This window comes from Nicotiana attenuata, unplaced genomic scaffold, assembly GCF_001879085.1.
Source record: "Nicotiana attenuata strain UT unplaced genomic scaffold, NIATTr2, whole genome shotgun sequence".
Taxonomy (NCBI): domain Eukaryota; kingdom Viridiplantae; phylum Streptophyta; class Magnoliopsida; order Solanales; family Solanaceae; genus Nicotiana; species Nicotiana attenuata.
In genome coordinates, this window is record NW_017670330.1 from 814,002 (window position 1) to 886,090 (window position 72,089).

General features: G+C 40.8%; 1 protein-coding gene across 2 annotated transcripts; it reads right to left on the reverse strand.

Moving 5' to 3' along the window:
- Nucleotides 1-29,645: 29,645 nt before the first annotated feature.
- Nucleotides 29,646-57,342, reverse strand: LOC109237965 (uncharacterized protein sll0005). Of its 2 annotated transcripts, none has more exons than XM_019404381.1 (16): nucleotides 56,863-57,342; nucleotides 53,339-53,514; nucleotides 51,311-51,464; nucleotides 51,088-51,140; nucleotides 41,249-41,392; nucleotides 41,002-41,106; nucleotides 40,793-40,918; nucleotides 39,790-39,990; nucleotides 39,241-39,347; nucleotides 38,979-39,141; nucleotides 38,747-38,812; nucleotides 34,432-34,525; nucleotides 32,593-32,705; nucleotides 32,071-32,141; nucleotides 31,035-31,233; nucleotides 29,646-30,649 (listed from the first exon to the last, which is right to left on the reverse strand). In XM_019404381.1, the coding sequence occupies exons 1-16, from the start codon at nucleotides 57,194-57,196 to the stop codon at nucleotides 30,224-30,226; spliced, it is 2,532 nt and encodes an 843-aa protein (XP_019259926.1). In that variant the 5' UTR covers nucleotides 57,197-57,342; the 3' UTR covers nucleotides 29,646-30,223. The 2 variants fall into 2 exon arrangements, with proteins under 2 accessions (XP_019259926.1, XP_019259925.1); XM_019404380.1 differs by having other exon boundaries at nucleotides 53,339-53,517.
- Between the last annotated feature and the right edge of the window lie 14,747 nt (nucleotides 57,343-72,089).

Genomic DNA, 72,089 nt, shown 5'->3' on the forward strand with positions numbered 1-72,089 from the left:
CCATCCATCGTTGGGAAGAGCCACCCGGTTTACACAAAACCCACCTTTGGAAAGAACCATGACATTAAGAAAACCAAAGGCTTATTGTTCACTCAAACGGAAAAAAGAAGCTAGCAAATCAAAAAGAAGCTATTAAGCAAATAAGAAGTTATACTACTAAGAAACAACTAAAGAAGCTATGAAATAAACTACGAAAAGTAAGACAAATGAATATACAAACCGAAGGGAAATGAATATATACATCAAATGAAAGGGAATAATATATACATAACCAAAGAGAAAATAAAGATAAAAGAAAAATAGTATAAGAGTTATTACAGGCCAAATGTCAATGTCAAATCAATCAAAATAGACCAGCCCCCGAATAAAAATAAGCATTGTCCCCAATGCTTAACAAAAATAAGAACAAGGAAGGGTAGAGAGTTAAGAGAACTCCCTATGTGGTCTCAGTCTGCATGGCATCCTCAGCACCCTCGGTCTCCTCCAACTGTATCTCGTCATCATCTGGCTGAGGGATAACTGGGTTGTTGAGCATCTGGAGCATCTCCTCAACAGTGTGGACAGTAAGGTCTGGCTCTTCAAACTGGCCAGCTACTGCCTGTGATGCCTCAGGTACTGATGGTGCTGCAGGTGCTACTGGTGTTGTCTCCATAAACAGGTCAAGTGGTAGATCTCCTGCATATGCTATCTTGGCAATCTCTTTTCTCAACCTCTCCACTGAATTCTTCGACGCCTAAGACTTCCGCATCTTCTTCGCTTGCTTTCCCAACTCCTCAATGACTTCCCCATGCTCCACCAGAGTCTCCATAATGGTCTTCTGATTTTCTAAGATCTTTGACAATGTTTCCTCTACTGATGGAGGTACCTGAGATGCTGCTGGGGTAGAGCACTGTGCTGCAACAACACTAGATATGTCAGATAGCTTTGCAGTAGCTGTCTGCATTCAGTTGTTGAGACTCGCCAAAGTTTGGGAGACTCGCAGTGTGGTCAGTAGATATGAAGAAGATGCAGGCACTGGCACTGATGCAAATGGTCTAGCAGGTGGAGGTGGTGGCAAATTAGTTGCCTCGGTGGAAGGACCGGCTGTTGTAGAAGACATGGCAACTGTAGAAGGCTCAGCAGCTGAATCAGTAACCACTATCGTTGGCTCCTCAGACTGGCCAGCGTAAGTAGTTGCCTTACCCTTGAACTTCGGGTTGTCATCACCCTGTAGGTGGTACCATGAGAAAGGCTTTTTGGCCTTCACTTTTGTATCATACTGCCTCGGCTCCACCTTTTGATCATTGAAATACTCCGTGAGGAAGTTCGGATAAGGGTATGATCTTTCACCTTTTTGGAGAGCTAATGTGATGTTGGTGGACATGATGGCACCCACATTTATCGGGTACCCAGCCATAATCGAATCCACCAGAACTTCTCGGGGAAATAGGAGGTTGTTCTCATCCAAGCACAGATCAATACGGCTGCACACGAAGGTCTGCCACTCTTTAGCTTTAAAATTTAGGGTAGCCCGAACTATAGGAACCCTTGCAGTGATCCACAGTGGTGGTTGTCCTCGAGCAGCCAAAATCTCAGCTAGCCACGGGCGAGCTGCATCGCCCATAGCAATACATAATGATAGGAATGTTTGTCACGACCCGGATTTCCCACCCTCAGGGGGTCGTGATGGTGCCTAATCGTAGAAGCTAGGCAAGCCACAAATCATAAACTCCTAACTCTTTCATTTTAAATTTCTTTTTACCAATCATATCAACAAGCGTTAAATATTAGAATAACAACGAAAATATGAAATTAAAGCGGAAGACTTAACGAAGTAAACCAAAATAACAAGGAAAATCCACATATGTCTCTACCCAGGACTGGTGTCACAACATTCACGGACTATCTAAGAGTGCTACATACATCTGTCTGAAACAAGGAATAAAGTCTGTCTCGGATACAAAAGGAAATAGATCATAAATAAAGATAGAGGAGATGTCGGGCCTGCGGACGCCTGCAGGACTACCTCGGGAATCTCGTGGACTGAATACTAGCTCCCGAACTACTGCTGCTGTCCGGTACCTGGATCTGTGCAAAAGAGCACAGAGTGTAGTATCAGCACAACCGACCCCATGTGCTGGTAAGTGCCTAGCCTAACCCCAGCGAAGTAGTGACGAGGCTAGACAGGACTACCACATAAACCTGTGCAGTTATATATATACATCTACAGCGAGAAATATATCAAGAATAAACATTTTAAATGGGAGGGGAACATGCTTCGGGGATAGCAGATAATACAGAATTTCAAGAGAATAATAAGGAACATCAATAAATTAACTCTAACACAGATAAGGAAAATAAAAGCAGATTTCACTGCCAGTACACATCTCGTTGCAGGCGTGCAACCCGATCCCATTTCTCAATGTTTCCGTGGTAGGCGTACCACCCGCTCCCATTTCATCAAATCTCGTGGTAGGCGTACCACCCGCTCCCATTTCACCATAACTCGTGGTAGGCGTACCACCCGCTCCCATTTCATCAATATCTTGTGGTAGGCATACCACCCGCTCCCATTTCAATCAATAACTTGTGGTAGGCGTACCACCCGCCCCTATTTCAATCAATAACTTGTGGTAGGCGTACCACCCGCTCCCATTTCAATTCAACACAAAGTCACATTCCGGCAAGGAAACAAAAGCAATATAATAATAATTTCCCGGCAAAGGAACAACAATATCAAAATAACCATCCCGGCAAGGGAGAATCAACTATAACCAAATCCTAGCTCAACTTTTACTCAGCTCGATTAATACCAGTGCTCAAGCATAAATAAAGTCCACAAGAATAAACTAAATCTCTACTCAATATCAAGAGTCATCAATTTAAAGCATCTAAAGTGTCATTTAAGAACACAACAACTATCAAGTTAAGACTCACGGTCATGCTCGACACCAACGTATAGATACTCGTCACCATGCCTATACGTCGTACTCAACAAGAAGCAATTAGCAAATAAGACTCAACTCCTAATCCCTCAAGCTAGGGTTAGACCAAACACTTACCTCGATGCCTTGAACGCAACTCAAGTCTCAATTATAGCTTTACCCCTTGATTCCACCACCAATCCTCTCGAATCTAGTCACAAGTTACTTAATTACATCAATAAGTGCTAAATGAATCAACCCCAATGCATGAAAATGAGTTTTCTAAAGTTTTACCCAAAAAGTCAAAAATCGCCCCAGGCCCACGCGGTCAAAACCCGAGGTTCGAACCAAAACCCGATTACCCATTCCCCCACGAACTCAAATATGTAATTTGTTTTGAAATCAGACCTCAAATCGAGGTCCAAATCCCCAATTTTTGAAAAACCTAGGTTCTACCCAAAATGCCCAATTTCCCCCATGAAAATCTTTGATTTTAAGTTGAAATCATGTTAAAAGATGTTAATGATTGAAAGAAATGAGTAAAAACTAACTTATAATTGATTTGGAAGAAGACTTGTTCTTGGAAAATTGCCTAAGTGTGTTTGGGTTTGAGAAAATATGAAAAATGAAGCTCAAAATCGTTTAAGTGTAAAAATTGCAGGTCTCAGTTATGGGAAATGCGAACAGGGGTTCGCAATTGCGAACCCCGACCCTTAGATGTGGGAATTGTGAAGTGAAGTTCGCATTTGCGAACACTAAACAAAATGAGGGACTTCGCATTTGCGACCAAAAATGTTGCATTTGCGACAGACCCCACTTCGCATTTGCGAGCCATTTGGTCGCATTTGCGATCAGTTGCAAAGTTTTCCCTTCTCGCATTTGCGATGCCAGGCTCGCATTTGCGAGATCGCATTTGCGAGACCTGCTTCGCAAATGCGAAAACTGCAGAACAGGCATACCAGATTATTTTCAAAGTTAAAAGATGCACCCGTGGCCTATCCAAAACTCACCCGAGCCCTCAAGGCTTCAAACCAAATATGCACACAACCTCAAAAACATCCTACGGACGTATTCGCGCGATCAAAAATCGCCAAAATAACATCATATACATCGAATTAAACCTCAAAATCCAAGAATTCTTTCAAACTTCATAAGACATCAAATTTTCCAATTTAGGTCCGAATCACGTCAAACGACGTCCGTTTTCAACCAAATTTCACAGGAATGACTTAAAACATATATAAGACTTGTACCGGGTTCCGGAACAAAAATACGGGCCCGATACCAACACGTTCTAATCAAATATCATTTCAATTTTCCTTAACAATTTCAGAAAACAATTTCTCTTAAAAATTCATTTCTCGGGATCGGGACCTCGGAATTCGATTCCGGGCATACTCCCGAGTCCCATATTTTCCTACGGCCCCTCCGAGATCGTCGAATCACGGGTCTGGGTCCGTTTACCCAAATTGTTGACCAAAGTCAAATTTATTAATTTTAACATCAAAATTTAGTATTTTTCACAGAATTTCACGTTTAAGCTTTCCAGCTACGCGCTCGGACTGCGCACGTAAATCGAGGTGACTCTAAATAAGGTTTTCAAGGCCTCGGAAGCACAAAATTAATTAAAACAGGTGATGACCCCTTTGGGTCATCACAATGTTAGAGTTGGAAGTCACTGATGCGTCTATGACAATTGCAAGAAATGAGACCAAGAAGAGGTAGTGCGGACCGCACAAAAGTGAGTGCGGCCACGGACTGTCAAATGCGGACTGCACAATTACACAGTGCGGCCGTATAACCAAAAGTGCGGACCACACAATTTTGAGTGCGGCCTCACAATCCCAGGTTCAGACTATTGGGTTCTCTGATCATTAACACTGCAGTCGCATACACTTTTGTGCGGACAGTAGAATTTTTCTGCGGACCGCAAAATTTTGAGTGCGGTCCACACTTTTCATTCATACCTTTGCCCTAACTTTGAGACCTCCCTTTGCCCTAACTTTGAGACCTGCGGACCGCACAAAAGTGTGTGCGGCCGTACAATTTGAATTTTATGTGGCAATACTTTAGGGTTCATGCAAAGTTTTCACAAATTAGACATGGTTTGCACAAATTTACAATATTAGTGGTCTACCCCAGTCCCTAATGAACATATATGAAGCTACCCACATGATTTTGAAGCACATTTGACATTTTTGGGCCTAAAAATAACTAAACTAATCAAAGAAAACAAAAACAAAAATTAAGAAAAATGAAAAAAGATCTAACATGGATTGAACATACCAGTAGTGAATGATGCATATGAGAATCTAACTTGATGAATTGAGTGTGATTTGCGAACTATTTTTGGGATGCACAGTGTTTTCTAGGTATTGGGAGTTTAGAAAACGTAAAGTGTGAATAGTGGTGAAAAGCCCTATTTATACTTTGACCAAGTCAGGTTCAAAAATTACCTGAGTGCGGCCGCACAATTGTGAGTGCGGTCCGCACTCTTTACCTGTACATGAATTGAGCTCTGCGGTCCGCACAAGAATGAGCGCGGCTGCATATCCTTGTGCGGTCCGCACACTTTTGTGTGCGGCTGCATTTTGGCCACTTTCCTGCAAATTCCAACTTCAGAGAGTTGGTGATTTTGGATCTACGGTTGTGCGGCCTCACAAAGAATTGTGCGGCCGCAGACCTTCTCTGCGGTTGCAACATTTTTGTGCGGTCCGCACAATTTTGGTACGGTCCGCATAATTTCAACACTTGGCCAAATTTTTTCCAGGTATAGTCCCTGCAATGCACATCTATTCCTGCATACACTTCAAAACTAGTTAGCAAAAAACAAAGCCTATCTAATGAAGGAGAAAAAGAAAAAGAAAAAGACACATGAGTTGCCTCCCAAGAAGCGCCTGATTTAACATCGCGGTGCAACGCACATTACCAATCATTTGAAATGAAGAACCGCATAATGTGGCCATCATCACCTTGCCAAGATAATGTTTAACCCGGTGCACATTGACTCTAAACACCTCATCATTCTTGTTTTTCAAATCCAAAGCACCAAAGGGGGTTACATTCACCACTTCCAATGGGCCACTCCATTTTGACTTCAACTTGCCCGGAAACATCCGTAATCGGGAATTGAACAATAGCACAAGATCACCCTCTTTAATCTCCTTGTTGTGGATGTGCTTGTCATGGAGGTACTTCATCTTCTCCTTGTAAAGGGACGAGCTTGTGTAGGCATGATATCGAAATTCATCTAGCTCATTCAATTGTGCCATTCTTAGGTTTGCGGCGACATCTCACTCAAGGTTCAACTTCTTCAAAGCCCACATGGCCTTATGCTCAAGTTCCACCGGAAGATGACACGCCTTCCCGAACACTAAACGATATGGAGACATCCCAATCGGTGTTTTGTAGGCCGTATAAGCCCAAATAGCACCATCAATTTTTCTTGACCAATCCATCCAGTTGGCATTCATAGTCTTTGACAAAATTCTCTTGATCTCCCGGTTGGAGACTTCAACTTGTCCACTTGCTTGATGATGGTAGGGGGTCGATACTTTATGAGTGACACCATACTTTGTGATTAAGGTATCAAAAGCCTTGTTGCAAAATGTGATCCCCCATCACTAATAATGGCCCTAGGAGTACCGAATCTTGTAAAGATGTTCTTCTTCAAAAATGCCACCACACTTCGAGCTTCGTTATTGGGTAAAGCCACGGCCTCAACCCATTTTGACACATTGTCCACAACTACCAAAATGTAAGTGTTCCCACAAGAGCTCACGAACGGTCCCATGAAATCAATACCCCACACATCAAAGATGTCAATTTCTAAGATGGTGGTGAGGGGCATCTCATTCTTCTTTCTTAGAGATCCCACCGGCCCTTTGACATTCATCACAACGCTTGACTAGATCACTAGCGTCCTTGTAGAGAGTAGGCCAATAGAATCCACAACTCAACACTTTTGTTGCCGTTCTAGCTCCACCAGGGTGACCACCATACGGTGAAGAGTGGCAAGCCTCAACAATTCCCATTTGTTCTTCCTCCGGCATACATCATCGAATCACACCATCGGTATATATCCGGAAAAGATACCGTTCATCCTAAGAATTGTCAAGGCAATCCCGTTTGAGCTTCTTCCTTTGGTTTGAAGAGAACTCATTCGGTACAATGCCACTCACAAGATACTTGCTAAGTCGGTGAACCATGGCATCCCGATCATTGAAATGGCTAGCAATTGCTCATCGGGGAAGGAATCATTGATCTCAAGGCCGTCATGTGGCCTCCCCTCTTCCTCCACTAGAGACAAGTGGTCCGCCACTTGATTTTCACTACCTTAACGGTCTTGGATCTCTAGATCAAACTCTTGCAATAGAAGCACCCACCGCATTAACCTTGCCTTAGAATCTTTCTTGATCATCAAGTATTGAAGCGCCGCATGATCGGTGTGGACAATCACCTTTGTACCCATCAAGTACGGGCAGAACTTCTCCATAGCAAAGACAATAGCAAGTAGCTCTTTTTCGGTCACTGTCTAATTGACTTGGGCTTCATTCATGGTCTTTCTAGCATAGTAGACCGGATGGAAGATTTTGTTGGTTCTTTGCCCCAATACTGCTCCAACCACCACATCACTAGCGTCACACATGAGCTCAAAAGGTAAGATCCAATCCGATACGGTGATAATAAGAGTAGTAGTCAACTTGAACTTGAGCAATTCGAATGCCTTCATACAATCTTCGTTGAAATGGAACTTGGCATCCTTCTCCAAAAGCTTGCACAAGGGGTTCACCACTTTGGAAAAATCCTTGATGAACCGGCGATAGAACCCCACATGACCCAAGAAACTCCTTACTCCCTTCACGGATGTCGGGGGCGGAAGTCTAGAAATCACTTCTATTTTGGCCTTGTTGACCTCAATACCATTCATTGAAATTTTATGGCCAAGGACAATGTCTTCCTCGACCATGAAGTGAAATTTCTCCCAATTCAATACCAAGTTCGCCTCCTCACATCTTGTCAAGACCTTATCCAAATTGTTCAAGTAATCATCAAAAGAATTCCCAACCATAGAAAAATCATCCATGAAGACCTCAAGAATATCCTCCACCATGTCGGTGAAAATAGCCATCATACACCGTTGAAAAGTTGCTGGTGCATTGCATAACCCAAATGGCATCCTTGAAAATGAGAAAGTACCATAAGGACATGTGAAAGTGGTCTTCTCTTGGTCCTCTGGAGCAATAAGAATTTGACGGTAGCCGGAATATCCATCAAGGAAACAATAAAAAGCACGCCGGCCAACCCATCTAGCATTTGATCAAGGAAGGGAAGTGGGAAATGATCCTTTCTTGTAACTTTTGTTTACCGCGAAAATGGTAATTACAATTAGATTTGATTTTGTGGTACTAAAATACGTGATCTATTTTTATGCTAGTTGTTAAGCAATGGATGCTAAGTAAAAGACTGGAAATCAAGATTGCAGCTTAGAGACAGTATGATAATCGAACCAAACAGTTGGAGATCGGGGGCCTCGAGCTGTCGTTTACAAGGCCTCGAGGTCGAGTTGGCGATCGGCTTAGAACGATCGAGGGAAGACTAACACCTTTTGAGAGCTATGGTGATGGCTCTTTATGATCAATGATAAGCAATAAATGAAGAACAATAAATATAACATAATGAATATAAGCAATAAATGGAAGTAATGAGTTCAAGAGAATATGTTAGAGAGCAGAGAGAATGTTCTTCTATTGAATATTGAGTATCAGATCTCTACAAAATGACAAGGATTACCCTTTATATATGAGGGGGAACATAGTACAAATGCATTAATTACAAAGATATGGGGCAGGTAGAGCCACTTAATGCCCTGATACGGGTCAGAGCTAGCCCTCTAGACTTTGTCAGCTCTAGTCGTGTGCCTAGGGAACTTCCCACTTTTCTACCATAACCGTCGACTTGCACTGCCTCGAGGTTGGACACCGATGGCTCCTCGGGATAAATCTCGACCATAGTCTCGAGCCTTTAGAAAGCTTGCTTACGAGGCGTTGTAATGGATGAAAATTGGACCCTCCGATTTTACCGCATACAACTTTGTTGAGCTTGTGATAGTCCATGCATACTCTCCACCCGGTCACAGTTCTTGTAGGAATCAACTCGTTCTTGTCATTGGTAACCACCGTCATGCCCCCTTTCTTTGGGACACATTGCACCGGAGAAGTCCATAAACTATCAGAAATGGGGTAAATAACCCCAGCATCCAACCACTTTATGATCTCCTTCTTGACCACCTCTTACATTACTTCATTTGCCTCATTTGATGTTCAACGGAGGATTTGGCACCCTCCTCCAAAATAATCTTGTGCATGTAAAAGATGGGACTAATACCCTGGATATCCGCCAATGTCCATCCAATTGCTCTTTTCCTCCTTTGGAGAACCTCCAATATGGACTCCACATTCATGTTAGTCAAACTCGGGGAAAGAGTAACCGGTAAAGTGGAAGAACGGCCAAAGAATTCATACCTGAGATGTAGAGGCAGTGGCTTTAACTCCAAAGTGGGAGGCTCCTCGATTGAGGGCTTTGTTGGAGGAGTCTTCCAGTTTTCAAGATCCAAGGATAACTCGCGGGATTCATAAGTGTACGACCCCATTCCTTGCAATGCATTTACACATTCCACATAGCCATCATTCCCCTCCTCAAAATCAAGGTTTAGCAAAATTGCTTCCAATTTGTCCTCAACATTCATTGTGGCACTAGCATCATCAATTATCACATTGGTCACCAAATCCACGAACGAACAAACTTCATTGTTATACGGTTGCCTCATTGATTTGCACACATGGAAGACCACCTTTTCATCACCCACCCGGAAAGTGAGCTCACCGGCTTCCACAGCAACAAGATCCTTCCCCGTAGCAAGGAAAGGTCTACCCAAAATAATAGGCACCTCATAGTCCACTTCACAATCAAGAATCACAAAATCCGCCGGGAGGATGAACTTGTCAACACGAACCAACACATCATCAATAATACCCAATGGCCTCTTCATTGTACGATCCACCATTTGCAACCTCATGGATGTGGGTCTTGGTTGCCTAATTCCCAAAGTTTGGAACACCGAATAGGGCATCAAGTTGATACTTGCCCCAAGATCACATAAAGCTTTGGCAAAGTCGGCACTCCCAATAGTGCAAGGGATTGTGGAAGCGCCGAGATCTTCCAATTTCACAGCCATTGAGTGCACAATTGCACTCACTTGATGTGTCATCTTTATGGTTTCACAATTCATCCATCTTTTCTTGGTCACCAAGTCCTTCATGAACTTCGCATAACCCGGTATTTGCTCTAAAGCGTCAACCAATGGTACATTGACAGACAAACTCTTCATCATGTCAATAAACGTTTTGAATTGGTTCTCACTATTTTGATTTGCAAGCCTTTGAGGGTATGGAGGAGGAGGCCTTGGCGTTGATGCCTTAGCCTTTGGCAGTACCAGTTCCGAAATATCAATTACGTGTTCCCTAGACAGGTTCACTTCTTCTTGTGTCTCATCCATATTTTCATCAATATCAATTCTCACTTATTCATTAGCTTGAACCACATTGCTTGGAGTTTTGTCTTCTTGAACCACTACATCATCATCCACAATTCTTCTTTGATTTGAGGTGGTTGCCTCCCCACCTTTTTCACTTCTTGTAGTCACGGCCATAACATGTNCATAGTTCACCCATGCAACCATCACCCTTCCTTCAACCCTAATCCACCACCATTTTTCCCAAAAAAAAAACCTAACCAAATCGGCCTAAGTTTCAAGTCTGAGAGCAAAGAAAAAAAAAATTATCAAGTCGTCCAGTTCTTTTTGAGCGATAAGGTTGAAATGGATATTGACTATGTGTTTTCGTTGAGAACATACAGTTAATATTTGTTTCGAATCGAATCGGAGCTTTCGAAGAGTCACCAGTTCTGTGTCAAGTGATTCTAAAGGTATCTCCTCCATCCTTCCTCGCCTTGCTCAGTCGTTCTGCTATTAAATGTTTCTTCTTTTGTCTCTCTTCCCCCTTCAGGCCCTTCTTTTGCTTTGCTGTGTCTTTTCTTTTGTTTTCCTGTACTCAGTAGTTTTTCTAAGCTAATTTGTGTTGTTTAAAATAATTTTGTCCTGTTTGCTTAAGTTAGGGTCAAAATTGTTGTTTAGCCTGATTGGTTTGATTTTTAGAATTAAGTTCCTTGTTTCATGCTTGGCTCTTGGGCAATTCTACTTTGTTTGTTTTTATCCTTCTTTGTTTATTCTTCGTAAGAGTCAGTAATTAGCAGGGATTGAATTGGTTTGCGATAAGGCCTGGGTCCGAATTTGAATTTTGGATGTTCATTGGGATTGGTCTAATATAAGCTTTGGGCTCTTTTATGACCCAACTCAAAGAAGCACAGGCTGTTTTGGATCAGGTTGGGAAGGGTAATTGATAGGGGTTCAAAGGGTAGTTTAGGCAAATTGGTTGAGGGAATCTTCTGACAGTTTTCAAGAAACTTCTAGTGAGGGGTCTTAGGGAAATTTCAGACTTTTAGTTATTAAACTTGGGTAACAAGTCATAAAATCAGGGACCTAAGTGCAAAACTAAAAATCTGAAGCTTACCCTAATTGTTTGCCTATAAAGGTACCATTTCTTGCCTTAGAGGGCAAGGAAAAAAGGACAAAAAAAAATACAGAGAAATTGGAGCTGGTTCTTTTTCAATCACTGTTCCATTGAGATTTGATTTGAACTTTGGAGTCTTTTTGAATAGCTGAAGCAAATCTTCCAATTTACATAGATTTAAAATGTTTGGGGTTGATATTTTTTGAAAATTCCTGGGTCGAGTTGTGGTGGAATCCCTGTTTTATTGGCATCATTCTTCTGGGAATTCAGCTGCTTGAACCTGGGATTGTGTTGGTGCTGTTACTGCTACATTCCTCACCCTTTCCTTTTTTTTTATCCAGGTATCCTTCTTAGCTCAATGAACAATGACTGAGTGTTGACTATGTAAATCAATGGTTTTGATGGAGTACAAGCTGTAGTTGTCTCAATTTTCTTCTATTTTGCTGTTTCATATAGTATTAAATGCTTAGTTTCGATATCAAACAGCATTATTAGAAGGTGTACAAGCAAGATTTTGTAGATGTATTTATCAAAAATGAACCATGGAATCCAACTATTAAGCTTTATATTTGGATTTCCTGTTCCGGGTCACAGATTGTATTTTCGTTGCTGTTAATGATCAGTAGATTTATTTTTCCTTTGTGAGTCGTTGTTGGATGCTATAAGTATTGTTAGATTTTTGTAAGTCTGTCTGGTTCGTGGACCTTAAAGGCTGGGTACGCTTTTAGCTCGATTGGGATGAATATTTGAAGTCATTAGGACTGTTACATGTAGACCTGTGAATTAAAGTTGATGGCAAGCAAGTAATTGCGGACTATTAATACGTCAGTAATGCCTATTTTCTCTGAAGGTTTATCAATTAGGAAAGTGATTCAAATGGGAACAAAACAAAAGTAGTATTAATTGAGCATAATTTGAATGTTTTTGTGCTAGTTTCAGTAGTATATTTTAGATGAGTGTTGAATTGGATGTGCATTGATGTTGATCATAGTATTGGTATGGGAAGCAAAAGACATGTGCCTTGTGCTATGATGCAGGGTCGAAGTTGGCCATATCGTGAGCCAATTTTGGACCAGCATTGATCCGTAAATCGAGAGGCCTACGTCTGTGGGCCATCAGGCTCTTTGTTGGGCCTGACTTTGATTCAACGCTTTGGGGACCTATTCATTTAACAGAACACAATCCTTGGTCCAACTATATAAGGATCCTTGACCATTAATTTTCAATCATTCGCAGTTTGATTCCCTTCAATTAATTTGTCGTTCTTTGTGTTAATATATGAGGCGAGCCATAACTAGATAATAATAGCCTATGGCCCTCGTGTTAGTTTAGATATAGAAAAATTGATTAATATTCGTAGCAAGCCTTTAAGGCCGTTTAAAAATACGATTATGGTTGCGTATATGTTCGCGTAACATGACCATAATTCTAATGCGTTCGCGCAACTTCGATCAAACTTTTCTTAGTAAAAAAATGGGTTACGGGCTATTAATTAATGTTAGTTTACATAGTTTGAGGGGCGCCAACCTTCATTAAATCGCATATGGCCCTCGTATTAATTTCATAACCTAGATGTAAAAATGACTAAATATTTCGTAGAATATCCTTTAGGGCCGTTTTAAAATACTAGTGCGATTGTGTATACGTTCGCGTAACACAATTACGCTTCTAAAAACAAAACCGGAGTATGCGTTCGCGCAACTTTGGCCCAAATTTTCTTAATAATAATAAAGCGTTATTAATTGTGGACACGTTCGCGTGACATGATTTTTGACGCGCCAAACAAGCGGGTATACGTACGCGTAACCCGTTTCAAGATAATTTTCTCAATTAAAAGCGGTGAAAGAAGTAAAGCACATAGGTTCTAAAATCAGTAAATAAATAACTTAATAAGCCAAGTAGGATCAAAGCGACCGTGCTCGAACCACGGAACTCGGGAATGCCTAACACCTTCTCCCGGATTAACAGAATTCCTTACCCAGATTTTTGGTTCGCAGACTATAATAATAGAGTCATTCTTTTCCTCGATTCGGGATTAAAACCGGTGACTTGGGATACCATGAATCTCCCAAGTGGCGACTCTGAATTTTTTATAAAATGAATCCCGTTTCGATTGTCACTTCAAGTTGGAAATAACTCCCTTATTATACCCCTCCCAGGGATTGTAGTAAGAAAAAGGAGGTGTGACAACTATGTGGCCATTGAGGAAGTTGAACTTGGAATGGGATGTTGCAGCCAATCTCTGTGTGGAGCAATTGAATGAGCGTGATGAGTTTAGATTTCATGCCTACTCCAGCTCGTCCTTGTACAAGGACAAGATGAAGTACCTTCACGACAAATATGCTCGGGGAAAGGAATTCAAGATTAGTGATATGGTTCTTCTTTTCAACTCCCGGTTGAGGTTATTCCCGGGCAAACTCAACTCTAAGTGGAGTGGCCCTTTTGAAGTGGTATTTGTGACTCCTTTTGGTACTCTTGATCTCAAAAAAAAAAATGGTGAGGTATTCCGGGTTAATGGGCATCGCGTGAAGCATTACTTGGGGAAGATTGATGACAGCCACGTGGTGGCACTCCTTCATTTGAAATGATGAGATGGTAACATGCATTGTGCCGCGACGTTAAATCGGGCGCTTCTTGGGAGGCAACCCATGTCTTTTTCTATTTCTTTGATTTTCTTTATAGACTAGGATTTTTGAGCTAATGGTTTGTGAGATGTTGCAAGGATAATGTTGAACCAGTGCAGAACAAAAGCAAAAAAATGTCAGGTCTCTGAAGTTTGACAACGCGGCCGCGCTACAAAACAGTGCGGTCCGTGTAGGCTGGTAGAATGAGGTGTTGAGTCTCTGAAGTTGCCAGCGCGGCCGCGGAGCACTTTTGTGCGGTCCGCGCTGGGAAGGCCCAAATGTTCATGCTCTCTGAAGTTTCCCACGTGGCCGCGTAACAAAACAGTGCGATCCGCGTGGGCAGCTCAGTTCAATGTGAAGGATAGAAATCCAGCGCGGTCCGCGTCCATTTCTGCGCGGCCGCGCTGGTAGGTAGGTGATGGGTCCCATAGGTTTTCTATAAATAGAGACCCTAGGCCTCATTTTACCCTTTACGCACTCTGACTTCCTGAGCTTAAATTTTTACTATTCACTGAGACCTTTGCTTCAAGTAGTTGAATCTTCATAATCCCTGGTAACATTCCTTGCTAATTTCATTCATAGTTTTAATTTTTAATTATTGTGCTTGCTTCCCAGTAGTATAACTTCTTATTTTCTTCTCATTTTTCTTAGGTTTAATGATTAGCTTAGTTTTTTATGTTTATCTTGAACATTGGGAATGAACTTCAATATGAGTAATTGAGTAGGGACAACTAGGACTCAAAGATTTGATGAAAAATGGACCAAAATGCTAAACCCTAGCTCAGTTCAATTAAATGGCCCAGCGCGGCCGCGCATCTTTTCTGCGCGGTCCGTGTGGATTTTTCTGTGGTGCCTACTTTAGCCAGCGCGGCCGCGTCACATTTTTGTGCGGTCCGCGCTGGCCCAACGCGGTCGCGGTCCATATCAGTGCGGACCGCGTTGGGGGGATTCAGAGAGGTTCACCGGGGGCATATGCCCTGCGCGGTCCGCACTCCAAACCTACGCGGTCCGCGCCCCTGTGTTCAACTTCTCTGTTTTGAAATCAACTGTGTTCCCCTCCTGTGTAATTAATCTAATTCACTGCATGTGCTTAAATTAACAATGTTAGACGTGTATTTTTTGCAGATCATGGTTAAGAAACGAGGAGGTAAAGAACAACAACAACCCGGGAGAGGTGGTTCCTCCCGAGGGGGAAAGGGAAAGAGAATTGCTAAACTCACTCCCCAGGCCTGGGCAAACATTAAAAAGACCCGTAAGCTGATACGGGCTGCTGATAGGGCTGCCTCCCACTCTTCGGGGAGTGAGTATGCACCTTCCCGGAGCATCACCTCAGAATCAGCCCCCACTCACACCTCTGACCCATTCCAATTACATGACACTCCTTCACCTTCACCCACCTCCAAGAGACCGGTCAACGTAATTTCGGATTCGTCTGATGAGTCCGTAGCAAGAAGTGAAGAACAATACTCCACCTCCCCCACAGCTTCATTATCTGGGGAGAGTGCAGGATATGGTGAGGGAGTTGAGCCTCAAGTCGGGGGAGTTGATCGAACCAGAAAACCTGAAGCCTGGGCAGACAGATTTGTGAGTGAGATAGCATTCCACAAATTTAGAGAGTGGTGGCCCGTGAGGAAATTGATCCCCGAGAGACAATTCATTGATAGTGATCTTCTACCTCTCAACCCAAAGGTGCAAGAGCAATTCCGTACTAGAGATGGCTGGGGCTTCTTCAAGGAGAGATGTATTGATGCCAATGAGCATATGGTAAAAGAGTTCTATTGCAATGTTTCTCATGTTGTTAAGGACACAAAGCGACGAAGGTGCGGGATAAAATGGTGGTTTTTGATGGGAAGTCCTTGAATGAATATTTGAGGTTCAAAGAGGAGGATGAAACAGAATACTTAGCGAAGCTAGCAATGGGTGAGGAGGTGCGTCCCTGGTTGGCCGAGTACTTGGCAGCCCCGGGCACTGTTCCAAAATGGTTGAAGGCGGGGGAGAAGATTCTACGGAACACATTCAATTTTGAAGCAAAGGGTTGGTTTACATTTGTTTGTAGTAGACTTGATCCCTCCACACATGATCACTCAGTTCATCTTGCTTGGGCTGTTCTTGTGGCATCTATCATGGTCGGGCTTCCTCTCAATATGGGCAACATCATCTCGAGGGTGATCTCTGCGGTCGGACAGGTGACCAACACAAACTACCCCTTCCCAAACACTCTGTCCATGTACTTTAGGGATTTGGAGGTGAAGAAAAAGTGCTTTGATGTCAAGGCAAAATCGGTGGCCCCCTATTCATGGTATAGCCAATTGGGTTCCGACAACCCAAAATCCAAAAAGTACCAGCCACCCACTTCTGCCCCAACTGGCCAGTCTGAGGAGCCAGTTGTGGGCGAGCCTTCTGCTGGACCATCCTCCATCCCTGCCACTTCCACCAGTGAGCCTTTGCCCCCGGGCCCGTCTTCTGTTGCTGGCCCTTCTACTCCAGTTGACCCGGCAGTCCCTTCATCAAAGACTCATCGGTTCACTGCCCACCAGCTCAGACAGTCTGAACAATTGGATGCCAGCAGCGATCTCGAAGTTGTCCACCTTGGCTACTACAGTTGAGGCACATTCAGCACCAGTCATTGCTCAGATTCCTCCTTCCATTGAGGAGACATTAAAGAAGCTCCTGGCCAACCAGGAGAAGATTTTGGAGACCCGGGCCACCTTGACTACGGCGGTAGCCTCACATGGCAAGGCTTTGAAGGAGCTTGCAAAGGAACATAAGAAAATGAGAAAGTCGAGGGCGTCTCGGGAGTCGGTAAAGAAGCTGCGAGCAGATGTGGACAAGCTTTTGGCAGACCAGATGCCATTAGACTTGCTATTGGGGGATCCAGCTCTAGATCCAGCAGCAGCACAACCACAGCAGGAGGAGGAGCCTAGGCACCCAAGGAAGAAGAGGAAGTTTCCTAGCACTGAGGGTGTTGTGATAGAGGTGGCACAGGTTCAGGAGGGTACCTCCACTGCTCCACCAGATGTTCAGCCGGTCCATGACCTGACCCCTGTCCCAGCAGCAGAGCAGCAACAGGACAGGGACCAGTCTAAGGTTCCTGCCAGTACAGAGGACCAGGGGACCACTGATCAGCCCATGCAGACGGATCAGGCTTGAGGAGCCATTCTATATCCTTTCTCTGTTTTTATGCTTATTTTGGTAGTTGGCATTGGGGACAATGCCAGGTCTTATTCGTGGGGGTGCGCCCTACTGTTTTGATTTTTGATACATTTGGATGATTATATATATTTGACTTTTAGTTTATGTTTTTAGATTTGATAGTTGGCCTATATATAACTGCTAATTTTGGCTACTTCTCTACTCTATGTATTTATTCATCTCCGTTGTATATTCTACTCCCCATTGTACATATTCATTCAGTTTTTCCATTTTCGTTAAAAATTTTCGTTTTTAGCTTGGTAGTTAGGCTCGTAGCCTTTTGTTTTGGTTTTGGCGTTGTCAATAAGCCCTTGTTTTCTTAATGCCACGGTTTTTTCCAAGGGTAGAGTGTTGTGCGAACCGAGTGGCTCTTCCCAATGATAGATGGCGTGACAACCTTCTTAAGGGTTTGAGTCCGTTTTTGATTTTCTTCTTTTGATTTTGCGTAGTTAAGGGTACCTCAGGCAAAGCTTCACTTGGGCCTAACACATTTGCCTTTGAACCCATGGTCAAAGACATAATGTTGTGCTTAGGATGGTGAAAGTCGTGGCCTTGAGACTCTTGTGTTGACCAAACAATCATCAGGTGGTCTTGTTGAACCATTGTGCGCTTCGTAACTAAGGTCATTGTGGGCCCTCGACTCGATGTCTTTAGCAATCCTTGAGGGTGTGTGGTGAGAATTAGAATTGTTAGTCCAAGTCCCGAGCCGATGGTCTAGAACTTGCCCCGAATGTTTGTTGAGGCGAAATCCTAGGTGAAATTTGACTTGAGAAGTGATTATAGGCTCTCCTTGATCCAAATGCTAAGTTGAACAATTCCATAGCCTACCAATGAAATGATTCCCTAGTTAACCCTTTTGAGCCTTAAACTTTCTTCTTTCAAGAACCAAAGCTACAAGCCTATACCCGTTTTTAATGAGACCCTCTCTTGGCACCCACATCTTCCCTTGAGTAAATGACAAATGTTTAAGTTTGGGGGGAGAGGCAAGAAAGGAAACAATGTTGTAAAAGGTACAAAAGCAAAAGAAAAGAAAGGCAATGAAAAAGGAAGAAAAGACAAGACAAAAAGAAAGACCAAAGTGAATAAGGTCAAAAAGGGGATTCAAAGAAAACAAAGGTGAAAAAGGGAGTGGAAAAAAGCAGAAAAAGGAGAAATGTGTTGAATTGCATAAGAAAGAGTGACAGTGTGTCTCTCTAACCCCTTGAAAAAGAAGTAAATACTCAAATGAGTCAAGAAAAGTGTGCCAAAATGAATCAAAAGAAGTGCTTAAGGGAAGATTGAACCCACTTGAACAAAAACATGTCCTATCCTTGCCCAAAAGCCTTTACAATGACTCCACAAAAGCCCTATATGATCTTGAGTTGAACGGAACCTACATTAGTGGATACTTACATAAGGGGCAAGCATATGGTACCTAGAGCCGGATTTGTGACCTTCTTTTTGAGAGAATTGAGTGAAAATCCCATCAACCTCGGTTTGTGTGTCACTACTCTAAAAGGTGAGGTTCGCTTAGGGAGAGTTGAGGATGTTTGAGTTTGGGTTCCACAATGACCAAGGTATTTGAGAAAAGCTCTTTGATGAAATGTGTCAACCCTTGATGCTCTTGTGGCACACTTGATCCATAGTTTTCAAAAGCTTAAAATGTGTTAATGATGCATTCGTATTGAGGGCAATTGTTAGTCCCAATTGATGCTTGTTGAGGTTACTTTAGGATAGCTGGAAATTCTTGGATTGCTCTTTTGGGGTGGGTCTTATTTTGTTTGCTTGAGGACAAGCAAAGGTTTAAGTTTGGGGGAGTTGATAAGTTAGGATTTTAACATGATTATACCCCTACTTGCTATTGCTTTTGTTATGAATTGCCACAAAATAGTCCCAAAATGCTTACAGGTTGCGCTTGATTGCAGGTTTGAGCGACAAGATGACAAATGTCAAAGATCGGCTCAAAACAGAGTGAAACCTGCCAAGTGTCAAAGACCAATTGAAGTGGGGAACAAGAAGACCTAGCGCGGACCGCACTGTTTTACCACACGGCCACGCTAGGAGATTCAGAGACTGGTTCATTCAAGGGCATCTTGCGTGGTCCGCGCTCCTTTTTACGCAGTTCGCGTGGATGAGATTCAGAGAGATGGTGTTTTTGCCAAATTACTGCCACGCGGCCGCTCTATTTATACGCGGTCCGCGCCCGTCCTCAAACGCGGCCGCGCTACATTTCTGCGCGGTCCGCGGTCCCAACTTCAGAGAACAGAGTTTAAGAGTCCAAGGGCCAACGCGGTCGCACTCCCTTTTTGCGCGGTCCGCGCCTACCCCGCAAGGGCATTTTTGTCCAGATTTTCTAGCTCGGTATAAATAGATCTTTTTAACAATTTTAGGTCATGTTTTAGCTGCTGAACAAGAGCTGCGCTCGTGAGAAGTATTTTGTAGCCTATTTTGGCATTTTTACTCTTGAATATCATAGATTTTAAGTAGTAATCAGTTATTATGTTCATTTCATCATCTATTTCTACTGTTTCTTCTTTAATTATGTCTATCTAAACCCCTTAGCTAGGGTTGTGGCTCAACCCTAGTGTGGGTAGTTAATGGGTGTTGCATTCTAGGGTGAGATTGAGATTGGGTATTTGTTATTTGGGTTGATTTTGTGTTTCAATCTAGAATTTGTGGTTGAAAACATGAATTCAAGCTTAGTGGGTCTAACTCTTCTTGAGAGAGTGAGTCATATGACCCTAAAAGTTAACCCAACAAGGAATAGGGATGGACCCATGAGAATGGTAGTCCCAATTAACGGGTTAAACCTCGAAAGAGTAACTACCCTACTTGAGCCCTAGTTGCCCGGTCTAATTGGCCTACCTAATTGGTCTCGAGAGAGTCAATTGGGCAAAATCGTTCTCTCTACCGAGAGGTGTGAGAATGAGTGCAATTGTGCAACGGCTATAGCATTAAACCCAGATTTATCAATCTCCCCTTAGTAGCTTCTACCCGTTAGCTAGCCACCTAGGTAGTGTCACAACCCTAGTGCCTTTTTCCTATATTAAGCGCAACTTAGCAATATTTTCCTTAGCATAATTTAGCTTTAATCCTTAGATTACAATAGTAGTTTTAAATATAAAAACCCCCCAAAAATGTTAGGAGTGCAATTAGAAGTACAAATGCAATTCTAAACTAAACAGGCAATATAACTCCATTCCAAGCTCCCAGTGGAAATTCGACCCCGATCCACTATTCGGGTATTAGTTATTGCTACCCACTCTTCCTGCCATTGTGTAGTATTGAGACGGCCGCGATCAGCTCCACCTTTTGATCATTGAAATACTCTGTGAGGAAGTTCGGATAAGGGTAGGATATTTCACCTTTTTGGACAGCTAATGTGATGTTGGTTGACATTATGGCACCCACATTGATTGGGTACCCAGCCATAATCAAAGCCACCAGAACTGCTCGGGGAAGTGGGAGATTGTTCTCATTCAGACACGGGTCAATACGGCTACACACAAAGGTCTGCCACCCTTTAGCTTCAAAATTTAGGGTAGCCCGGACTATAGGAACCCTTGCTGTGAGCCACAGGGGTGGCGGTCCTCGAGCAGCCAAAATCTCAGCTAGCCACGGGCGAGTTGCATCACCCATAGCAAGCTTTTCCAAATACTGGACTGCCTCTACTTCTTCAAATCCAATATAAGAGTTCAAAGCGAAAGAGTCGAATCGAATTTTCAAATTTCCCACCTTTGTTATCTTGGTACCCTTTTTTATGTGAGCCACATTGGCATAAAATTCTTTAGCCAAGTGCTCAATTGCATCGATGACACTTTGGGTGAACCATTTCCATGCCTTTCGCTCCCGGAACTGTCTAAGGATATTTGGATTGTGAATGTCTAAATCCTTCATTAAGAACTGTCACTCAAGTGTGAGTGATCTCTGGGGCCACCACTCTCTGAACCTCGTGAAGGCAGTCAAACTAAAAAACTGATCTTCCCATATTTCCTTACTCTTTGACATGTCTAGACTTCCCAATATAGTGTCACCTCCTCTACCATCATTCGGGACATCATCATCATCATCATCAAACCCAATCGGTGCGGGAGGAGTGTGTGTAGAGGAGGGCTCTGAACCCTGGCTACCAGCATCTGAACCCTCAGAAGAACTACCTGAGGTGGAGGATTCGTCACGGAGTTGGTATCTCCATTGAACATGCTGTGATTGGACTTTCGGATGTGCTTGTACAGAGTTTCCCTCTGAAGCTTCCCTAGACGGGGCATATTCACTAGTGTCTGAAGATTTTGGGACTCTATTGGCAGTAGCCTTCTTGTTTATTGCTCTCCAAACGGCAAGTAGTAGGTTACTCTTGCCTCGGCCTCGGGAGGGTTCACCCCTCCCTTTTGATGTATCACCTCTGCCACGTGATCTAACCATTGTCTGCAACATATAGCAATAGGAATCAGTTATAATTGAAGTTCATAGTGTATACAGATGTATGAATGATAGTTGCAGGAAAGCAGACTCAGAAAAGGTAGTGCGGACCGCACAAAAGTGAGTGCGGCCGCAAACTGCCAAGTGCGGATCGCACAACCAAGAGTGCGGACCGCACAATTATGAGTGCCGCCGCACAACCCCAGGTTCAAACTACTGGGTTCTCTGATCTTTAACACTACGGTCGCACACACTTTTGTGCGGACCGCACAATTTTCTGCGGGCCGCAAAATTTTGAGTGTGGTCCGCACTTTTCATTCATTTGCCCTAACTCTAAAACCTGCGGAGTGCACAAAAATGAATGTGACCCCACAATTTGACATTACATGGCACTTATTTTGTGACTTGCAATTTTTTGCATAATTTAGACATGGTATTATCAATTAAACATGATTAGCTATCTACCCAGGCCTCAATCAACATCTAAGATATTACCCACATGATTCTTAGCACAAATGACTAACTATTGACATTTTAGGCCTAAGAATAACCCTAACACAAAAGAACAAAACTAAGAAAAAAATTGAAAAATCTAAAGATGTAATGAACATACCAGTAATGAAGGACGCAAGGAATGATCTAGATTGATGCAATGAGTGTGAAGTGGGTAACAATTTGATGTGCACTATGCTTGCTTAGGCTTCAAAACTTCAGAGTGTGTAAAGTTGTGAATAGTGCACTAAAGTTCTATTTATAGGCTGACCCAGTCATGCAAGAGTTAAGCTGAGTGCGGCCGCACAATTTTGAGTGTGGTCCGCACTATTTACCTGGACCTTTGAAGAAGCTCTGCGGTCCGCACAAAAGTGAGTGCAGCCGCATAATTTGTGCGGACTGCACAATTTTGTGTGCGGCCGCAAATTGCTAATGAAATTTGACAGGCCATTCTTCCGAGAGCTTGCACTTTTGGTCTTCCAATTGTGCCACCGCACAAAAAATTGTGTGGCCGCAGAGTTATTGTGCGGTATGCATAATTAGTGTGCGGTCCGCACTTCTGCAATACTTAGCCAAATTTTCCATGCACAGTCCCTGCAATGCACCCTCATTCCTGCATATACTTCAAAACTAGTTAGCCCAAAACAAAGCCTATCTAATGAAGAAGAAAAAGGAAAAGAAAAAGACACATGGGTTGCCTCCTAATAAGCGCCTGATTTAATATCGCGGCATGACGCAGATTACCAATCATTTGAAATGAAGAACTGCCACAATGTGGCCATCATCAACATTGCCAAGATAATGTTTTGCCCGGTGCCCATTGACTCTAAACACCTCATCGTTCTTATTTTTCAAATCTAGAGCACCAAAGGGGGTTACATTCACCACTTCAAATGGGCCACTCCATTTTGACTTCAACTTGCCTGGAAACATCTGTAACCGGGAATTGAACAATAGCACAAGATCACCCTATTTAAACTCCTTGTTGTGGATGTACTTGTCATGGAGGTACTTCACCTTCTCCTTGTAAAGGGACGAGCTTGTGTAGGCGTGATATCGAAATTCATCTGGCTCATTCAATGTGTCACCCTTAAGTTTGCAGCGACATCCCACTCAAGGTTCAACTTCTTCAAATCCCACATGGCCTTATGCTCAAGTTCCACCGGAAGATGACACGCCTTCCCAAACAATAATCGATATGGAGACCTCCTAATCGGTGTTTTGTAGGCCGTCCTATAAGCCCAAAGAGCATCATCAAGTTTTCTTGACCAATCTGTCCGGTTGACGTTCACAGTCTTTGACAAAATACTCTTGATCTCCCGGTTGGAGACTTCAACTTGTCCGCTTGCTTGAGGATGGTAGGGGGTCGATACTTTGTGAGTGACACCATACTTTGTGAGTAAGGTATCAAAAGCCTTGTTGCAAAAATGCGATCCCCCATCACTAATAATGGCCCTTGGAATGCCAAATCTTGTAAAGATGTTTTTCTTCAAAAATGCCACCACATTTTGAGCTTCTTTGTTGGGTAAAGACACGGATTCAACCCAATTTGACACATAGTCCACATCTACCAAATGTAAGTGTTCCCACAAGAGCTCACGAACGGTCCCATGAAATCTATACCCCACACATCAAAGATGTCAATTTCCAAGATAGTGGTGAGGGACATCTCATTCTTCTTGAAATCCCACCGTCCCTTTGACATTCATCGCAATGCTTGACTAGATCACTAGCGTCCTTGTAGAGAGTAGGCCAATAGAATCCATAACTCAACACTTTTGTTGTCGTTCTAGCTCCACCGTGGTGACCACCATATGGTGAAGAGTGGCACCTCAAGAATTTCCACTTGTTCCTCCTCTGGCACACATCGTCGAATCACACCATCGGTACAAATCCGGAAGATGTACGGCTCATCCCATTAATAGTCAAGGCAATCCCGTTTGAGCTTCTTCCTTTGGTTTGAAGAGAACTCATTCGGTGCAATGCCGCTCACAGATAATTGGTTAAGTCGGCGAACCATGGCATCCCGGTCATTGAAATGGCTTGGAGTTGCTCGTCGGGAAATGAATCATTGATCTCTAGGCCGCCACTTGATTTTCACTACCTTTGCGGTCTTGGATCTCTAGATCAAACTCTTACAATAGAAGCACCAATTGCATTAATCTAGACTTAGAATCTTTCTTGCTCATCAAGTACCGGAGCGCCGCATTGTCGGTGTGAACAATTACCTTTGTACCCATCAAATACGGGCGGAACTTCTCCATAGCAAAGACAATAGCAAGTAGCTCTTTTTCGGTCACTATGTAATTGACTTGGGCATCATTCACGGTCTTGCTAGCATAGTAGAACGGATGGAAGATTTTGTTGATTCTTTGCCCCAACACTGCTCCAACCGCCACATCACTTGCATCACACATGAGCTCAAAAGGTAAGCTCCAATCCGGTGCGGTGATAATAGGAGTAGTAGTCAACTTGAACTTGAGCAATTCGAATGCCTTCATACAATCTTCGTTGAAATGGAACTTGGCATCCTTTTCCAAAAGTTTACACAAAGGGTTTACCACCTTGGAAAAATCCTTGATGAATCGGCGATAAAATCCCGCATGACCCAAGAAGCTCCTCACTCCCTTCACAGATGTCGGGGGCGGAAGTCTAGAAATCACTTCTATTTTGGCCTTGTCAACCTCAATACCATTCTTTGAAATTTTATGGCCAAGGACAATGCCTTCCTCGACCAGGAAGTGACATTTCTCCCAATTCAATACCAAGTTCGTCTCCTCACATCTTGCCAAGACCTTATCCAAATTGTTCAAGCAATCGTCAAAAGAATTCCCAACCACAGAAAAGTCATCCATGAAGACCTCAAGAATATCCTCCACCATGTTGGTGAAAATTCCCTTCATACACCATTGAAAAGTCACTGGTGCATTGCATAACCCAAATGGCATCCTCGAGAATGAGAAGGTACCATAAGGACATGTGAAAGAAGCCTTCTCTTGGTCCTCCGGAGCAATAAGAATTTGATTGTAGCCGGAATATCCATCAAGGAAACAATAGAAAGCAGGGCCGGCTAACCTATCTAGCATTTGATCAAGGAAGGGAAGTGGGAAATGATCCTTTTTTGTAACTTTGTTAAGCTTGCGATAGTCCATACACACTGTCCACCCGGTCACCGTTCTTGTAGGAATCAACTCGTTCTTATCATTGGTAACCACAATCATGCCCCCTTTCTTTGGCACACATTGCACCGGAGAAGTCCATGAACTATCGGAAATGGGGTAAACAACCCCGGCATCCAACCACTTTATTATCTCCTTCTTGACCACCTCTTGCATTGCTTCATTTAGCCTCCTTTGATGTTCAACGGAGGGTTTGGCACCCTCCCATAAAATAATCTTGTGCATGCAAAAGGCGGGGCTTATACCCCGAATATCCGCCAATGTCCATCCAATTGCTTTTTTCCTCCTTTGTAGCACCTCCAGTGTGGACTCTACCTGCATGTTAGTCAAGGAAGAGGAAAGAATAACCGGTAAAGTAGAAGAAGGGACAAGGAATTCATAACTGAGATGCGGAGGCAAATGGCTTTAACTCCAAAGTGGGAGGCTTCTCGATTGAGGGCTTTGTTGGAGGAGTCTTCCAGTTTTCAAGATCCAAGGATAACTTGCGGGGTTCATAAGTGTACGACCCCATTCCTTGCAATGCATTCACACATTCTACATAGCCATCATTCTCCTCCTCATCATCAAGGTTAAGTAAAACGGCTTCCAATTTGTCCTCAACATTCATTGTAGCACTAGCATCATCAACAATCACATCAGTCACCAAATCCACGAACGAACAAACTTCATTGCTATTCGGTTGCCTCATAAATTTGCACATATGGAAGACAACCTTTTCATCACCCACCCGGAAAGTGAGCTCACTGGCTTCCACATCAACAAGAGCCTTCCCCGTAGCAAGGAAAGGTCAACCCAAAATAATAGGCACCTCATAGTCCACTTCACAATCAAGAATCACAAAGTCCGTCGGGAGGATGAACTTGTCAACATGAACCAACACATCATCAATAATACCCAATGGCCTCTTCATTGTACGATCCGCCATTTGCAACCTCATGGATGTGGGTCTTGGTTGCCCAATTCCCAAAGTTTTTGAACACCGAGTAGGGCATCAAGTTGATACTCGCCCCTAGATCACATAGAGCTTTGGCAAAATCGGTGCTTCTAATAGTGCAAGGGATTGGGAAAGCGTCCAGATCTTCCAATTTCGGAGCCATTGAGTGCACAATAGCAGTCATTTGATGTGTCATCTTGATAGTCTCACAATTCATCGATCTATTCTTGGTCACCAAGTCCTTCATGAACTTTGCATAGCCGACATTTTCTCTAAAGCCTCAACCAATGGAACATTGATAGACAAACTCTTCATCACGTCAATAAACTTTCTGAATTGGTTCTCACTATTTTGCTTTGCAAGCCTTTGAGGGTATGGAGGAGGAGGCCTTGGCATTGGTGCCTTAGCCTTTGGCACTACTGGTTCCGGAATGTCAATTACGTGTTCCCTAGACGGGTTCACCTCTTCTTGTTTCTCCTCCACATTTTCATCAATATCAATTCTCACTTCTCCATTATTTTGAACCACATTGCTTGGAAGTTCGTCTTCTTGAACCACTACATCATCATCCACAATTCTTCTTTGATTTGAGGTGGTTGCCTCCCCACCTTTTTCACTTCTTGTAGTCACGGCCATAACATGTCCCGTATTATTCCAACCCTTCGGGTTCACCACCGTATCACTTGGTAGTGCCCCCTTAGGACGAGTGTTCAAAGCTTGCAAGATTTGGCCCAATTAAACTTCCAATTTGTGAATAGAAGTGTTGTGGAAGGCTAATTGAGCATCGGAGTCAACGTTCTTCTCCTTCATTTGTTTAAACATGTTCTCGGTTCGTCCCATCTCATTGTTGGATGAGATCGGTCTTGAAAAGGATAAGGAGGTGGGTTGCTCGGTTGTTGAAACATCGGGGGCCTTTGAAAACCCGACCCCCGATTGTTGTTGTTGTTCCACCCTCCTTGGTTATTGCCTCCCCAATTGCTTTGATTGTTGCCACCCCAATTGCCTTGATTATTACCTCCCTAATTGCCTTGGTTACCCTGATTATTCCAATTGCCTTTATTATTGTTACCACCACTCGAATTGCCTTGGTGGCCTTGGTTGTTCCAATTTCCTTGATTTCCTTGTGACCGCCATTGTTGTTGATTTTTTCCTTGAACATTGTTTCTTTGGCCTTGATAATTGTTGACATATTGCACTTCTTCTTCTTTCTCATTGAACGAATCACCTTGGTCATATCCACTATCATTTTGCATGAATTGTTCCGGATGGCTTTGCATTTGTTGACCTTTTTGCTGTCTCTTGTTCCTCATCATATTCACGCCTTCCATCGCATTCACTTGTTTCGGCCCTTGAACTTGTTGAAGCTGAGCTTTGGCCAATTAATTCATTATGGTTGTCAACTCGGCAATGACTTTCTCATGATCATGTAGTTCCTTGTGTAGGTGAATGACATTTGGGTCACCTTGAGGAACATTGGCTCTACTTTTCTATACCGATGAGGTATCCGCCATCTCATCCAAAATTTCACAAGCTTCGGCATAAAGCGTGTTCATGAAGTTCCCACCGGCGAGTTGATTTACCACACATTGATTTGTTGTGTTGGTTCCCCTGTACAAGGTTTGTTAGATCATGACCTCGGTCATATCATTATTCGGGCACTCTTTAACCATGGTACGATATCTAATCACAAAAGTCCAGCATTTTATTCTGGACATTAGGTGAACCTTAAAAACTTATATGTGTTCTTCTGGTTTGAATCACAGATACTTCCAGTATAATATGCTGGAAGTTTGTAAGTTTTACATATCAATTCAGAAAAGTCTAGCATATTATACTAGTGTTTTGTTCTGCACCATTTTATGCAGCATTTTTTCCTGTTTGGATCAAAGATACCTCCAGTAATGTATGTCGGTTGTAATTTTCACATATATAATCACAAAAGTCCAGCATTTTATACAGGACATTAGGGGAACCTTAAAAACTTTGATGTGTTCTTCTGGTTTGAATCACAGATATTTCCAGTATAATATGCTGGAAGTTTCTAAGTTTTACATATAAATTCAGAAAGGTCCAGCATATTATAGTGGTGTTTTGTTTCTACACCATTTTATGCAGCATTTTTTCTGGTTTGAATCAAAGATACCTCCAGTACTATATGCTGGAGAGTCTGTAGTTTCCACATATCTAACCACAAAATTTCAGCATTTTATTCAGGATATTAGGTGAACCTTAAACATTAGACATGTTCTTGTGGTTTGAATTACAAATACTCTCCGTATAATATCCTGGAACTTTGTAAGTTTTACATATCAATTCAGAAAGGTCCAGCATATTATACTTGATATTTTGTTCTACAATTAATTTATTTGCCATTACTTTAAGTGTATTTTTTTTAATCAACTAAACATTTTCGGTGTTTAATGACAGCATAAAGTACTGGAAATTAAAATTACATTTATATATTACCCAATCAAGCACAGAATAAATTAGTGCAACATAAACGTTTTTCATATATAATTCATCATAATATATAACAATGCAGATATTATTAGTTACGATCTCAATTACAAACGAGAAGAATCGTGGATTAACGCAGTGAGAAGAATATGAAGATTAAACCGGAAAATTTGAAGAATCAGAACAATAATCGTGAGAGCTTACTTCAATTTGTAGATTGAGCCGTGAAATTCTACTGAAACAGAGTGAGGTCATGTCGCGTAACTTTTATAAACAGAGTAGTGATATTTTTGGCAACAAATTGTTTCCGTCCTAATGTATTTGCTAAATATAATTAGCTTTTAATTATGTGGCTAAATTTGATTAACCAACCATAAAAATGGCTAGTTATAAATTTTTCGCGTTTTAAATTGAAGAGGTAAAATACAATATTACAAGAGCATAGGACTAGGGAATGACTCATTCCAATGTGAGACAAAACTCAAATGTCAGTAATGAGCCTAACATCTAAAGGTCAAATATGCAACCATGAAAAGGATAAATATGGGGACATTTACATTATGCACACTTCATGCTTCAGACTTTTTGCAATTTTTTTAAACTGTCTGGTATTAGAAATTTATTGGTTCGACTAATTCAAATTGAAATCTATTGTTTGACCAATTCAGATGGCTTAATTATCAATTATTAGGAATCCACTGGTCTGACTAAAATCATATTTATGCGTGCAGGGTCCATTTTTATAGAGAAAAAAACCTCTAGGTAAAGGAGAAAGGATTTCATCCATCCTTTAGCTATAGGAAACTCTCAAGTCAAAGTTTAAGAAACCAAGAATATCAGAAAAAAGAGGAAGAAACATTTTTAAACTTTACTGTGGCTCTGTGCAGTTGCTCTCCTATATTAGGAGTACATTAAGTGAACTACTCTGAATAAGAAACTTGCACTTTCCCTTAAAAGGTCCCTCAATCTGCAACAATATACAACAATCCTTCTTTTTCCTATTCTTTAAAAATCTTTTAGACCAGCAAGAATAAGAATAAGGAAGGATATACATGCCAAAAAGAGATACAACTTGTCCTATACAATTTTCTATAACGCCAACCATAGAATTCCTATGCATATGGTGAGCCAAAAGATAGTCCTCCGACAACTTGCAAAGTGAGAGTCATGATATCTGTTGAGTGCTTTGAGGAAGGATAGAGGATCGGGTTATATGCTATAGATCAAGGAGTTGCTGCATGTGCTCGGATCTATTTTAGCTCAAGCAAGTAGAAGAATATCCATTTTGGGAACAAGGCTTACTCAATTCTGGTATTCATCATCTTTCATAAGATGTGATTTGTTGCAATCTCCTTAATATAACTTGTAAAAGAGGGTATTGAATAACTCAACTGCATGTGGCTGAACCAAAACTTTATGCACCAAGTACGACTTTTCTTGGAACAAGTGATACACGATCCAGGTAAGCGTAAGAGAGAGAAACCAAAAACCGATGACAAGCCAAAGCTGATGCTTTGACAAAAATCAGAAATGAAGAGCAGAAGAACCTCATCATCAGTATTGGACTTTTTCTTGCAGAACCTAAGACCTTGAAGAGAATCAGTTTAAGCCGCCGATCCCTGAGGGTTGACTTGTAATCATAGTCTGGTGAGAACACTGCCGAAGACGATCCCAGCTTTACAGTGGTTGCACCCGTTAGCTGCACTTGGGAGCTAATTACTTTACTTCCAAGTGTTTCAAATATCCACTGGGACAGTATATCAGCAGCAATTCTGCAAAGATGTTGACGAAACAGTTCTGCCTCCCTGGAAATAAATGCTCTAACTAATGAAGCTCCATCCTACAACAAGAAATGGATATCAAGTTGCAAACCAAAATGTAGATATCGATCAGTTTTTCCATGTGTAAATTAGAGAATAAGGCCAACATATTTTTTCACCTCCAAATGTTCACGAAAAAACATTTTTGTAAAGACACCAAACACATATAATGAGAAGGAATTTTCCATTGAACTTCAATTTTACATTTCTGAATTTACATACTTAATAAACCATATGACTCAATGCAAGACTCTACTTCGAACCACCACCCACCCTGCCTCAGGATCCCATTTAAGGCCAACAGTTTGCCAAGCTTTGATTCTTTTAAAAGCAAAGGGTTGTCATATTTAAGGTAACAGTAAAAGAATATCAGGTCAAGGCAATATATCAGGCAAAGGCACTCACTGCTGTCATCAGCAATCTTCTCAGTACAATACCATCTTTAGATGGTAGTATTCTCAACACCAAGTCTGCAACATCAATTACACCAGCAGCTCTATCAGAAAAATAAGCAAGAGATGCTTGAGTATTTGGTGCCACGATAGAGTTCAGATAAGCAAGAGATGCTTGAGGATTTGGTGCCATGGTAGCGTTTAGCCCTTTCCTGGAAAGAGTTAGCAGTCAACATCCACAAGGTACTAGGAGAAAAAGCTTCTAATAACCGTCAGATCTGAAAGAGAAGCTAAAAGATGCACCAAATGCAGTAGCCAACTGGCCCATCAAGTCTAATTCTTTCAGATTTCTTCGTTGCATAGAGAATGCATAATATTGGAAACAGAATGCTGTCAGGAAATATGCATTACTCCTAATATTGCTTTAGGAGATATAAAAGTTCACAGTAACTAATTTGCAAATAGTCCACTGTGTCACATTCCTCAGGCTTCTTAAAAATATTGCCAATACCATAGCTGGCATTCCTCATCAGAGGAAGAAAGGAGAAAACCGAGATGATTCATTTCCTGTCCTTCCCTCCTCATTCTCCTGACTAAAAATTTTCACCTCTCAAACACATTATAGATCTCTCAAGTCTCAAGCACGCAAAGTGCCTTTCACCACTGGATACATGAAAGAACAATTTTTAGATCCTTTCAAGAAGCAGTCAAAGAAGAAACAGAAACCAAGCACTGTAATCTCATGTAAAGCAAGATATGAAAAACTCAGAAAGCAAATTAGAAAGATATGATCAAAGATAAGTAAGAAGTACAGGTAGCAAGATACGCAGTTTGGGACTCCTGTATCTATTGAAAATTACGTCTTTCTTCCTTTTGCAAAAGTATAGAGGCTAAGCAACAGATACAATAGATAAATCTAGCAGAAGAGGATGTCAAGGAAGAAGCATAAAGAATACACTAAGAAACAACACAAGCATTCATTTAAAATTTACTGATCGAAAAACCAAAAAGAAAAAGGGTATAATGAAATAAGGACTATGTCATGGTACCTAGTCGCTGCCACTCTTAGGAAAAGAGCTAGCTTCTGCCATTGAAATTCTTTCCTTCTGTTTAACACCACCTGAATAGGGAACAGAAACATAACATTGAAGAAAAAGGTGATACAGAAGTCTAAAAGTCATCTTTTCGTTAACAGTATCAGTAAATAAGCAAATTTTGTATAGCAGAACAAGGAGAAGATTTTTTAAAGGTAAAGTAAGCATGAGGAGGGTTCCAAAAGAAAAATCAAGAAAGAGTGTATAAGGTGATGGTAACCTTCGATCCACTTCACTGTAAAAGATATTGACTATCATGCCCGAGTTTTTCTAAAGTTTATTTTTCCCCAAATGAGATGTGAGATTATTAAGTCAAAACTCTCATAATTTCCTCCACAAGCCAACTACCAGATAAAACAGTAAATAGAATAAGCTCAGTGAACACCATTTTAAATATGATGTTTAACATGTCAAGGGACAACCATTAAGGTCAATTACAGTATGACTAGAGACCGAATGTATAAGGCGGTAAAATACCGAATGCAGAATTTTTCTCGTAGCAGCAGAATTATCAGAGAGAAGCTTCCGAACAACATATGGAAATGCAGCGTCAAAAGTTTTGAAACTTGGATCTCCAGCCACCGCCAATCCTGAGAAGATGAGTGGATGTTACAGCTATACAGTTATATTGGAACACAATAAGTATAATGTTAAAAATTCAATCCCACAAGGAACCCGCTCTAAGAGCCATTTTCGGGACAAAACGAAGAACTGGTTGCACCTTCAAAACACACGCACATTCAGATTGGAAGAGGGAGCAAAATCACTAATGGTGAATTTTTGCATAAATTATTTTTGAAAGGCAAAGGTTCACTTCATTAACGTTCATACACCAAGGATAGCAACCACGTTATACATGACATCTACAGCATTTCTTCTCTATACAATGCTACAATTGTTGAATTTTTTGATACCCATGAATGGTATTTTTTTCCTAAAAAGAAACTCTTCTTAAGTGGACTGGGAAATAAGAACTTTCTCTCTTTTGATCTTCTCAGCTCTATTGTGTTGGACCAGCACAAGGATAACTCTTTTAAATGGAAAGGTCACTCAGATGGGATTTTCTCTGTTAGGTCTTGCTATAGATTATTGACTTCTTGCAACACTAACTCTTGGCTTTGGAGGATGACTTGGTAAAACAAAGCACCTTTGAAGTTTTCTTACATTTCTTGGCTGGTGACCGAGGATGTGAGATAACTTCATGTGAAAAATACCCTGAAGAGCTATGTCATCCCTTTTTTTTTTTCCTTTTTGCAGTGTAAGATCACTTATCAGATCTGGAGCATATTCACTGCAATCTTTGTCATGAAATGGACAATACCACACTATATTCTGGATCGTTTACACAGTTGAAACAGAGTTGGACTCAACAAGATTTGGAATACCATACCTTTGGTGGACAATTTGGACAGAAAGAAACAACAGTTTTTTTAAAGGTAAACAGAGGAATATACAGAGCGTGAAGCACAGATGTATTTTTTTGCTAGTTTTTTGGTGCAACCTAGTCTATGTAAATGACATAGATTTCATTAGATATAATCTGGAAATTGCACAATATGTAGCTTTTATGCACTGTCTTACTTTTGCTCATATCATCTATAAAATTTACCTTTACTTCTCCAGGAAATAAAAAAGGCAACCACGTTATACATCAGAATTACAACAGAAGCTAAATTATAGGTTCCATGGAAAGATAGGAAATTAGGGGCTGCTGCAAGTTGTAGGTTTAGGTTGGGTTTAGGATTAGTTTTAACCTTTTGTAGCTTGTTTTATCGCGATTCGGGTAGTATTTACATTAGCAGATTTTTCAACTTAAAATGGCACCATTTCAAAATGCTATGCAGGATTACCTACTTATAGGGCATTTTTTGTCTTAAGATATGTTTATCTAGGTATTGTTAATTACACGCATGCTTACTCAACCCCTCAAAAAAAAAACATTAACTTCCGTAAGTTATAATGGTACACTAGCGCAGAGTTCAATACCGGAAACCAAATAATGCATTAGTTATGCAATATTTTATGATTGAAATCAAACATTGCATTAGCTATATAAAGATTATATTAGTAATACAGGGCTTTATGTTGCTATCTAGTTATGCTAAATTTTATGCTGAGATTTTGATCTCCTTATACAGCCAAACAAATGATCCATTTAATTAACACTCCCTTTGTTTCATATGGTTATCAGTTTTAGTCAAGATCAAATGAAGCATAGATCTTTTTGCTGTTTTGATTCTAACTAAATTCTTAACCTTACTTATCAAAAAGAAAAAGGAGAGTTGTAAGAAATATGAGCTTGGCATGCTTATCTACCTTCTAATGACGCAAGAGAACGAAGCAGGAGGGTGAAGTATGGTGGCATGCGGAAATGATACTTGAATGCTACAGACACTATTTTACTCAAAACCTGCAAACACACATCATAATAATCAGCCATATAACAATATGAAGGTAAGAAGCAGAGGAGTACATAGTGCTTCTTCACTCTTATAACACTATTTGACTTTGATTATATTAAGCCTGTGCTGAAATCAAATGAAACGTTCAGCGAATTCAGGAAGGAACAAATGACATTAGTGTATACCTATGATCTTCCAGAGCATACAAACAGCTGCATTTAAGTTGTGACTAAAAATATTTGTAAAGAAAAGAATTCCACTGACTGTTACGGGGAAGGATGAGTTTTCTAATTCACCAGCTATGAAAGCATTTCAGTACATAAGTATGTGCGACCAATAATCTCCACCATTGATATCTTAAAATGTCGCACAGCACATTCGGTACAAGGATTTGGTTCTAGATAAGGTCAGAAAAGAGTTACCCAGTACTTGTTATGATTTTTTTAAGCACTCTTGTTAAGGCCAAAATCAGGGTAAGTGCTTCTAAACCAAGGAAGAGGAAGCCATTAGTATCAAGGGATTGTCATATTAGATAGTAGGTTGCATATTCTCTCGCATATAACCTTCTCTCATGTTTTTCCTGATCCCTTCTTCTTCCTTTCTTAGCACAAAAACGATCACTCTACTTCACTTTTCCCTGTCCTAGCCATCCTTAACAGAAATGAGGTTTTAGTTCCATAATGATCTATGGCACCAGCATATTTCGTGGTAACAAAAATGTATCTCTGATATCTTCTCTCCCCAACATGCCGCCCCAAATAAATTCTTTGTCATGCTGATGCCACCTTACCTTCAGTGTGTCTATTTTTCTAGCCTTGTCCTACCTCCAATTGCACCAGTTTCCCTCTCCACCACCGCCATGGCAATTTTTTAATTTTTTTCTGCTATCTTCATTTTCTGATATTTTCCGTTCCCCCATTCTTTGTAATTTATTTTCTTTACATTCTATTTTTAGAAATTTTTATCTCCGTTTTGTTTTGAATCACTAAGTTATTTTTTCTTTTTCTTTTTATTTTTCATTTTTCTGACTTCGCATGCGGCATGCCTAATATAACTATTGGCTTTATCATTAAGAAAAACTGATGTTTATAACTAATTTTTAATAGGTACATATTATTGATGTCAAAAAGAACAGCACTAAGAAAGTGCTGTCATTACATCCAAAAAAGGAACGGAAAAAACAAAAGAAAGGAACCCCTCCACTGTCAATACAAAAGCTTCTATAAGCTGTAACAGAAGTTCATCACTAACCAATTCCATTTTACAGCAAATTGTTAGCACCATAATGCAATCAGATTTAACTTCAACAATAGAGCTCTCTTGTCCTCAAAACATCTTCTATTTCTCTTTCCATATACACCATACCGTATACAGGCAGGTATGGTATCCCAAGTCTTCTTCAGGTTCTTGGATAGCCCTTTTCTGTTCCAGGCTTCCAGCATGAAAGATGTTCAGCAGCTCTTTTTCCATAGCCCTTTTTCCATAGCCAACTTTGATTCCAAAATTTAAGGCACATCTGCCAAATCTGTGTAGATATAGAGCAATGTAGGAAAAGATGGTTAACTGATTCTGCCTCTATTCCGCACATGTAGCATCTATTGACTAGTTGTATCCCTCTCCTATGTAGATTGTCTTTAGTCAACCATGCTTCTTCCTTGACCAACCACATAAAACACATGACTTTAATCGATGCCTTAATTTTCAAAATCCTCATCCATGGGCCAAAAGTAAGCTGATTAGCATCTTGTAGCATGAACTGACTGTGAGTGAACCATTGTCCTGCCCTCTCCAGATTAACTGATCAGTATTGTTGTCAAAACCAGAAAATGAAGCTAAAAGATTGAAACTTTTGTAATATTTCTAACTTCCCAGTCATTAGGATTTCTTCTAGAGAGAATGTTCCAACTATTACCCTCCCTGATTTGTGCTAAAGTAAGTCTGGTATCTTAAGCTAGATCGTAAAGCATGGGAAATAGATCTCTAAGAGGTGAATGTCCTAGCCAATTGCCAGGCCATAAAGACACTTTTCTTCCATGGCCAACTCTGATTGCAGTAGTCCTGAGAAAAGGATAGCCAAAGAGCTCTAATGTTTCTCCAAACACTCGCTCAATGAGGTGGGGACCCATCTTTGAAACCCATTAATTCATTTGACATACTTCACAGTGACGACCTTTCTCCATGAAGTATTGTTTTCATCGTTAAATCTCCAACACCATTTCATCAAAAGACTCCTATTTTGCATTTTTAGATTCTTGTACCCAAACCTCCTCATTTTTGTGTGGTGACTGAGTTCTATTTGACTAAGTTAAAGGTTTTACAATCTCTATTCCGTTGCCAGAGGAAGTCGCTTCTCAAACTTGTCCAGTCTCTTTTCTACTTTAATAGGCATTGGAAAACAAAGACGTAATATATGCCGGCATTGCGTCCAATACACTATTAACTAGAATCAAGCGTCCCCCAAGAGAAAAGTATTGTTTCTTCCAATTGGATAGTCTCTTTTCATATTTTTCAATCACATCTTGCCATATAGAATCAGCTTTGTGTTTTGCCCCTAAAGGCAATCCTAGATATACTGTTGGGAGACTTTCTATGTGAAGGCAAAGAATAGCTGCCAGGTTGTGCAATTGTACCACTGAATTGACTGCTTTTAGCCTGCTTTTTGCCCAACTGACATGATGCCCTGCAAATAGCCTCAAGACATTAAAGATCAATCTCAGATACCTTAGTTGTCTCACTTCTTGTTCGTCAAAATTAGTGTATCCTCACCATATAGAAGATGTGTTGGAGAGATCACTTTGCTGTCCTCTACTCATCTTAAAGCCCTTGATCCAGCCTTCATTTACTGCAAAAATCATCATTCCACCGAGACCTTCCATCACGAACAGGAATTGGATTGGAGATTAGGTCTCCTTGCCTCAACCCTCTTTGCGTAGCAAAGAATCCTTGTGTGGTGCCATTAATAGGAATAGAGAGTCGAACTGTAGTGATGCAATGCTAAATCAAATTTTTGCTACTTCTGTCAAAGCCCAAATCTATAAGAACATTGAGAAGGAAGCCCCAATTAACATGATCATATGCCTTTGCAATATCAAGTTTGCACATTATGCCTGGTTTCCTATCCCTCATTCTAGAGCGAAGACAGTCATTTGCAATTAAAGCTGCATCCATAATTTGCCTCCCTGTCAAGAAAGCCATCTGTATGTTGGAAATCAGCTTTGGCATAACTCTCAATCTAATTTTTTTGTGACAGCTTAGTAACAATCTTGCAGAAACTTCCAATAACCCAATAGGCCTAAGGTCCTTTACTTCCCTGGCTGCTTTTTTCTTATGAATCAAAGCTATGTAGCATCAGAACTCTTCTCAAATCTCTCCCGTTGTTCGGAGTAGTCAATAGCTTTCATAAAGTCTTCTTTTACACTTCTGGAAGAAGCCCATTGTTCACTTACAACCAATCCCATTTAAAGGGGTAGCAACTTGGCCTTAGTATGTCCACTTACCGAAGACCCATTACAATTTATACCGAGGGAATTAAAAAGATTTTTGGATACTAAGCTGACTAATTATTACTCTCCCACTCATATTTTATGTGAAGATGTTTGGCTAGGCACGGAATTTAAGAATTAAAGAAGACTTTTGACATGTAAACCAAATATATACAAAGTACCAAAATAATCCTTTTAAATGAATGGTAGTGAGACTGAGAGTTCCACATGTCTTTTCATTTTTCTTCTCCTAGAAGAATAAACTTTCATATCAATTGGGTCCCAACAAATCATGTCATTAAGTGTAAAACAGGGATGCTAAACAGTTCCCAAAAAGAGAAAAGGTGGCATTCTTTTTGTGAGACTAACAAGGAAAGTGTGTCGCATAAAGTGGGACATAGGGGGTATAAGCTAAAGAATATGGTTAGTGGAAATGCAATAGAAATGCTATAAATGGACCAGCTTGGTTTGGATTATTTCACCTCATTGACTTAGGTTTTCGTTTTGTTTCTGGTCTAATCAGTTTCATTAATCACAATAAGTGTTCAGATATCATAAAGAAAAGACAAATTTTGGAGCTATTACTTCCAAAAGAAAACTGATTATAAACAATACACATAATTACTACTCTATATATTCAGAAACAATTTTCAAAATACAAGCCAACTAGGCTCTGTGCACTGCTACCATCCACTTAACATGAGAAAGCAACACAAGTATTACAGCTGATAAATTTATAATCCTTACCCGACTAAACTTGATGTCAGGAATTTCACCCTTAAATTCAACTTCCCCTAAAGCAACTTCCAAATCCTGGTTAATTTTTTCAAAAAAGAAGGTGATGTTAGTAGCCTATAGAGCTGATATCCATTTGAGCTTAAAGCAGTTGGCTTAAAGATACGCATCGGATAATTTTATGCACCAGAACACCATAAGATTGAAAAGTAAAATATGATGTGCTAAGATATGTAGATAATACCATGGTGACAAGGCGTAAATTAGTCCCCGGCGTAACAACATCCATTTCAGTTAGATCAAGCACAAGAGATCCCCAATCACCATTTACAATGTGCACAATGGATGCAAGCATAGCATACTGATGCTTTCTTTTCATCCGACAAAGCAAGCCAAAATCAAGAAACCTACAACAAGGGAGAGTTCGATGGGAGCAATAAGTACAGCATTCCAACTTCTTTGCGTCTAATAGAAAATTGATTATTCAGCAGAAACTATAAAGATACCCTATTTGTGCTGATGATGTGTATCTTAAATTTCCAGGATGTGGATCAGCATGTATTAACCCAGTGTCAAGGAGTTGAATTAGTGATGCCTGCACTCCTTTGTTAACCTAGAGCAGTAGTTGATAGAGAAGAATCTATCAGCATGAAAGGATCAGCGATATTAGAATGATGCATCTCACATCATGCCATGCAAAAGAAGATAGTTCCTTAACCTTTCAAGATAACTACTCAAGTCTACTTTCCATTTTCTTTTCCAGATTGGTAGAGGAAAATCAGCTGAAAGTGGGTACCTAACATAACCACCTTTGATCACATTGTTCTTGCCATAATTCATCAAGCACAAAGATGTACCATTTTGCTGATTCCTTTCTCTCTATTAATTTCGAATTCCCACAGCTTTATCTAAAGATCGTTAAAATTCTTGATCTATATAACATGTTGACCTTGAATTAAGCACCTTAGTAAATGCTTAAATAGCTTCACAATAAGGATAATAATGTCTTGTTCTCAGTGAAGTAAAGAATGATTAAAGAACAAAACTAAACGCACCAGATCAAGCAGACGGTGTTTAGCTTCACTTTGGCGCCCCACTCCATGTGTTGATTGATGAACAACAGAATCCTCGGTGGATATCATCATCAAATCAGTTGGACTCTCACCAACCAACCATTCCATAGTCAAAACTCTCTTTCCACTTAGACCTTGATAAACATTTGGAACACGGATGAAAGAATATCTAGAATGAACTTCCTGTAGTAGATGTTTGACAAGAGATAGTGAAAGACAATAACTAGAGCATATTCTCAGTTACTCATTGAAAAGGAACAAAAAAACAAATGTAGGAAAGAGTCTCATAGCTAGAGCATATTCTCAGTTACTCATTGAAAAGGAAAAGAACATGCGTAGAAAAGAGTCTCAGCTATGATCCAGAAGAAAAGGATTAAACTATCATAAGACAAAATTGTATGTGAAACCAAGCAATTTAGGTTGGAGCACCATAATTTCATGGCAAAACTGTATGCGCTTGTTGGATAATCACTTAAATAAATTCCAACTTCAACATGCGCCCAAAATCAACTAAATAAGTAACAAGGAAGCAAGGTCCTGGTTAGTATCTTACTTCAGTGCATGATCAGAATGGCACATTGCTTCTTTTATATGAGGAGCAGATCAATGTCAGACATGCTTGTCTTTGTCACAACAGCAATCACCACATTTGAATATAGGAAAGTTGAGATATCATCTTAAATTTGAAGGCATTACATCAACCAACAGTGAAAAAAATATGTGAAGCTTATAAATAGCTTATAAATCTTGCAGACACGACCAAGGACCACAATCGTGGTTTAACATCTAAATCCATCAAAAGCATATGCAATTAGCTAGTAGGACCTTCATTTATGCTTTTACAGCTGTTTTTGTATTTTATCTAACTGACTTCTCCCTATTTTCTTCTTATTTTTCTTCCTTTTTCCTTCGTTTTTCAATTCTTTTTTTTTTTTTTTTTGCTTATGGAAGGGAGGAGGAGGTTGTACAAAAACCGATCAAATACCTTAAACTCCAAAGCATTTTCAGCTTCCGAGGTGTAATCTAACTCCCCAACCAACCCTTTTCCGAGCTCGTCTGCATATAGACGAAGATCATTTTTCCTTTTGGCTATCTTCCGCACGAGTCCAAGCTGAAGCAATTAATTGCTAGGTTAGTCTTGAATTCAATGATTATACGGGGAAAAAACCTGGCACAAGTAATTTAGACACGAACCGCAACACGAAGAATATATACATCCCGAACTACTACATGGTGCAGGTCAGGTCGCTGAACTTTCACTGCCACACTTGAACCATTGAGCGTACTCCCTTTATACACCTATACAGTATAAAGACAATACTATGAATAAACAATTTGTGATATGCTTCATATCTTCAATATTACGTAAAAGAGTGCACAGTGAAATATCCTACAATTACAAATATCAAAACCATCTACAAAACAGAGATTAAAAAGCCACCTGACCAAATGAAGCTGCAGCAACAGGTTCTTCAGAGATGTAGCTAAAATATGTCGTAACAGGAGAACCCAAATCTTCCTCAATGATCTTCATGGCCACATCCCTGGGGAAAGGTGGAATTTGATCATGGAGCTCAGACAGTGCCTGCAATCACCATTCAAAACAAAGATGAAAATAGAACATGATCTACCATCTTTATATGTTTCATGTTTACAAAGAACATGGATACAGAACTCTAAGTGGCAGGTGTGGCACTGTATAATCTTGTCGCACAACAATTCTGCTTTCTATGGAAAAACTAATCAGGAAAAAGCAAACTGTAACAAAGAACCCCACTGACCTAAATATGTAACTTGAAAGCAGGAAGCACTCTGCTCCTGGGGTGGTGGAATTGTGACCCCACAAGCTTTTCATTATTTCGTCAGATTCTAGTTCAAATAGAAATAACATGTAAGCATAGCAGGATTTCTTTTTTTATTTTTTTATAACGTGGCATAGCTCTGGTATTGGCACAATAAACAGCAAGAAGATTTAGACCTGCTCGCTCATGTTAAAACAATCTACTTGAATGGACCATTAGGATCAAGGATATATGTTTATTTCTAATCCAGAAATTTATGTTGAGAACCAGCTAGCGCTACTGTCGGTCCTCTGTTCAGGTTTCTACTTGTGGAAAAGGTCGGAATTGTCCTTGTACTTCAGAAAAAGGTCTATATTTATCCTCCGTCAGAAGTTGAGGTCAAACATACCCTCACCGTTATACTTTTGGGCCATTTACCTCACCGTTATACTTTTGGGCCAAAATGCCCTTACTTACTAACGGACAACTATTAAAGTCTAATTAGTTTTTAAATGATTGTCATGCATCAGCTTAATTTTAACCCGACCATATTAGCCACATTTACCACCACCCCTCCCCTTCATTTTGTTGCCTGTGTACCCACCCCCAAGAGAAGGCAAGCTTTACCCACAGATCAATCAACAGCTCTGCACTTTATGAACCTAGACGCACTCAGTCTTAAAACCCAAATCTCCCTTCTTATCAATTCTCTTAACTTCTTCTTTACTTGCCCGTAATCTCCTCGTTTTTCTCTGAATATCTATATGTACTCTCTTCACCTACTCTGCAATCTAGAAGTTCTTAGGAGAAAATTGCTCTTAAAATAGTAGAAACAACAACTGACGAGAAGCAAAACCACTAAAATGTTATCATATAGGAACACAGAGAAAGAGATAAAGACCCACCTTTATGGTTTAAGCATTTCGAATAGATGACCACAGGTAATTTTAAACAATGAAGAATTATGTAGCCATGGAGGAACGAAGAAGACAACAATATAACTAAAGCTACTGCATCTATTTCGCAAGAAATCCAACTTGGCTTAGCATTTTCACACTGATTCGACATGGCTCCTTTAACCCCATTGTTGTTACTGTTCATTTAGGTGTTTATCCCCACTGATTTCGCTCTGTATTCTGTTCCTTTATTCTGATGGAAATTAGTCACGGTGATGAAGAGGGATTTTTAGACTGAAAGTGGTGTTGATGAAGGTGGTCTGACTGTAAAAATAGTGGTGAAAGTTTTGGTAGAAGGTAGTAGACCAGCGGTGAAATAGTGGTTGTTTTGGTGTGAAGGTGGAGGGGAGTAGAGGAAGCTGGAAATAAGGGAATAACTAAAATAGAGCAACGTGTCGGCCTCTAGTGCTAATCAGCACAATCAGAGATAATTAAGACTCAAACAAAGGCCTGTCAATAAGTAAGGGCATTTTTAGCCCAAAAGTATACCAGCGAGGGTATGTTTGACCCCAACTTCTAACGGAGGACAAATGTAGACCTTTATGCAAAGTACAAGAGTATTTGACCTTTTCCCCTACTTTAGTCCTTGATAAAGAAATGGACATTGGGCTTAACTCAACCTCAAAAGCTAGCTCATGGGGTGAGGATTGACCAAGCCATATAAAGAGCCCACTCGTCCCTTAAACAACCCATGAGGGACTCTCTTCAACACCCCCTTGCATGTCCGGGACCATACATCTGGAGCGTGGATAATATAATACTGGCACCCGACATCAGAAAAATGAGAATTGGGATGGGTCTTGCTTTGATACCACGATAAAGAAATGAACTTTAGACCTCAGTCAACTCCAAAAGTTAGCTCATGAGGTGAGAATTGTCCAAGCCATATAAAGAGACCAACTATCCCTTAAACAACCGATGTGGGACTCTTGGTGTCAGCCAGGCTAATAGTTTACTAGGCAAAAAGCCTTTGACAAAAAACTTGGGTCTTGCCAAGTGTGAATTTAGCGAAGAAGGAACTAAAACAAATTTTGAGAAAGGAGAAGCGAGAGCTTCTTTTTCTTATATTTTATATTAAACCGCCTTGTAGCTGCATGGGGTTTGGCTTAGACACCTACCTCATAAATTAAAATCCAAAAAGCAAATACACCAAGGAGGGGGACAAAACCTAACCTCCATGTGAATTTGGCATCCCCGTATTCACCCAAAAAAAACTAATCTGATAATTTATGTGACAAGTTGTGTGCATTTGCACGATATGCTAAGTTAGAGAGCACTCCTCTCTGTAATATGTGAAACAATAAGAGTCAACACAAAAAATACCACTTCTTCTGTATGAGAAGCAAGAGCTAAGAGAGCACATTAAGAATCCTAGCAACTAAAAAAATTATCACTTAATATAGTTAATTTATATTTCACTTTAATTTTTATTTCACTATCCAGTAGATATGGTACCTTGTTACGTTGTGAGGGTTACGAATCAACACAATAACTCTTCAGGTTTTCAATTTGTGCATGAGTAGTGGGGACGCAAGCTATATATGGACAATGACGGTGAACCGTATAAGGGAGGCAGCAAGAGAGGTGTTAGGGGTCTCGAAGGGTTACTCTGGTAGTCACAGAGGCAATTGGTGATGGAATGACGAGGTCCAGGGAAAAGTGAAAGCAAAGAAAGTGGCGTACCAGAAGTTAGTGGAGAGCACAGATGAGGAGGAGAGGAGAGCGAACATAGAAAGTTATAAGAAAGCTATGAAGGAGGCGAAGTTAGCAATCACGGAGGCTAAGACTGCGGCATATGAATCTGTATGAAGAACTGGGGGACAAAGGCGGGGACAAGAAGTTATTCCCGGCTAACCAAGGCAAGAGAGAGGAAGGCTCGTGATCTAGACCAAGTGAGGTGCATTTACTGTAACTGGCTATTCTGGAGCCTTCTTTCATGTAATTTTGTGTACCATCTTGGTACTTATTTATGAAATCTTTACCTTATCAAAAAAAAAAAAAGACCAAGTGAGGTGCATCAAAGACGAGGAAGGCAGAGTGTTGATGGAAGAGGCTCAGATTACGCGGAGATCGCAGACTTACTTTCATAAAGTTCTGAATGAAGAGGGGGGCAGAGACATTGTGCTAGGTGAAGTGGGGCACTCCGAGAGTCACCGAGATTTTAGGTACTGTAGGCGCATTAAGGTTGAGGAGGTCATGGTAGATGTGCGTAAAATGAGCAGGGGCAGAGCAACCGGGCCAGACGAAATTTCGGTAGAATTTTGGAGGTATGTGGGTAGAGCAGGCTTGGAGTGGTTGACTGGGCTGTTTAATGTTATTTTTAGGACGAAGAGGATGCCAGATGAATGGAGGTAGAGTACGATGATACCGCTGTACAAGAACAAAGGTCATATCCAGAATTATAACAACTATAAGGGTATCAAGTTACTAAGTCATACCATGAAAGTTTGGGAGAGGGTGGTGGAAGTTAGGGTGAGGAGGTAGGTGTCTATATCCGACAACTAGTTCGGGTTCATGCCTGGTCGTTCAACTATGGAAGCTTTCCACCTTATTAGGAAGTTGGTGGAACAGTACAGGGATAGAAAGAAGGATTTGCACACGGTGTTTATTGATCTAGAGAAAACGTATGACAAGGTCCCTAGGGAAGTTTTTTGGAGATGCCTAGAGGTAAAAGGTGTTCCAGTAGCTAATATTAGGGTGATTAAGGGCATGTATGATGGAGGTAAGACTCGAGTTAGGACAGTGGGAGGTGACTCGGAGCATTTCCGGTCGTTATGGGGTGACACACCATATTCAAGGGGAGGTACCATGAGTTATGTTATTCGCTGATGATATAAAATAAAAAAAATAGTTTTGATTGATGAGACGTGAGGCGGCATTAACAAGAGGTTGGAGGTTTGGAGACAAACCCTTGAGTCTAGAGGTTTCAAGTTGAGTAGGACTAAGATAGAATACTTGGAGTGCAAGTTCAATGATGTGTCGGGGGAAGCGGACATAGACGTGAGGCTTGACTCACAAATTATCCCCAAGAAAGGAAATTTCAAGTACCTTGGTCACTTATCTAAGGGCATAGGGACATTGACAAGGATGTTACCCACCGTATAGGGGGGTGGATGAAATGGAGGTTAGCATCCGGCGTCTTGTGTGACAAGAACGTTCCACTGAAACTTAAAGGTAAGTTCTATAGAGCGGTGGTTAGACCAACCATGTTGTATTGGGTAGAGTGTTGGCTGGCCAAGAATTCTCATATCCAGAAGATGAAAGCAGCAGAAATGAAGATGTTGAAATGGATGCGTGTGCACACTACGCTGGATAAGATTAGGAATGAAGATATTCGGGTGAAGGTGGGCGTGGCTCCCGTCGAAGACAAGATGCGGGAAGCGAGCTTAGATGGTTCGGGCACGTGCGGAGGAGAAGCCTAGATGCCCTGGTAAAGAGGTGTGAGCGGTTGGCTTTGGCGGCTAAGAGAAGAGCCAGAGGGTGGCCTAAGAAGTATGGGGGAGAGGTGATCAGGCAGGACATGGCGCGGCTTCAGATTTTCGAGGACATGACCCTTGATAGGATAGTGTGGAGGTCGAGCATTAGGGTTGAAGCTTAGTTTCTACTTTGTAGTGGGTGTGAGGGTAGTCTGATAGTGTTTTGTCTTAGACTACTAGTGGTTCATGTTATGTTCATACTATTTTTTCGTTTTCATTGTTATTGCTTTTCCATCTATTTTCTGGTTCTTAAGATGCTGGTATTATCTTTCAGGCTTCTGTTGTGTTGCTGAGCTACTGTCTCTTTTCATCTTCTTGAGCCGAGGGTCTATCGGAAACAACCTCTCTACTCCTCGGGGTAGGGGCAGTGTTTTGGATACCGTGGGGCGACAAATAGCGACGAGGGCCCGCTTCACTGAGGCGAGAGGCACGCAGCGAAGCGCTCGCCTTTTTTATGTGCAGCGACAATTTATATAAAAAAAATAAAATATTATACATATAACTAAAAACTCAATAACAATAATATATTAATAAATATATCAATTCACAGTGTGCAATTAATTCTACTCTATAACTGAAAAAGAAGGAAATTTCTGGTTTGAAGTTTTGAAGAAGTTCTCTGCATCTGCCTCTGCAAAAACAGGGTGCAGTACTGCTGCTCAATCAAAAACAAAGCAACAAAAAAAAAGAAAAGAAGAAGATCAGAATAAGAAGAAAAACGAAAAAAAACAGAGCATAAACAGACTCTTTTTGCTGCACTATTGCTCGACAAAAAACAGAGCAAAAAAAATAGAAAGAAGAAGAAAAATGAAAAAAAAAAAACAGAGCAACAGACTCTCTGTTCTGCACTGTTGCTCGACAAAAAACAGAGCACAAAAATAGAAAGAAGAAGAGAAGAAGGAAAAGGAAGAAAGAAAGAAAAAAAGGAGAAAGAAGAAAGAAGAAAGGAAATAGAAGAAGAGAAGCTTACCTGGGCTGGGTGGACTCTCTTGTTTGAAGGTTGAAGAAGAAAGAAACGTGAAATCATTGCAAGCCCTAATGTTTTAAGTCGATGGTCTTTTCTTTTAATGTCTGCGCCTTTTTCTTTCTTTTTTTTCAAGAAGCGACGCCACAGCTCGCCTCTCGCTACACAGCGCCTTTCGCTACACAGGCAAAGGCGCCCGCCTTTTACAATCGCAACGCAACATAGTCAAAATAGCGTACGCCGCTCGAATCGCCTCGCCTCAAGTTATTAGCGCTGAGGCGAGCACTATTTATAACACTGGGTAAGGGTAAGGTCTACGTACATAATACCCTCCCTAAACCCCACTTGTGGGATTATATTGGTAGTTGTTGTTGTTGGTGTGAGGGTTACGAAAGAAGGAAAAACGTATCAAAAAATCTTGTAGTTTACCTATAAAAAAAATGAAGGAAAAACATGTATTACCAATTTTGCCCTTGAAGTGTTTTAATCTCTAAAGGGTCATTTGGTTGGTGGAATAGGATACACAAGGATATCTTATGGGTTGGGATATTCCATGGGATTAGCTATCCCACCTTCTACATGGGATAGCTAATCCACCATTTTAGCACAAAATGATTCCCGAGACTAATTAATACCCATAACCAAATGTGGGATAAAATAATCCTGCATTTTATCCCGGGATTGTTAACCCTCATCCTACCAACTAAACAATCCCTAACCGTAACAAAGTACTATATCGACTGGATAGTGAAACAAAAATTAAATTGAAATATAAATTAACTATAATTAGGTAATAAAAAAATTAGTTGCTTGGGTTTCTACTTTCTAAATTGTGTTCATTTAGCTTCTCATACAAAAGTGATGTTTTTTGTGTTGGCTCTTATTGTTTCACATATTACAGAGAGGAGTCATCCATCTTGTAAAAGCGAGGGTTAGAAAGACGGTGTCTATTTCCGAGAACCAGTTCGGTTTCATGCCGGGACGTTCGACTACAGAAGCGATCCATCTTGTTAGGAGGTTGGTGGAACAGTACAAGGGTAGGAAGAAAGATTTGCATATGGTGTTTATTAACCTAAAGAAAGCGTACGACAAGGTCCCTCGGGAGGTCCTTTGGAGATACTTGGAGGCTAGAGTGCTCTTGTAGCGTACAATAGAGTGATTAAGAACATATATGATGGAGCTAAGACTCGATGAGAACAGTGGAAGGAGACTCGGAACATTTTCCGGTTGGGATGGGGTTACACCAAGGATCTGCGCTCAGTCCGTTCTTATTTACTTTGGTGATGGATATACTAACGCGTCATATTCAAGGGGAGGTGCCATGGTGTATGTTATTCGCTCACTACATAGTGCTGATTGATGAGACGCGAGGTAGTGTCAACGAAAATTTGGAGTTTTGGCGACAGACCTTAGAGTCTAAGGGTTTCGAGTAGTGTCAGGGGGAGCAGATATAGACGTGAGGCTTGATTCACAAGTCATCCCCTAAAGAGGAAGTTTCAAATATCTCGGATCAGTTATCCAAGGGGACGGTGAGATTGACGAGGATGTCACACACCATATAGGGCGGGGTGGATGAAATGGAGGCTAGCATTCGGCGTTCTGTGTGACAAGAATGTGCCACCAAAACTTAAGGGTCATTTCTGTAAGGAGGCAGTTAGACCGGCTATGCTGTATGGGGCAGAATGTTGGTCAGTCAAGAACTCTCATATCCAAAAGATGAACGTAGCCGAAATGAGAATGTTGCGATGAATGAACGGGCACACTAGGTTGGACAAGATTAGGAATGAGGTTATTCGGGAGAAAGTGGGTATGGCTCCTATGGAAGATAAGATGCGTGAAGCGAGGTTTAGATGGTTCGAGCATGTAAGAAGGAGAAGCCCAGATGCCCCAGTGAGGAGGCGTGAACGGCTGGCGCTGGCAGGTAGGAGAAGAGGTAGAGGGCGGCCTAAGAAGTACTTGGGAGAGGTGATCCGGCAGGACATGGCGCGACTTTAGCTTATCGAGGACATGGCCCTTGACAGGAGGGTATGGAGGTCGAAGATTAGGGTAGAGGGGTTATAGGTTGTGTGTTTTTCTGACCTGTTCCAGGTTTATTAGGGCTAGCTGACTAGTACATTGTCTTCGATTCTTAGAATGCAGTATTAGGGTTGTTTTAGTATTATCTTCCACTTCGATTTCTAGTACCTTGTCGTGTTACTGCTTGTGGCTACTACTTTTGCTATTGCTATTGCTACTGCTTTCTTCCATTTATTTTCTCCGGTCCTTACATTGTTGATATAATTTTCTTGGCCTTGTTGTTGTTATTTATTTGTTTCTATTCTTCCTCTTGAGCCGAGGGTCTTTCGGAAACAGCCTCTCTACCCTCCAAGGTAGGGGTAAGGTCTGCATACACATTACCCTCCTCAAACCCCACTTGTGGGATCCCACTGGGTTGTTGTTGTTGTTACAAAGAGGAGTCCTCTCTAACTTAGCAGATCACACAGATTATCATATGCAAATTTTTTTGGGTGAATTTGGGGATGCCCAATTCACATGGAGATTAGATTTTGCCCCCCTCCATGGTGTATTTACTTTTTGGATTTTGATTTACAAGGTAAGTGATGTTTTTTGTGTTGGCTCTTATTGTTTCACATATTACAGAGAGGAGTCCTCTCTAACTTAGCATAATCATACAAATGCACACAACTGGTCACACAGATTATCATATGCAAATTTTTTTGGGTGAATTTGGGGATGCCCAATTCACATGGAGATTAGGTTTTGTCCCCCTCCATGGTGTATTTACTTTTTGGATTTTAATTTACAAGGTAGGGGTCTAGGCCAAATCCCCCAAATCTACAAGGTGGCTTAATATAAAATTTAAAAAAAGAAGCTCTCACTTCTCCTTTCTGGCTTTCTCAAAATTAATTTTAGTTCTTTCTCGCTAGATTCACACTATGCAACACCCAAGTTTTTGGTCTAAAAGGCCTTCAGCTTAGCGAGCTTATAGTCGCAAGCAATGATGCATTGAAAGAAAATGACCTCATAGTAAAGAAAAATGTGGTGTAACATGTAATCATCTTATAGTGTAATCACCATCATCTTCTATATTAATGTTAACTTGCACTGCACCTCTTCAGCTGTATCACATTAACTTCAGCAATAGTAGAGATGCGCACATGAGATTTGAAGTGACTTGGTTCGTGCATGATATGACGTTTTTCAACTGAACTAGTATGTTCTCCTTTTAACTTAAAACTGAGTATAATAAACTGGATATACCCATTATTCTACAGATTCTATTCTCTAAGTAAAAGCAAAAGATACACCTTTAGTTCATATTGATACTTGCCTTTTTACGGAAGAATCGGAACCAACTTTCAACTTAATTTTTTTCTGGAAGTGACTTTCAACATTACATTAAGGGGTCGTTTGGTTCCAATATGGGATATCCAGGGATTAATAATCCCAGGATTATAATTATCCGACATCCAATGTGAATAGCAAATACCAAGTTTTTAATATAAACTTCTACAGGTATTAGCTAATACCTATAACCAAATATGGGATAAATGTAATCCCAAATATTATCCCGGGATTAGTATCCCTATCCTGATAACCAAATGACCCCTAAAAGACTAGCCTAACTATCCTCCCAAATGTAAAATTTCTTTTATACATGTATATATATAGATATACAAATATATTATATGTGGTAACTGGTAAACCCCACCCTATTAGCCAGAAGTTGAACAGTGGCTATTCCATGCTTTTGCTCCCTTGGCGACTGAAACACCCAACCTTATGGTTTGAGGTGAAGGGTCCATATCACTAGGCTATTCTCATGTTCACATGTATGAATTCTCTTGATCCCCAAATTTTTCTTACAGATTATTGTACCTTTTATAGATTTTAATACTTAAAAATATCAGATCATCGGTGATGTTAATCCAATTGGATCATACAGATGGAGATTACATATAACACTACTCAAAGGGGAAGAAAAAGCACAACCAACAAATCCTATACATTACTTGTAGAAAATAATGCATATCAACTATGAAGTTTGACAAAATAACATTGGTGAAAAGAGTAGCATAAAGGACATATGTGTGTAAACTAACCTTTGAAATATCAGCACCAATTAAGTCGGGCCTTGTTGAGAGGGACTGACCAACTGCGCAACAAGAAAAATAGCATTAAACTGGTATCTGTTGATTAGAAATGAAATACACTTGATATGCAATTCATCAAATGACTTCAAACCAGAAAAAGAGAATACAGCAATAGTTCATTGACAGCACTGGACAATAACAACCGAAAATTAAGGTAGTCCTCAATACTTACTCTTGATAAAAGTAGGCCCAAGGTTTAGCATTGTTTCCTTTAAAACCTTCCCAAAAATGTAGTTTGAAGTTTCCTTCTCAACATCTTTGTTTGAAGTGGGGAGAAGTCCTGATATTCTAATTTGGATTGCAGCCGAAGTGAAGGCAACAAATACCTTACAAAAAATAAAGCCCCATAAGATTGCAATTTTACAGATTTACCTTGTTAACAGCTCTAGAGGAATCAGATAAGGTAATAACAAATGTTTCACAGAGTCATGAGTTGCCTAAAACTAGACATAAGCCATGAGGTCAAAACAGGGTTATTAAAAGCGAGCCTTCTCGCTTAAAGCGCTGAAGCGAGGCGAGGCGCAAGGCCTGCGCTTTTCTGACCTAAAGCGAGGCACTTGAAAAAAAGCGAGCGCTTCAGGCAAAAAAGCGAGAAGCGAGGCGAGTAAAAAAAGTAAGAAAAGCTCGCTTAAGCGAGGTCCAGCGGCTGCCTAGGGTTTTTTCTAAAAAAATTTGCAAATACACTTATGCACCTTTCTTCCAAAACATTTCTCGCTACTGCTGAAACCAAAACATCCTGCGACATCTCTTCTTCGGTTCTTCTCTTATTCTCTCAAGGTAAGTTTCTCTTCTCTTCTTCTCTTCTCTTCTCTTCTTCTCTTTCTTTTCTTTCTTCTCTTCTGCTTTTTTCTGGTTTACCTGCTTCCTCTCGACTCCTCTCCTCTTTTTTCGTCTTCTCTTTCTCTTCTTCTTTTCTATTTTTTTTCAGTTCTTCTTTTCTCTGTTCTGCCCTGTTTTCTATGTTATGCTACTGCCCTGTTTTTTTTAGAACTGCTGTTCCCTGGTTCTGCCCTGGTTTACCAGTTCTGTTTTTTTTTGGTTGGTGATTGTAGTAAAATTCTATCTTATTATTCAATGGCATCAAGCCAAAAAAAGATCCAGCTTGGGCGTATGGAGTTGCAATTAGCAGTAGCACAAAAGTCCAATGTTATTTTAAGAATTGAAACATTTGCTTAATATGTTATTTTTATTGAGTTCTTGGTCATTTATCTATGCCTATTTAATAATTTTTATTTATGTATTAAATTGCGCTTCACATTAAAAAAGCGCGCGCTTCGCTTCACGCTTCTCGCTTCTCACTTCGGTGAAGCGAGGCCTCCTTGCTTTTTTCCGGTTCTCGCTCTCCAAAACACTGGGTCAAAACCATTGCCTCTCTCTCAGGTTTACCATGATATTAGTAGCAAATATACAGTCATAGAGAAGTCATAACACCTACACTTGACAAGTGTTCCCCGTTTGACCTGCTTCAGCATATAGCATTCTTATTGTCATCTACAATTGAGACACATAGTACATGTGTTACATATCTTCTAGTATAAACTCTAACTGATTATGCCAAATGCAAATTGCTAGTCACTTTGTGGAGATTCAACTAAAAAAATATAAATTGCTAGAGTTAAAGTTAAAGTTAAAAATGGCTATTTAAATATTAAGACAATATTGGTTGAGCTAATATCAAGGAAGAGGAGTGTAATGAAGTGACACATTAAGCCCTATCACTACTCAAACTAATAGTAAGAAAGTGGAGACAATTCTGGATTTGAATGGTATGGATGATTAGTTATGAGAGACCATTGAAGTTTACCATAATGGGTTAGAGTTTTATTACTGGTAAAGATAACCACATCTCAGATGTGCATGCAGTAAAAGAAATAAGAAAAGAACTCACGGCTACAAGTTAATCATATGATATGAGGTATATACGTATTTGAGGTCTAGACTTGAGAACAAGTCTAGGATAACTCCAGATAACCCTGGCCCAAAGACTAAACCAAAAGCAGTAACTTCCAATTGTTGCCAAATTGCTCCCACAAGGTTGCTGACAAATATCCTTCTAAATGAGAGAGGACTCGAGATGCGTGATATGTGTGCTCAGGTAGACGTATAATGCGAAAAATGCAAACAGGTTGTTGACCATTAACCCAATTTGACTGATTGAACAGGAGAGATGAACCAAAGCCAAAATAATACTCTTAATTACCTCGAGGAGACGAAGAGCCACCACATGGGGTCTCAAATTGAAATATTCCGACACTTGTTCTGGATCATATGTTTCAGGAAGTGGCTTGGCCCATCGCTTTGATATGCAATAGAAATAATTAAGATATGCCTCCAACGCTTCAATATCAGCCACAAACAAATCCATGCCAGATAGTTCTGCTAAAAGATGCCAAGCTTCAATGTCAAACATCGTTGAACAAGGATTGCATTAAGTTTATTTTACTGTCTAACAACCTGAAAATGGATATAAGTAATAAGCATTACCCCGTCACACCACACACAAAGTCATACACAAAAGACGATTAGCAATATATTCCTAGATCTATCAGAGAAACAAATTAGTTGCTGCGAGCCTGGTTTAACATACTTTATAAGGAGAAAGGTAAAATTTGACCTGGTCTTCCCATCAGCCTTAAATAGGGAAAGGATCCCCTCCTGTGGATTTTGCTCCATTACTCTTCAATGGAGTTATGGGTGTGTCAAGTGCTTAAAATGGCTTTGAAAGATTCCAATCTTGCATTATAAACTCAATTTATTTTTTCTCTATTCATTTAGAACTTGTTTCTTCTTTTCTTGTGCAGTAGCAATAAAATACAACTAGTTCTTTGTTTCTTTTCTTTCGTTTATTATTCTTGTGCTTGATTATTATTTTATTTTTTAATTACTTAGTGTATTAAGAAAATAATTTATTATTTAATTTGTCTAAGATGTTAAGATACGTTTATTTTAAGTGAATGTACAGAATGCAAGATCCAAACCTTTAAAAGTGATTTTTAAAACGTGCCACACATTCATTGAAGAGTGACTGAGAAAACTTCACTGTAGTGGATCCTTTCCCTATGCTAACTTAAATTGGCCAATGGACCACAACAACTCGTGCTCAAATATTTTATTTTCGAGGCCAGTTTTCCGGTAAAAAGATTTAGTGGAATCAAGCAACTGTTGAAAAATAGTCATCTTACTCTCTGACCTTACTTAATTTTATTGAGAAGGGGAAGAACTTAAACCTTTTCTCTGACCTTAACTTAATGATCGAAGAACTTAAACCTTTTCTCAAAATAGAAACCCCTATGATGAGCTAACTTGGCGTAACGAATACACCCACCATATGGGCTCATATATGATTTTACTCTTATCAATAAGTTTAAGCATGAGCTGTTCACAGTCGGTCAGTCTTTGTTTTGAACTTCATAAAACTCTCAACAATCTCCCACAGGTCATCAATTTTCTTTTGGCCAGACCCCCCCCCCCCCCCCCAAAACCCATAGGCCATCAGTTGCTTGGCTACTGATGTACATGCTTTTGTTACACTTTCTTAGTGCCATTTTAATACAATTATTACCAGTTTAAAGAAAAAGCCTCAACAATCTCAGTTTTTATGGGTAAACAAAAACTTCCGTAGGTACACGACTTAGGTGATAGACAGAGTACAGTTGATGATCGTCTTTATCAGAATATTTTGCTTCTCGCTTCCGTCAATTAGCAATAATTTTTCTGCGAACTTCCGCAATCTGTTTCATGTAGCTTGGCAAGGAAATTTTGAGTCGTGAGTCAAGTCTAAGGTCCTCCCACTTCTTTCAAGCGATATGCGCCAAACAAACATAATGGAGACAGATTTGGTAGTTCCTTCTTCAATTTTCCTCTGGTATACTGGGACCCTAAAGAACAAAGGTCTTTAAAATTTACCATATAGCCATTTTACTCCATCATCCACAAAAATCTGAGATCAGCACTCTGCAATCCACTCACCGAATAGTAAAAGATGATTGGAGTGTCTTCTTATTCCAATTTACCCCTGAAGGTAGTACTACTGTCCCACCCTGCCCTGCCCAAAAAATAAAAATAAAGCATAAAAGCTGAAATAAAAGAGACCTCAGGCTCTAATTGAACGCTAAGGGCATTCTCAGGCACATTGTAATTGATAAAACTTCCTTGAAACCTAGAACGGACTAACAGGAGCAGGATATTATAAAAGCCATGATACTTGTTGAAGTAGCTAGGAGAAGACTGGAGTCTTTACAAGACAATGGATGGGATGCGTTTATCCATTTGCTATCTGTATTTCTTATCAAGTATGACATTTTGGTACCTAATTTAACGAGCCATACGTTAACTCTGGAAGATAATGGCATAAACCTACTGATTATATTATCTTACATTTTTATTGTGGTGAAATATTTTATAAAAGTATTGATTGACAACTTTAAGTACCCGTTTGGACATAAAATTTGATGGAAGATTTTTTCAAAAAAATTTTACTTTTTTTCGAAATCAGCGTTTGTTCATAAAATTTTCAATTTTCACCTGAAGATGCATTTTGGAAATTTTCGAAAATTTGAAAAACTGCAAAAAGCTGTTTTTCAAAATTTTGACTCAAATCACTCACAAAACTTAAAAAACAACCCAAACTGAAATTTATGTCCAAACACAACTCTAAATTTCAAATACCATTTTCAATTGGAAAAAAAATTCCCCATTTTTTCGAATTTTACAATTTTTATGTCCAAACGCCTACTAAGAACTCAATGATGGTTTTGACAAGGTGAAAATTGCTTCATGTAACTCTTGTTTGCATGGATTCATTTTCTAGTTTTGGAATCAAGAATACAATGAGAATGACTGAATTATATCCTATTGAGTTTAGTTTGACTGCTCTTGATCAACTTGCGACTTACATTATTGATGTTCATGATATCCATGAAATATTTTCAAATCTATATCGACTTTGTGATCTTTCAAGAAAGTTAGTGCTGACAAAGAAGCATTTAAAATTTCCTTTTGCATTCCACTTAATGAAACTTGTTTTGCTTCTGCTGCCACTACATCCGTTGAAAGAGCTTTTTCAACAATGAAGTTTATCAAGAATCGAATTGATGATGAACTTTTGAGCAGTTGTGTGGTGCCTTATGTAGAAAGAGATGTATTTAATAGTATTCCTAATGATGTTATTGAACATTTTAAAAAATGAAAACTCATCAAGTGCGATTGTGATAATGTATTTAAGTTTCACTAGTAAAATTGTGTTCCTTAGGCTTTTTCGCGTGTTTACTATATATTTTGAATCCCGTTGGTAAAAATTCTGCCTCCGCATTGACAAAGCCCCGATAAGAAACTCTTCTTTTTCCAAATGGTGCTATCTTGTGAGTCTTTTAAGCAAATACCACTAGACAAATGATTTCTACCTCATTTCAACTCTATAGTACTCAGTTTTTTCAGTCCAATCACATCATGCTCTTAAAGAGACTAATTCAGACACAATGTGCTACCTATTTCTTCAGTTTCATGGTCATGGAATTCCCACCCTGACCGAGTTTCTAAAAAAAATAGAAAGAAAAAATAAAAAATAAAGTACCTTGTTACTGCAAAGAGCACAGGCATAACATCAATCACATACTCGGCATTACATAACATAGATTTTGCACATAACAAAGTACAACATATTATAGTCCCAGTTAAAATCGTATTCCAAGTAAACCAACAAAAAAGAATGGAAAAAAGAGGCACCTGGGTAGTGAGGCTGAGGACAGGAAGGAGCGTCAGAAACTGTTACAGCGCCCCGCGGGTCCTCAACATGACGAAGCCAAATGAAATTATCAAGGGACTTCGTAAGTTTCGGAATGGCAAAGGCTTTGTTAGCCCATTGCAGCCCCTTGCCAATTCCCCTCTTTATAAACTTCGCGTCCTTTTTAACCACCTCTGTTACGTTCCCAATAGCATTCTGTTCTAACTTTTGCTTTTGGGTCTTGCTATTTTTCCTTATTGTGCCGGAAGAAGCCCACACTTTATGTGAAGGAATTAGAGGTGTCAATGGTGCTGCTAATGCTGCAGCAAATACCATTTTGGACTTCAATACTACGAAACAGAGAATTCTACTTTTGGGGATAATTCATGGGGAAAGTAGAGGCACTGGAAAATGGAAGAGGAAGCAAGTGTGTAGTGAGTGGAAGTGACCGTCTCTGCCTTTGTTTGGTTCTGGGTTCTGAAATTTTGTGGCTCTGGTCGGCTGTTGGGTTGGTGTACGTGGAGTGTAGATTAATTCGTTTTCAACCCCTGAAGTTTAGGAAAATGTGGAAGACCATTCAAGTTTGAGAAACTACACCTGATTATCCCTTTCAAGTGGGAGCAAATTACAAGTTTTAAAAAGGCGAAATACATAAACGACCCATTTAAGTTGTCCACAACGATCACATGAACACCTCAACCAATCCCATTATCAATTAGACACCTTTTCTCCGACTAAAGTGTGACCTCGTAGAAGTCCAACAGATCACAAGCGTGAAATACAATAGCGCTAACGTGGAAAAAGAACGAATTATAAAATAACACGTGTATTTTTAAAAAGAAAAAGAAAAAGATGATCACCCCCCCCCCCACCCCCGGGCTTCTTCTTCTTTCTTTCAAGCTTTCCCAAACCTATTGATCTAATTCTTCCCTTCCTTCACTTTTTCTGCTTCTCCTCAGTCAGACCCATATATAATGGATTTAGCTATTCCATTCTAAATTTGAAGACAAATGCTTATATCAAAAAGAAATTCGGATGTTAACTACCTTTCTCCATTCATCTATTTCTTCCCTAAAAGTCCTTCTCTTGGAAACCCAAAACAATAAAGACCCACCAAAAAATAATTGAATTTTGGGTCTTAATATTTCTTATACAGGAGTATTAGATACTTACCGGTAGGTGATGTTGTTATTGGCGGCCGCGGTTGAGGTGGGGGTGGTAGATTTTGCGGCAGTTTAACAAAAAATTATGCTCTCTTTCGCAACTGATTCTGGGAAATATTTAATTTGGTTAAAATATCAAAATTTAGAAGGTTCAGTTTACTCTATTGAGTACCACCGAAAATTTTGCCTCAGGCACGATTCTTCTACTTTATGTTATAAAACTTAATTTATTCAATTAATTATTAGGTTAATTCTTGGTGTTGATTGTATAAGCAATTGTGACAATGTATATTGGAAAAAGTCTATGTTTATGTTATGTTTTTTCATTTGCTATAATTTGGAAGAAACTCTTTATTTGTTCTTGTTGTTTTCCATGGAAGGTGAAAAATCTAAAGAAGGAGAAATGTGAAGATGAAGGTAAGTGGGATCCATATAAAGTAAGGATAATTTTAAAAAAGAAAAAAGAAAAAGCTTATTTTTGAGAATTTCACGCGCTCAGATGTGCATATAAAGCACGCACTTTGCCATATCAGCGTGAGGGGTTCACGAGGTCGCACTTCAGTAGGAGAAGAGGTGTCTAATTGATAATGAGGTCAGTTGAGGTGTTCATGTGATCGTTGTGGACAATTTAAAGGGGCCGTTTATGTATTTCGCCTTTTAAAAATAGAAACTTTTTATCAAATTTTAGGCCGCTTGATGCTTCGATTGCCATATTTGCTTTTGATTCCTTTATAGATCTTGGGAGAATAGCATGACGGGCCAAATTCACAAATCGGGTCTCGTACTGAGGGACAGACATAGAGCCTGCTGAAGACGCTCGAACTGCCTCCGATTGTCCTCTCTCAATGTGACCGGAAGGAACTTCTCAAGAAATAGCTGAGAGAACTGGTCCCAAGTGAGAGCAGGCAACCCAGCTGGCCTGGTCAACACATAAATCCCTCCACCATTTCTTGGCGGAACCCCACAACTGAAATGCAGCAAAATCAACCCCATTGGTCTCCACTATGCCCATGTTTCGTAGCACCTCGTGACAGCTTTCAAGATAGTCCTGGGGTCCTCTGAAGATGCACCGCTGAAGCGAACTGGAAAAAGCTTAGTAAACCTATCCAATCTCCATAAAGCCTCAGCAGACATAGCTGATCCATCACCAGCTCGTGCCGCAACATCTGGCTGAACTACCCCAACGGGCTGAGCTGCTGGAGTCTGAAACTAGGGAGCCATCTGCTCCGGAGTGTAAGTAGCCGGAGTTTGTGCTCCTCCCCTAGCCTGAGAGATAGCTGGTGCCAGAGGGAATGTGTCGGCCTATGCCACACTCTCCATGAAGCCCACTAAGTGGACCAAAGCATCCTGAAGTACTAGGGTGGAGATAAACCCCTCCGGGACCTGAGCTGGTCCAGTTGGCACAGTCTGGGCTGGAACCTCCTCATCGAACTCTACCTGAGGCTCCACTGCTGGTGTTGCTGCTTGAGCTCTAGGCTGAGCTCTGCCCCTGCCTCAGCCTCTGGCACGACCTCGGCCTAGACCTCTGCTCCTCGTAGGAGCTGCCACTGGGGGCTCTGGCTGCTGCTCGGCTGAAGATGCGGTACGTGTTCTCGCCATCTGCGAGCGAACAAGAGTAGAAGAGTTCAATTAGCAATGAGAGAACAAAATCGCACAACAAAGAAGAACAGAAGTGAAATTTGTTCCTAAACTTCATATCCTCTGGAAGATAAATACAGACGTCTACCGATCCTCCAGACTCTACTAAGCCTGCTCGTGAATTGTGAGACCTAGGCAACCTAGTGCTCTGATACCAACTTGTCACGATCCGAAATTTCTACCGTCAGGATCGTAATGGCGCCTAACATTTCACTTGCTAGGCAAGCCAGCATTAGAGGATTCTTAACACCAACTTTAACTAATTTCAATAATAAGAATAATTAAAATGAACATAAATCAAAACTGCTTTGCGTAATACATAAACCCATAGCATTTGAAACATTTAGGATCTGGAGTCACAACTCACGAGCTACTACGGTTAACTACAAACAGAGTCTGAAAGGAAATACACTATTCTGAAGAAAAAGAAACAGTAAAACACTAAGACTAGGGAGAGACTCCAGGGTCAGCGGATGCCAACAGATCTACCTTGGGTCTCTGGTCTTTCAATCCAGTGGCTAACCTCATGATCAGCTCGGGCCAGTACCAAAATCTGCACAGGAGTGCAGTGTAGTATCAGTACAACCGACCCCATGTACTGGTAAGTGTCGAGTCTAACCTCGACGAGGTAGTGACGACGCTATGACAAGACACCTACATAATAAACCTATGCAATTTAACAGTATATATGCAAAAAAACGGCAAGTAAAATATAGACAAAAAATATCGGGAAGGGGACATGCTGAGGGGATTACAAGATAGAGAATCACAGCAGTAATGAGAACATGATCAACCAATATACCTTGAACCAATAAATACAAGTAAACACAGTAAAGCAAAATGCACAGCATCACCCTTCGTGCTTTTACTCTAAACCTCACCATATAATCAATAGAAATGACACGGCATCACCCTTCGTGCATTAACTCTCATAACAAGGCACAATATCACTCTTCGTGCTTTTAACATAATATGGCACGGCATCACCCTTCATGCTTTAACTCTCTCATAACATGGCACAGCATCATCCTTCGTGCATTAACACTCTCCTTACCATAAAACAATGAACAAAAGACAACAGGGAGATAGAAATAACGAGAACAAGTCTTACTTAAACATTTGGTTCCACAATACCAGCCTCAACTTTGAAATCATTACTCAATTATCACCAAAAGATTCGTAAACATGATAAGAACGATCAACTTAATTATACTAGTCTAACATGGATAAGATGATCAAAGGAAAGCAATAATTACAAGAAACCAAGTCCCACCCGCATGCTTTAACCCGACAACAACGCATAGGTACTCGTCACGTCACCTATACGTCATATCCAACATATAAACATGTAGCACATTGACAAATAAGTCATAATCCTTCAAGTTAAGGTTAACCACGACACTTACCTTGCTCCAAAGACCAAACTCAAAGCCCAACCACCGCTTTTCCTTTCAAACAAGCCTCCGAACCAATAGAATCTAGAAATTTACCAACCAAACGATTCAAATTAAGACTTAGGAACTACCCACGATTGTAAAGAATTCAATTTAGGTCATTATTGAAAAAGTAAACACCCGAGCCCGCTTGGTTCAAACCCAAAATTCGGACCAAAACCCGATTACCCATTCACCCCTGAGCCCAGTTATGTAATTTGTTTTGGAATCCACCTCAATTTGAGGTTTAAATACCCAATTTACCAAAGCCCTAATTTTTATCCAAAAACCCCCATTCCACTATGGAAACTCTAGATTTTAGGTTGAAAACTTAGGAAAAGTAGTGAAAGATTGAAAGGAAATAGGTTAAAATCACTTATCAATGATTTGGGGTAGAAGGAGTCTTGGGAAAATCGCCTCTAAGGTTTTAGGTTTTGAAAATTTGAAGAATGAACCAAAAATCCTGTCTAAGTCATATTTACCCAGCTGCAGATATAGCGTTTGCGACCTAGGCTTCGCAAATGCGAAAGAACCATCGCAAATGCAAAGCCCTTCACACATGTGTTGTCTTCGCAAATGCGAACTGGGCTGCTCGCAAATTCGACCCAGTGATTGTCAAATGCGAAGAATGCCCCCCCCCATCGCAATTGCGAAGGTTGGTTCGCAAATGCGAACTCTGGCCTTCCGAGCTACTCTTCGTAAATGCAATGAGTAGATCGTAAATGCAAACCCAACAGTGGTCGCAAATGCGATGATTGACCTCGCAAATGCGAGGTCAGAGGCATGCAACAAAAATCTGGAACACCAGCTGAGTTCTAAGTCCAATTTTCACTCCGTGGCCTATCCGAAACTCACTCGAGACCTCGGGGCTCTAACCCAAAAGTGCACATAAGTCTAAAAATATCGTACAAACTTGCTCGCGCGATCAAATCGCCAAAATAACACCTAGAACTACGAATTGAACACCAAATCAAATAAAATTTTCAAGAAAACTTTGAAACTTCTATTTTCACAACCGGACGTCCGAATCACGTCAAACCAACTCCGGTTCTCACCAAATTTCACAAACAAGTCATAAATATGGTATTGGACCTATACCAGATTCCGGAACCAAAATACGGACTCGATATCCAAAAAGTCAATTATGGGTCAAACACTTCAAATTCATTAAACCTTTAACTTTCAAATTTCATCAAAGTCTGATACCTCACGCTAAGGACTTCCGAATTCGACTCCGAGCATACGCCCAAGTCCCAAATCACGATACGGACCCATCGGGGCCGTCAAATATGAATCCGAGTCCGTTTACCAAAAATGTTGACCGAAGTCAACTCAAATGAAGTTTTTAGGCAAAAATTCTTATTTTTTATCAACTTTTAACATAAGAGCTTTTCAAAAATACGCCCGGACTGTGCACGCGAAACGAGGAGGGATAAAATAAGGTATTTAAAGCTTAAAAACGCAGAATTGGGTTCTAAATCTTAAGATGACCTTTTGGGTCATCTCATTCTCCACCTCTAAAACAACTATTGGTCCTCGAACGGACATAGAAAAGTACCTGGGCTAGTGAAAAGGTGGGGATATCTACTCCACATGTCTTACTCGGACTCCCAAGTAGCTTCCTCGACGGGGTGACCTCTCCACTACACTCGAACTAAAGGGTAACTCTTCGATCTCAACAGACGAACCTGTCGGGCTAGAACAGTCACTGGCTCCTCCTCATAAGTCAAATCCTTGTCCAACTAGACAGAGCTGAAATCTAACACGTGGGACGGATCGCCGTGATACTTCCGAAGCATGGACACATGGAATACCGGATGAACTTCTAACAAACTAGGTGGAAATGCGAGCCTGTAAGTCACCTCACCCACTCTCTGAAGAATCCCAAAAGGTTTGATGTATCTAGGGCTCAACTTGCCCTTCTTTCCAAACCTCATTACACCCTTCATAGGTGACACATGGAGCAACACTCTCTCTCCGACCATAAATGCAACATCACGGACCTTACGGTCGGCATAACCCTTCTTCCTGGACTGAGCTGTGCGAAATCGATCCTAAATAATCTTGACCTTATCCAAGGCATCTTGTACCAATTCTGTACCCAATAACCGAGCCTCCCCTGGCTCAAACCATCCAACCGGTGATCGACACCGTCTACCATATAATGCCTCATAGGGAGGTATCTGGATGCTCGATTGATAGCTATTGTTGTAGGCGAAATCCGCAAGTGGAAAGAACTGATCCCTAGAGCCTCCGAAGTCAATAACACAAGCGCGAATCATATCCTCCAATATTTGAATAGTGCGCTCGGACTGTTCATCCGTCTGAGGATGAAATATTCTGCTCAATTCAACCTGCGTGCTCAATTCACGCTCTATTGCCCTCCTGAAATGCGAGGTGAACTGCGTACCTCGATCAGAAATGATAGACACGGGCACACCGTGAAGACGAATGATCTCGCGTATATAAATCTCTGCAAACCGCTCTGAAGAATAGGTAACTGCCACAGGAATGAAATGCGCTGACTTGGTCAACCTATCCACAATGACCCCAACCGCATCGAATTTCCTCTGAGTCCGTGGGAATCCAACAACGAAATCCATAGTGATATGCTCCCACTTCCACTCAGGAATCTCCATCTTCTGAAGCAAACCACCAGGTCTCTGACTCGTACTTTACTTGCTAACAATTTAGACACCGAGCTACATATGCAACTATGTCCTTGTTCATCCTCCTCCACCAATAATGTTGCTGCAAGTCCTGATACATCTTGGCGGCACCTGGATAAATAGAATACTGGGAATTGTCGGCCTCATCTACAATCAACTCAAAAAGTCCATCTACATTAGGTACACAAACACGACCCTGCATCCTCAAAACTCCATCATCTCCAACTGTAACCTGCTTGGCATCACTGTGCCGCACTGTGTCCCTAAGGACAAGCAAATGAGGGTCATCATATTGCCGCTCCCTGATGCGCTCAAACAACGAAGACCAAGCGACCGTACAAGCTAGAACACGACTGGGCTCAGAAACATCCAACCTTACGAACTGATTGGACAAGGCTTAAACATCTAATGCAAGCGGTCTCTCACCGACTAGAATATACGCAAGGCTGCCCATACTCACTGACTTCCTACTTAAGGCATCGGCCACCACATTAGCCTTCCGGGATGATACAATATGGTGATAACATAATCATTCAATAGCTCTAACCACCTCCTCAGCCTCAAATTGACTCATTTGGTTTGAACAAGTATTGCAAACTCCGATGATCTGTGAATACCTCACACGACACCCCATAAAGATAGTGCCTCCAAATCTTCAGTACATGAACAATGGCTGCCAGCTCTAAGTCATCAACACGGTAATTTTTCTCGTGAACCTTCAGCTGCCGCGCCGCATATGCAATCACCCTGCCATCCTGCATCAATACCGCACCAAGTCCAATACGAGATGCATCACAATATACTGTATAAGGCCCTGAACCTATGGGAAACATCAACACCGGCGCCGTAGTCAAAGTAGTCTTGAGCTTCTGAAAGCTCGCCTCACACTTGTCTGAACGGGGCACCCTTCTGGGTCAACCTGGTCAATGGGGCTGCTGTAGATGAGAACCCCTCCAAAAACCGATGGTAATAACCCGCCAATCCCAAGAAACTCTAGATCTGTGTAGATGAAGCGGGTCTAGGCCAGTTCTTAACTGACTCAATCTTCTTAGGATCCACCTGAATACCCTCTGTTGACACAACGTGCCCCAAGAAAGCGACTGAGCTCAACCAAAACTCACATTTTGAAAACTTAGCATATAACTGGTTGTCTCTTAGAGTCTAAAGAACGATTCGAAAGTGCTGCTCATGTTCCTCTCGACTGCGAGAGTAGATTAGAATATCATCAATAAACACAATCATAAAGGAATCCAGATAGGGCTTGAACACGCGGTTCGTCAAATTCATAAATGTTGCCGAGGCATTTGTCAGCCCAAACGACATCACTAGAAACTCATAATGCCCATACTGAATCCGAAAAGCTGTCTTAGGGACATCGGATGCCCTAATCTTCAATTGATGGTAGCCAGACCTCAAATCGATCTTTGAAAACACCTTGGCACCCTGAATCTTATCAAATAAGTCATCAATCCTTGGCAATGGATACTTGTTCTTGATGGTGACTTTGTTCAACTGCCGATAATCTATGCACATCCTCATCGACCCATCCTTCTTCTGCACAAACAATACGGGCACACCCCAGGGCGAGACACTAGGTCTAATGAAGCCCTTATCAAGCAAGTCTTTCAATTGCTCCTTCAATTCGTTCAACTCTGGCAGGGCCATACGGTATGGCAAAATAGAAATGGGCTGAGTGCCTGGAGCCAAATCAATACAGAAGTCGATATCTCTGTAGGGTGGCATCCCCGGCAGGTCTGTACGAAACACCTCTGGTAAATCACGTACAACTGGTACTGAATCCATGGAAGGAACCTCCGCACTAGAATCGCGGACATAAGCCAAATAAGCTAGACACCTCTTCTCAACCAAATATCGAGCCTTCACATACGAGATAACCCTGCTGGTAGAATGGCCAAGAGTCCCTCTCCACTCTAATTGAGGCAACCCCGACAAGGCTAAGATCGCCATCTTGGCATGACAATCCAATATAGCATGATAAGGTTACAACCAATCCATACCCAAAATGATATCGAAAATGACCATATCGAGAAGTAGGAGATCTACACGAGTCTCAAGACTCCTAATGGTAACCACACACGAATGATAGACATGATCTACAATGATAGCATCTCCTACAGGGGTGGACACATACACAAGAGAACTCAAAGAATCACGATGCACAACCAAATATGAAGCAAAATAGAATGACACGTAGGAATAGGTAGAACCCGGATCAAATAGAACTGAGGCATCTCTACTGCAAACTGAAACCGTACCTGTGATAACCGCGTCAGATGACTCAACCTCAGGCCTGGCTGGAAAGGTATAGCATCGGGGTTGGGCCCCACCACTCTGAACTACATCTCGAGGACGGGCCCTGGCTGGCTGGCCTATACCTTTAGCGGCTTGACCTCCACCTCTAATGGCCGGACCTCCACCTCTAGCTGCGTGACCCCTACCCCTGCTGGCTGAGTGGGCGGTGAAGCACTCGGTGCTGGAACCATGGCACGAGAACCCTGATGCTGAGAACTGCTCGATGCTCGAGGGCAAAACCTGGAAATGTGCCTTGGATCACCACAAGTATAGCAAGATCTCGGCTGCTGTGACTGCTGGCCCTGAAACTGACCCTGCCGGCCTAAGTCTACCCTGAAAACTCTGAAGCGGAGGTGCACTAATAGGAGCTGTTGGTGCATTGTAGGCTAGGTGGTCGGAATAATGCATATGAGGGCCACGACCACTTGAAGCACCGTGGAATGCCTAGAATGCTGAATGAAACAGCCTAAGAAGATGGCCTTTACCAAAAGTACCCCTGCCTCCAGATGAGGCACCACTGAATCCACCAGAATGACGAGGTCTCTTATCAGATCCCTGACCACTCCCCTGAGCTAGAACCATCTCGACTCGCCTGGCAACACATGCAGCCGTCTCAATAGAAATCTCACTCCCAGTCTCCTTGTCCATCTGCAACTTGATAGAATGAGCAAGTTCCTCAATAAACCTCCTCACCCTCATCCCCCCCTCTCTCTCTCTCTCAGTAGGAAGTAGAAGAATAGCATGATGAGTCAAATCCACAAATCGAGTCTCGTACTAAGTGACAGACAGAGAGCCCTGCTGAAGATGCTCGAACTGCCTCCGATAGTCCTCTCGATGTGACAGGAAGGAACTTCTCAAGAAATAGCGGAGAGAACTGGTCCCAAGTGAGAGCAGGCGACCCAGCTGGCCTGGTCAACACATAATCCCTCCACCATTTCTTGATCGGAACCCGACAACTGAAATGCAGCAAAATCGACCCAATTGGTCTCCACTATGCCCATATTCCGTAGTACCTCGTGACATCTGACAAGAAAGTCTTGGGGGTCCTCTGAAGATGCACAGCTGAAGTGAACTAGAAAAAGCTTAGTAAACCTATCTAATCTCCATAAAGCCTCAGCAGACATAGTTGATCCATCACCAGCTCGTGCCGCAACACCCGGCTGAACTACCCCAACGGGCTGAGTTGCTGGAGTCTGAAACTGGGGACCATGTGCTCCGGAGTGTGAGTAGCCGAGTATATGCTTCTCCCACATCCTGAGAGACGGCTGGTGCCATAGGGAATGTGCCGACCTATGCCACACTCTCCATGAGGCCCAATAAGCAGATCAAAGCAGCCTGGAGCACTAGGGTGGCGATGAACCCCTCCGGGACCTGAGCTGGTCCAGCCGGCACAGTCTGGGCCAGAACCTCCTCATCGAACTCTACTAGAGGCTCCACTGCTGGTGCTGCTGCTCGAGCTCTGGGCTGAGCTCTGCCCCTGCCTCGGCCTTTGGCACGGCCTCGGCCTCGACCTCTACCCCTCGTAGGAGCTGCCACTAGGGGCTCTGGCTGCTGCTCATCTGAAGATGCTATACGTGTTCTCGCCATCTGCGAGAGAAAAGGAGTAGAAGAGTTCAATTAGCAATGAGAGAACAAGATCGCACGACAAAGAAGAATAGAAGTGAAATTTGTTCCTAAACTTCATAAACTCTGGAAGATAAGTACAGACGTCTCCGTACCGATCCTCCAGACTCTACAAAGCCTATTCGTTTATTGTGAGACCTAGGCAACCTAGTGCTCTGATACCAACTTGTCACGACCTGAAATTCCCACCGTCGGGACAGTGATGGCGCCTAGCATTTCACTTGCTAGGCAAACCAACGTTAGAGGATTATTAACACCAACTTTAACGAATTTCAATAATAAGAGTAATTAAAATGGACAGAAATTAAAACTGCTTTGCGTAATACATAAACCCATAACATTTGAAACATTTAGGATCTGGAGTCAACCCTCACGAGCTACTACGATTAACTACAAACACAGTCTGAAAGGAAATACACTGTTCTGAAGGAAAAGAAACAGTAAAACACTAAGACTAGGGAGAGACTCCAGGGTGTGCGGATACCAGCAGATCTACCTTGGGTCTCCTGACAATCCAGCGGCTAACCTCACGATCAGCTCGGGCCAGTACAAAAATCTGCATAGGAGTGCAGTGTAGTATCAGTACAACCGACCCCATGTATTGGTAAGTGTCGAGCCTAACCTCGACGAGGTAGTGACGAGGCAATGACTAGACACCTACATAATAAACTTGTGCAATTTAACAGGATATGTGCAAAATAACGACAAGTAAAAGATAGATAGGAAATACCGGGAGGGTGACATGCTGGGGGTATTAGAAGATAGAGAATCACAACACTAATGAGAACTTGATCAACCAATATACCTTGAATCAATAAGTACAAGTAAACACAGTAAAGGAAAATGCACGGCATCACCCTTCGTGCTTTTACTCTCAACCTCACCATATAATCAATAGAAACGGCATGACATCACCCTTCGTGCATTAACTCTCATAACCTGGCACGACATCACCCTTCGTGCTTTTAACACTCAAAATATGACATGGCATCACCCTTCGTGCTTTTACTCTCTCATAACATGGCACGACATCACCCTTCGTGCATTAACACTCTCCCTTACCATAAAACAATGAACAAAAGACAACAGGGAGATAGAAATAACGAGAACAAGTCTTACTTTAACATTTGGTTCCACAATACCAACCTCAACTTTGAAATCATTACTCAATTATCACCAAAAGATCCGTAAACATGATAAGAACAATCAACTTGATTATACTAGTCTAACATGGATAAGATGATCAAAGGAAAGCAATAATTACAAAAAACTAAGTCCCACCCGCATGCTTTAACCCGACACAACGCATATGTACTAGTCACTTCACCTATACGTTGTACCCAACATATAAACACGTAGCACATAGACAAATAAGTCCTAATCCTTCAATTTAAGGTTAACCACGACACTTACCTTGCTCCAAAGACCAAACTCAAAGCTCAACCACCGCTTTGCCTTTCAAACAAGCCTCTGAAACAATAGAATCTGGCAATTTACCAACCAAAGGATTCAAATTAAGCCTTAGGAACTACCCACGATTGTAAAGAATTCAATTTAGGTCATTATTGAAAAAGTCAACAAAAGTCAACACCCGAGCCCGCTTGGTCCAAACCCAAAATTCGGATCAAACCCCGATTACCCACTCTCGCCCCGAGCCCGGTTATGTAATTTGTTTTGGAATCCGACCTCAATTTGAGGTCTAAATCTCCAATTTACCAAATCCCTATTTCTACCCAAAAACCCCAATTCCACCATGAAAACTCTAGATTTTAGGTTGAAATCTTGGGAAAAGTAGTGAAAGATTGAAAGGAAATAGGTTAGTTAGTTACCAATGATTTAGGGAAGAAGGAGTCTTGGAAAAATCGCCTCAAAGGTTTTAGGTTTTGAAAATTTGAAGAATGAACCAAAAATCCCGTCTAAGTCATATTTACCCAGCTGCAGATGTCGCATTTGCGACCTGGGCTTCGCAAATGTGAAAGAACCATCGCAAATGCGAAACCCTTCACACTTCTGCTGTCTTTGCAAATGCGAAGAAGTGTTCGCAAATGCGAACTAGGCACACCGCAAATGCGACCCAGTGAGCAAATGCGAAGAATGCCCTCCTAGTCCCCATCGCAACTGCGAAGGCTGGTTCGCAAATATGAACTCTAGCCTTCCCAGCTACTCTTCGCAAATGCGATGATTAGATCGCAAATGCGAACCCAACAGTGGCTTATCCGAAAGTCACCCGAGCCCTCGGGGCTCTAACCCAAAAGTGCATACAAGTCTAAAAATATCGTACAAACTTGCTCGCGCGATCAAATCGCCAAAATAATACCTAGAAATACGAATTGAACACCAAATCAAATGAAGTTTTCAAGAAAACTTTAAAACTTCTATTTTCACAACCGGACGGTCCGAATCACGTCAAACCAACTCCGTTTCTCACCAAATTTCACAGATAAGTCATAAATATAGTATTAGACCTATACAATAGTTCCAGAACTAAAATACGGACCCGATATCCAAAAAGTCAACTATGGGTCAAACACTTCAAATTCATTAAGCCTTTAACTTTCAAATTTCATCAAAGTCCGATATCTCAGGCTAGGGACTTCCGAATTCAATTCCGGGCATACGCTTAAGTCCCAAGTCATGATATGGACCCACCGGGACTATCAAAATACTAATCCGAGTCTGTTTATCAAAAATATTGACCAACTCTTGTTTTTTTTATCAAGTTTTGACATAAGAGCTTTCCGAAAATGCGCCCGGATTGCGCATGCGAATCAATGAGGGATAAAATGAGGTGTTTAAAGCTTAAAAGCACAGAATTGAGTTCTAAATCTTAAGATGACCTTTTGGGTCATCACAGCTTTTGGCCAAAAAAAGCATTTTTGGCCCCAAAAAAAGCTTGGCCAAACATGCTATTAGTCTTAGGATACGCACAATATACTCATATAATGAATATAGAACTTTTTTAAAAATCATGTAAGTATTAATAAATGAAAAAATATGACTTATTAGATTGTCTTATTTTCTCCTCTCTGCCTCCCTTTATCGTTCTCTTTGATATTCTTAATTATTTGTTTGTTATTTATTTTGATTGTTAAGCATCATTTTAAAATATTATACAAAAAACTAATGAAGTGAAAAATATTACTTGAGCTGATAATTAAAGAGTTCAAAGATAATATTGAATAAATTATAGTCACGTTATAATAAAAAAAATAAAAAAAATGAATTATGGTCATGTTACAGTATTCAAATAAGAAATAATTTGTATAATCTCGATTACTTTTAAAATTTATAATACCAAGATTTCCAACACTGTTCAAATAATGAAGGATTCAAAAGGTAAAAAACTAATGAATGTATTAGTTTTGAAGAAGGCACTCTAACCAAAGAAGAAGAAGACCTGCTTTCACGCAGTACGCATAGACCAAAAAATTGTGACACATTTATGGAGACATAGGTCAGTTATAGAGATACATTAACCCAGAACCAAACTTTCCCTGCCATGGATTTTGATTGCACAATTTTTAACAATATTAATTTGGAGGAGGAAAAAGACAATCCATCAAACCATCCTAACTTCATACCCATTACAATAGCGGACTATCAAACTATTGGGAAACGTATGCGCTACAACTTATTACGTGCAAAAATTCAAAAAATTTGGAACTCATCAGAATTCATCAACCTAATTGATTTAGGTAATGACTACTACCTGATTCGTTTCTCATCCCATGACCACTACCAAAGAGTCATCAATAACGGACTTTGGTTTATTGGCTCACAGTACCTTAGTGTTAGGAAATAGACACTGAAATCCAATCCCAATGATTGGGGACATTTTGAAGATTGACAGCTGCACTACGAACACGACAAGGGGACGTTATGCACGCTTGTGTATTCTGGCACCCCTAGGAAAATCGCTACCAAGGAATGTCATGATCGGAAAACATCTACAAGATATCCACTATGAAGATACCAATCCACTGTGAACAATATGTGAATGCCTGGGACACAACCTATATCAATGTCAGAATAAGAATCCAACATTCACAAAGACAAAGGACAACTCTATATCAGACACGGTTAATGAACAGTGAAAGACGGTGTCATACTCAAATAAATGGTACACCATTACAACTCAATATTCAAAAAAATTAGAAAAAGAAACTACTGAAAAAAAAAGAATTAGAAAAAAGAAACAAAGAAAAAGAAGAAAACCATGAAGGGAAAATTAAAGAGAACTTCCTGTCGAAAAAAAAGAGAAAGTTAAAAGAAAAAGAATTACAAAAAGAAAAAACAAATATATCAAATAAAAATACTAATCTGCCCCTATTAGCTCAAATTGTAGGCCACTCACCTCTATACTCACCCCGATCTTGGGGACCAAGAATCA

Excerpts from the sequence above, each read along its gene's own strand:
- LOC109237965 (XM_019404380.1), bottom strand. The coding sequence starts at position 57,196 with ATGGTATTTGCTGCAGCATTAGCAGCACCATTGACACCTCTAATTCCT. Across the intron at positions 51,465-53,338 it reads TGGCTCTTCGTCTCCTCGAG|GTATTTGTTGCCTTCACTTC; the intron begins GTAATTAAGAGT and ends ATTTTTTGTAAG. Across the intron at positions 31,234-32,070 it reads CTAAGAGTGGCAGCGACTAG|GAAAGGGCTAAACGCTACCA; the intron begins GTACCATGACAT and ends AACTCTTTCCAG.